Here is a 72,089-nt window from a genome sequence, read left to right as displayed (position 1 = left end):
AAGCAAGATGCAGGCAGATATACACATAGAGAGAGACCCCTCAGACATTAGCCAGATGAGAGATACTGATCTGCAGTCCCTTCAGCAGCAGTCCCCAACCTTTTGGGCACTGGGAACTGGTTTCATGGAAGACAATTTTTCCACAGACAGGACGCAGAGCTCAGGTGGTGATCTGTGTGGCCTGGTTCCTAACAGGCCACAGACCCATATGGGGGGCAGTTGGGACCTCAGCTTCAAAGGGTACCATGATTTAAAAGGACTGAAATCAGCTTCTGCAACAAGACTTTTCTTCTCAAGGACAGTTATCTGTGCCTCTGCTGCTCCACCTGGCCACAGCTTGCCCTCAACTCTTGAGGAGGGATTGGGCGCCCCGTGCCAGGTCTCAGCACCTGCCGTTGTTTCACTGCACGGTCCTGTGCAAGTCCTTTAACTCATCTGAGTCTCCCTTCACTCGCATGTAAATGGGGATTCCTTTCCTCACCACATTTCTATTGCGTGTTGGTTATGCGTGCCACACCGTGTGAACACCAGGACTGCATTAGGGTGATGTGAGTCTTGCCTCTCTTGAAGTGTCACTGTGAGACTCTCATGAACAAAACATGTCAAATGCAAAATAAAATATAAGAGCTGTAACCTAGTGGAAATTTCCCTGCTCTCAGGCAAGAGAGAACAGTTAACTCTGTGGATGACTCATCCCATCTCAGGGCTCTGAACCTACAGGAAAATTACATTCTAGGTAGACAACTGTGGGCTTAATTATAGATCAACAGTTCCTGAGCCTCCATCTAAGGAGCTTCCCAATATGGAGCCAGTGCACTGAAATATAAGTTTCCTGAAATATTAACATCTATTCTATGTGTAAGTATATGTCACAGAAAATTAAAAATCATCTGTTTGACTGCGGAGAAAGGCATCACCTAGGAAGCCACCTTTGATGATCCCTCACGCTCCCTCTCCTATCTCTGCACTTAACAAGATGGATTTAAATCCCTGTTCACTTGTCTGTATCCATCACCAGACCAGGAGCCCTCAAAAGGAGGACCACGTCCACCTGCTTCCTAGCTGAGTTCCCAACCTCACACACAGAAGATGCCGAGCAAATCTTTACTAGATGAATACATGAATGAGCTACAATCGATCTTATAGATCTGGGGGGAAAGTATTTAGTAGGAATCCAGTAAGATCATCCTTTGCTAGAAAACTTAGCAAAAAATCAGAAATCAATACCCCTTTTCTTGCCCATTACAGCTTTGAACTTTTATCTTGGAAGAACTAAGACTTCTTAAAGCAAAAGCAAATGGCTAAGAAGAAAACTTTTAAAAGTTGTTTTCTTTTTTGTGAAAGAACGAAACATTTAAATGTTTCTAAGGATGTCATTGGAAAGTCCCTCCCTTTGTTTTATTGCAGAGAACTCTTGAACATGACCCCGGTGTACAAACACGGACGGAGACCCTCCAAAACGCCCAGGGCAAACCGTGTCTTCTGGAACTCTTCCAATGCAGCTTCTTTGCATACTTGTATGTTAATGAAGCCATCTCACAGCAAACTGCAATGCCTGGCTGGAGTTCCCAGGTGCTTGAACTCATAAGGAAGAATAGCCAAGATTTGAAACCCCAAATTCATTGCTTTATTTAGTTATCAAGGGAGGGCTGCATGGGCCCATCATTCCTGATCTGCTTCAGAAGTCTAGCCAGGAATCCATCTTCCATGTGCTGTCACTGGCACAAACCATGTTTTCTCATTTGTTTTCCTACCTAAGCTGTTTCCTGCAACTTGCCTTTCTTCATATGCGCTCAGGGGAGGTGTTCTGTACATCAGGGGAGGCCTCCTCCACCTCCAGGGAGAAACTTGCTGTCTCTTAGGGGAGGCCTCATCTCTGTCACTGATGGTTAGAACACTTCACATTGCAAAGCAGCATCTACCTCCACGTAAAACCCCTTTGTAACATAAAACTGCACAGTCTGCGCTACAGAAGGGAAAGTCTGAGTTGTTGAAAGTTGAGAGAATTACCCAGGTCACAGGGAAAAGTAAAAAGTGGAAACTCTCTCCAGGGGCCCTCCCTCTGATGTGGTGGCCTAGAAGTCTAAGAGCACGGCCAGCAGAAACCCACCAGCTGGCATTTTTTGAACACTTCTCGCCATGCTAAGGAGCCTCACCACACATTGTCTCATAGATTTCACAACAGCTTTACAAGCTTAGATAGTTTCATTTTTCTTTTTCTTTTTTTTGAGACAGAGTCTCATTTTGTCACCCTTGGTAGAGTACTGTGGCATCATAGCTCACAGCAATCTCAAACTCTTGGGCTCAACTGATCCTCTTGCCTCAGCCTCCCGAGTAGCTGCGACTACAGGCACCTGCCGCAACACCTGGCTGAGGTGTTTAGAGATGAGGTCTCACTCTGGCTGAGCCTGGTCTCAAACTCCTGAACTCAAGAAATCCACCTGCCTCAGCCTCCCAGAATGCTGGGATTACAGGCGTGAGCCACCGCACCCAGCCTAGATAGTTTCATTTTAAAGATGACAAAACTGGGGCACAGAGAGGTTGAGGAACTCGTGCAGGGTTACTGACCAAGAGTTCCTCCCTGATTAAACTCCCTTCAGGTTCTTCTGAGCCCTTTTTCAGCCACGCCTTGACTTTGGGCCTTCCACGTTCATCTCTCCATTGTCCACTTTGCCAACTCAGTTCAGCCAGGATCCCCGCCCTTGGTCTCTGATCACCCTCCATAACTGATCAGGTTTCTTATCTCCCTCTCCTCTAGATGATATCTACCATCCCAACCTGCCTTCAAGAGATCTACTAGATCATTTTAGAGAGAATCCCTCCCCACTCCTTGCTGCTCACATTTCCTCTTGGAGATACTCGATGCACTGACCATCTCCTCCCTGACCCTGCTCTTTAGCTATAAATTCTCACTTTTCTATGTTGTATTAGGAGTCGAAGCCAACCTTTCTTCCCTGCTGCAGAATCCCCATTGCAGTCATTTCTATACCTACTGGACAGTCCTGAATAATGTCTGCCTTGTTGTTCATTAACAAGTGCTGTGAATAATCTTCTCTTTAACATTACCCCGCCAGGAAGTGACGGAGGCTAGACATGAACCCAGGTTAACCGGACTCAGAGCCTGCCTCTGAATCACCCACTTTGGACTACACAGTGCTTCTCCCCCAGCTCAGGAAGCCCTCAAACGGCTGTACGCAGTAGGGCTCGTGCTGCTTTAGGGATTCCAGTTCCCCTCTGACTCTCCACCATTTGAGAATCCAGGAGCATGAATAATTTTACTACTGGCAAAGGTTTATGATCTTACTCAAAAAACAAACAATGAATGGAATAAATAGTGATCGGACTGGACATCAGCAGCACTCAGGAACACAGACAAAACTAATAGAAATTTGAAGATTCAAGGAATGAGTATGAAAACCAAATTTTTAAAATTTCTTTTTAAAATGTCTTGAAAATTACTTTCAGGGGTGAAGTCTCGCTCTGTTGCCCAGGCTGAAATGCAGTGGTATAATCTCAGCTCATCGCAGCCTCAAAGTCCGGGGCTCACACAATGCTCCCATCTCAAAACCAACACTTTGATTGAAAAAAAAAAAAAAAGTAGTATGCACTATTTTTTTCTTCAAAAACAAAGAAGGTAAAACAAACAAAACCCATTAGCCACAGACGATGTTCACTGAAACATCTCACAACTTAGTCCTAAACCCCATCTTTCTAGAATACTTCCACCTTGTTCATTGAGAAAGTCTCTCCTGATGGCACAAGTGTTTGATAAACACATGCCTGCCTCACTGCTCATTTTCCCAAAGCCAAGACTCCCTTTTACTAAAATTTTGTTTGTCGTGGTAAAATGACTTTGCAGAGAAACCAGAAGACAATATGCCAAAAGGTTTAGAGTGGCCATTGCTGCCGTAATATTACAAATGTTCTTTATTTCACTTTCCTTTCTTACCCATTTTTTAGGTTTTCTACCACGAGTATGTGTCACTTTTATAATAAGGAGGGGAAGCAAAGGTTTTTGTAAAGACTTAAGGACCTTTCAGGACAGAAGTCCCAGAGTCACCTGCACGGGCCTTCTGCTCATGGCTAAAGATTTTTGTGGACACTGTAAAGAACAGACTTTAAGACCCTGAAATGAAAGACAAGACCCCTGGGGTGATTTGCTCCTCCCCACCCTACAGCATCTCTCCCTTACACCTGGTCTGGAGGTAAGCCGCCCTCTCTAACAACAGTATTTCCAGGAGAACTTTCCTCAGTGTGAAATCCACCCATCAAAAAATATTCCAGAAATGTCCATCCTTACAGTGACAAGCATGTAACACTCTAAGCAAATTGCAGTATTTCTAGGAAGAGAGCAAAGAGATTGTTAATCACTGGGTGTTCTGTCTCAAGCTGCGTTTCTTACCGCGCTGCGTTCCTTGTGGTGGCTTGTAATGGACAGTAACACATGTTACGTCTACTAAATGCATTCTGGGTTTTTATATCAAAGTCCCAAAGAATAGCTTTAGAAATCCTTTTGACTCCTTTATTTGAAAACTGCATTTGTGGAATGGGGTAATTAAATTCCTATAGTTTGATATAACATTACCCTCTGCTATTCTGGCTCATAAAAAATCCCAACCATTCTCTTTCTACTTTTGCTAGAAATGGAATTATACCACAGATACTTCTGTTAATACAAGCCTAGGATTTTGAGAGCCTGCCCTATTGTAGTTAAATCAGAAAACTTCTTCTTTTGTATATCTTTATAGAAATTAAAATGACTGTGGAAATCTTCTGTGCTCAATGAATAAATCCCAGCTGAGTCTGAGAAGAAAAAGGACGTAGGGCTCAGTGTCAGGACCTTGAATCATGGGGAGAACCAGAAAACTGGGGGCTTAAAATGACTTTAAAATTATTTAGCCAACCAAGTAGCTCCCTTGGTACAGTTAGGATGTCTCAGGTAATGGTGGGACCAGGTATTCTCAGACCTGAGAATAAAGTCTGTCATGGCAGATATCCCCAAAGAGGTCATCTCAGGGTTTCTCATTCAGCAATGGGTGATAAGAGATGATCCCCATTTTCAAGAAGACATTTGAGGAGCAGGTAATATAATTTGTTTCCTCGTGCCTAACATGAGCACAAGTTATGAAGTAACAAAGTCAGTGCTCGGACCCAGCTGTGCTAAGTTCAGAGTCTGCACCACACCAGACACTGACCATCAAACATTCCAAATAGCATCTTCACCAGGCCCTGAGGATGCTGAGAGGTCCCAGCTCCTGACTGAGGCTCTACCGCATGAATAAAATGACCTGGCACGCAGCACAGCACATGACACACATCCTCCCGATCCGAGGGAGCCCAAGCTCACTCCCTGGGGAAGCGTCACCAGCGCAGCACTATTGTGATGAGCTCCCAAACGTCCACAGCAGCAGTTCTCAACCTGTGGGTCTCGACCCCTTTATAACAATGAACATACATCCTGCATATCAGTTATTTAAATTACGATTCCTAGCAGTAGCAACAAAAATAATTTTATGGTTGGAGGTTACCACAACATGAGGAACTGTATTAAAGGGTCGCAGCATTAGGAGGCATTAGGAAGGTTGAGAACCACTGATCTAATGTAAGTTTATTTAGTTTGGTTGTTTTATTTCTCATCTGCAGTTATGGGATGGCTCCCTGAGGCCTGCAGGAAACAGTTACAAATGACAAAGAAAGATTTGAAGTGTATAAGTATACAAGTATTCTACATTGCAAATAGATTTGTTTCTAAACATAGAGGCCAAGGCATGTCTTGTTTTTAAAATTCAAAAAAAAAAAAAAAAAAAAAAGACTGTGGTGTTCTCATCACAATATAAATAGATGGCAAAGAGCTCAGAATGGCAAGAAACAATACCTTAAGTGAAACATACACAAATGGATACAGCTAAACAGCCTCTGAATGGCATCAAAGTTCTCAGAGAGAGTTAGAGAGGCAGAGTAGCCTGGGAGAACCCAGGGAGAAAAAGATGAAGGGAAGGCAGAGGTGAAAATGGTGAGGCAAAATACTTTGGTTCCGTGAGATGCTTTTGTGCCATGCGTGTCACAGTTAAAAGTGTGCCCTCACCCAGGGGCTGTGCCTAGCACTGGCTAGCTGTATTTGCCACCCTTCCGCACCTCCCACCTGCATTTCTCATCTCACGTGGTAGAATTGGCAAGCAGTCGGCCTGCGTCCCATTGTAATGCAAGAGACCTTAGGAAAGTTTTCCAATGAGACGTACAATAGAGGGTTATAGTCTTATTTAAATCTGAAAAGTAATCTGACATGTGGGTTACATAAACAGTGAAGCAAGACGTTAAAAAAAAAAGATGAACAGTTCTGATTCTATACAAATTTAAAACTGTATTACAAAAGTAATACCACAAATAAGACTGAACAACAAATGACAACCCAAATGAAAAGTTACAATATATTTAGTAAATGGTTATTATTTCCCATATACAAATAACACTCCCAAGACAGTAAGAAAATGAAAATTACTGAAAGACACAAAGAGACAATTATACGCACATCATAACCAAGGATTCTACTCTCCCACCTGTACACATTTGTATATAATATACTTTATATTGTGTATATTTAGATATACATTGTGTGTATGCATTTATATACACGTATATGTAAACTGACATTAACTATAGTCAAAGGCATGAAATACGTTGAAATATCATTTTTTACTCCTCAGATTAGCAAAGGTTAAAAAGATTGACAATATCCGGAGTTACCCAGAGTGCAGAGAAGCTCACATACTACAAGAGAGTTTGTTTAGAAATGTATTTTATAATTGAATCTTTGATCTAACAGTTTCACTTTTAACATTTTTCTCTTTTTTAACTGCAATTTCAATTTAGCATGTCAAAAAGAAAACTCATACAATAAAACTCGTTAATGTTCCAATACTTCTCATCTTACTAAATGGCACCGTGGATAGCTAACTCTTCCAGAAAGAAGTTTTTCATCTCTGATTCCTTTATCCTTGCTTCTTATATCCAGTTAATCAACACATTTTTTTCCCAACTCTGCCTCAAAAATCTATCTCAAATTCCTTCCCTCTTCTCTCGACTATTCATACCACATTCCCAACCCATAACATATCTTCCCTGTGTTCTCACAGTCGCTTCCTAATTAATCTTTTTTAAAAACCTATGAATTGTTTGTTTCCAGAATTTTCCATTTCATATTTTCAGACTGTGGTTAACCCTGGGTGACTGAAACTAATTGATCTTGTTTCTACTCTCACACTACATACATAATCTGACCCCAGCTCTGAAGCCAAAATTAAGATCTTTGCTCACAAAGTTTTGCATTTTAATGAATGCTTAAAGTTTAGTAATTTCTCCCATGTTTAAAAACTGACCACCAAACAAATTAAAAAGCTTCTGCACAGCCAAAAACACAGTAAGTCAAGAAAGCAGACAGCCCTCAGAATAGGAGAAGATATTTGTAGGTATGTCTGTGACAAAGGTTTAATAACCGGAATCCACAGAGAACCCAAACATATTAGCAGGAAAAGAACAAATGATGCCATCTCAGGGTGGGCAAAGGACTTGAAGAGAAACTTCTCTGAAGAAGACAGGTGCATGGCCTACAGACATATGAAAAAATGCTCATCATCCGTAATCATCAGAGAAATACCAAATCAAAACTATTTTGAGATATCGTCTAACTCTAGTAAGATTAGCCCCCATCTCAAAATCCCAAAACCAGAGATGCTGGCATGGATGTAGATAAAAGGGAACACTTTCAAACTGCTGGTGGGAATGCGAACTAATAGGAACCTTTTGGAAAGATGTTTGGAGAACACTTACAGATCTAAAAACAGACCTGCCATTTGATTCTACCATCCTCTACTAGGTGTATATCCAGAAGACCAAAAATCACATTATAAAAAAGATCTATGTATCAGAAAGTTTATTGCAGCCCAATTCCTAATTGCTAAGTCATAAAAGAAACCCAAGTACCCATGGACCCATTAATTGATCAATAAATTTCGGTATATGTACACCATGGAATATTAGGCAGCCTTAAAAAAGGATGTAGGCTTTACCTCTTCCATGTTTACATGGATGGCACTGGAATATATTCTTCTTAGCAAAGTAAATCAAGAATGAAAGCAAAAGTGTCCAACATATTCATTGTATCAAAGTAACAATGTACTCAAATTATTTGATGAAACCTATTTAATACCTTTCTTATGAAAGCTATAACCCAATTATAGCCCAGGAAGAAGGGAAAAGGAGAGAGAGAGGGGAGGGGAGGGGGGAGAAAGGGGGGAGGGAGAGTAATTGGTGGGACCACACTTACAGTGCTTCTTACAAGGGTACATGTGAAATTTACTAGGCGTAAAATATAAATGTCTTAACACAATAACTAAGAAAATGCTATGAAGGCTATGTTATCAAGTTTGATGAAAACATTTCAATTTGTATATAAAACCAGCACATTGTGCCCCATGATTGCATTAATGTACACAGCTATGATTTTATATATATATATGTATATATACATATGTGTGTGTGTGTGTATATATATATATATATATATATATATAAAACACAGCCAGGGGTGGCACCTGTGGCTCAAGGAGTAGGGCACCCACCCTGAATACCAGGGGTGGTGGGTTCAAGCACAGCCCCGGCCAGAACAGCAACAAAAAGAAAAAAAACATAGAAAATAAAAATAAGAATAACACAGCCAGCCACCGTACAGCAGAGCCTTCTACCTACCTGAGTATCCACCATGGTTGTCAAAGTATACTATAGCTAGTATTGATGAGCAATAGTGACTTGCATGTTAAGACAACACACAAACCTTGCCCTATGTATTCTGTTTCATTGCAGGTAAGCATAAAAATAGAATTTACAAGCCTGTTTATTTTTATAACAAAAATTGTAGAACTAAGCAATCTTAGCCTGTTATTATGAAACGAGAACAAAAAAAATGAGTTGTTTGCGTCCACGATTTGAAACATGTCTTCAATCATAGATGCTGTGAAATTGTTTTCATATCAGCATTGTGAGTTCTCTCTCATATATTGCAAGGAAGTAAGCTTTCTTTCATTCTGAACATTTGCTATGGCATTTACTTTTGTTAAAACTCATCTTGTGGGATTGAAACTATATCAATGATGACCAATTAGAATCCAGATTTGCCATTCAACATATTATCTGTCCTTTATGGCATTTTCTAACATATCTGTTTGATAGAAATGTCTTCTGTGTGTTCAAAGAAATAGTTTAGCATGTTAATATTTGAATATAAAAATTTTCAATCACATACAACTGAGTGATAACATTATACTAAATTTCCATCAACTTTTGCCACTTGGGTTTCCTTTATTCCACTCCTTACAACCACCATATGTCATTCCACCCACAAATAACTCAGTGTACATTTATAATAAACAAAGCCTTTAACACAACTAGAGTGACATCATTATGTTTGCCCAATTAACAATATTTGCTTAACATCATCGAATACTTCTTTCATGATTTATTTTTCATATATAGTTTATTTATTCAAAGCTGAATTCAAATGACATCCACACACTTACATTTGACTCGTATGTCTTTTTTTTGTAGAGGCCTCACTTTATGGCCCTCGGTAGAGTGCTGTGGCCTCACACAGCTCACAGCAACCTCCAACTCCTGGGCTTAAGCGATTCTCTTGCCTCGGCCTCCCGAGCAGCTGGGACTACAGGCGCCCGCCACAACGCCCGGCTATTTTTGGTTGCAGTTTGGCCGGGGTGGGTTTGAACGCACCACCCTCAGCATATGGGGCCAGCGCCCTACTCACTGAGCCACAGGTGCCGCCCTAAAGCATCTTTTTAAGAGGTTATATAATATATATGATTGTCCCATATGGGCAAGATTGATCAATTGATTCAACATGATTCGTGAGTTAGTTTTAGTTTCTCCATCCAGCTTTTACCTGTTTAAACATTCCTTGGTGATCATTGCCTAAATCCATTATTTCATGAGCAGTGTTAAAGGTTTTATTTTAATGTTCTCTCTGGATATATGATCTAAAATTCTTGTATAAGGAATGATCTTTACATATTTATTTCAATTTTTTTGTCATTCATAAATACAAAATGTTATTTGTACTTCATTAGTGTCGAATGACTAAAATGCTATTCATACCACAATACTCAAGATAAGTTACTCAACTACATCATTGTTTATTTATTTTGAACAAAACAGGGCAATTAAAAAAAAAAGATGTACTAGAGTTCACAAATTATCAGGAAAAAAAAGAAAAACCATAGTCTAGGCCAAATTGGAGTAAGTGTCACCATAAAGTCCATGATCAGGAGGAACTCCATTTTGCCTTGGGCTGCAACAAGCAGTAGATGTGGTGACCTGCAGGTAGGGCTGGCATCTTCATGTGGCTCCTCTCAGCTGGGTACGGCTCTCCCAGATGTGCCTCCAGCGGTCCTGTGGCCTGGGCTGGCTGGGCCCAGCTGCCTTGAAATCCCTTCCAGGCCTCTGGGCGCTCCCCCTTCTCCTCATTCATGCTGTCACTCTCTGCTGTGCCCTGGTTTTCTGCCTCCTCCTTGCCCAGCATGCTGGCCCTGGCCAGCCCCAACCACTGGTGGCAAGTGTGCCCATGGCTTAGGGATTTGAATGCAGCTGTGGAGGGAGCTGCACACTGTTGCTTCTGCTTGAAAGAGGGGGCAAAAAAGTAAATGGCATGGCCTGGGTACATGACTAGGGTGTGGAGATGACCACAATCTGCAAGACCTGGAACAGAGAGCACAGACAGAAGGTGAAGGTGTCCTAGCTGACATTGTCAGGCCCTGGGTGGCCATCCAGGAAGTGGATTCCGTGATCAGCAGGGTGTAGAACAACACCTGAGCCAGCCATTTCCCACTCACCCATGCTCACAGGGAGGGTGGGTGGGATCTAGGGGCACTGTGAAGCAAGGTCAAGGTTGGGCGTCCTCCTCCCGCCAGTAGAGAGGGGGTGGCTAGCAATCCATGCTGCTCCAGCTCACAGACACAAAGCTTGCACAGCCCTAGTATCAGGGAGCTTTCTACCTTTTATGGAAGGGGAAGCTTCATCTCATTTCCTGCCTCTGACCATGGGGTATAGGAGGAGGGATGGTCTCCATCCAAGAGCCTGCTCTGTTCCTCTGAGCTCCAGCTCAGGGACTGCACCCACCCTCTGAGAACCACAGGGTCTGAGGGCTGCCTTCCCAAGGCAGATGTGGAAACCAAGGCCAGCCCCACTCAGTCTGGGCAGTGCTGCGCAGTTTTGGCTTCTGCTTAACCAGTGCCCCCTCCATTCAACACTAGAGCCTAAGCTTCTGCACTCAGACTGAGGTCACCACCCGGTTTCTCAAGCATATGTCCCCAAACCACCTTCCACAGCTGTGGCTGCCTGGAAAGGGTCTGGCATTCAGCCAGCATCATACCTGGCAAGGCAGGAGTGTGAGAAGGGAGGAGGGCTGCAGGGGTACAGGCCAGAGGGTTGAAAGGCCGTCACAGCGCTGTTGCCTCCAGACTGGTGCCTGTCCCCGAAGAGGCCGATTTCACTGGAGCTGTGGCTTGGCCTGAGAGCCTCAGCCACACCTTACCAGCACCCTTTTCTCTCTTGCCAGTTGTGTTCATGACAGTGAAGGTCCCTCCCTGGCTGGAGGTGATGGAAGGTCCTAAAGGAAGAGGCTCCAAGGGCCATCAGGGCCGGTCTTCTGTGACTCGAGCCTCTGGGAGTGTGGACAGGTTCCAAGAGATGTTGAGGCCCTCGAGCTGCTGCCAGTGCCTTCCTTCCCTCCCCGTCCTCCCCCTAGTCTCTTTCCTGGGCCCTCTGTTCCTCACTATCAGTGCAGAGCCATGCTACTCGCGACCTCCATCCCGCGCCCTCCATCCCACCCATCCTTCTGGCGTCCTCAGTCCCGAACCATCATTCCGCGTCCTTCCTTCAGTGCCATACTTTCCACATATTCCATCTCGCGCTTTTGGTCCTGTGCCATCCTTCCCGCGTCCTGCCTCACGCGCCATCGGAAGGGTGTCCTATATCGCGTGCCATCCTTCCTGAGTCCTCAGTCCCCTGCCTTCTTTCCGCGTGGTCCTTCCCGCATCCTCCCTCCCCCGCCAACCTTCCCACATACTCCATCCAGCACCGTCTTTCCGGCGTCCTCCCTCCAGGGACATCCTTCCCATGTCCTCCGTCCTGCACCGTCCTTCCCGCGTCCTCCCTCTCGAGCCATCCTTTCTGCATCCCCAATCTTGCGTCCTCAGTCCCGAGCCATTCTTCTGCGTCCTCCCTTCAGTGCCATACATTCCGCATATTCCATCTCGCGCTGTTGGTCCTGCTCCATCCTTTCCGCGCCAAGCTAACCGTTTCCTATATCCCATGCCATCCTCCCTGAGTCCTCAGTCCCGCACCTTCCTTCCCGCAACGTCCTTCCGCCATCCTCCATCTCTCATCCTCCCTCCCATGACAACCGTCCCAGGTCTTCCATCCAGCGCCATCTTTCCGGCGTCCTCCCTCCAGGGACATCCTTCCCATGTCCTCCGTCCTGCACCATCCTTCCCGTGTCCTGCCTCTGGAGCCATCTTTCTGCATCCTCCATCTCGCTCTCTCAGTCCCGAACCATCCTTCCCGCGTCCTCCCTCTCGAGCCATCCTTTCTGCATCCTCCATCTCGCGTCCTCAGTCCCGAGCCATCCTTCCCGCGTCCTCCCTCTCGAGCCATCCTTTCTGCATCCTCCATCTCGCGTCCTCAGTCCCGAGCCATCCTTCCCGCGTCCTCCCTCTCGAGCCATCCTTTCTGCATCCTCCATCTCGCGTCCTCAGTCCCGAGCCATCCTTCCCGCGTCCTCCCTCTCGAGCCATCCTTTCTGCATCCTCCATCTCGCGTCCTCAGTCCCGAGCCATCCTTCCGGCGTCCTCCCTTCAGTGCCATACATTCTGTATATTCCATCTCGCGCCGTTGGTCCTGCTCCATCCTTCCAGCTTCCTTTGTCCTTCCGGCGTCCTCCCTTCCGCGCCATCCTAACCGTTTCCTATATCCCGTGCCATCCTCCCTGAGTCCTCAGTCTCGCGCCTTTCTTCCCGCGTGGTTCCCCCATTCTCCATCTCGCATCCTTCCTCCCATGACAACCGTCCTACGTCCTCCCTCCAGGAACATCCTTCCCGTGTCCTCCCTCTCGCCCCATTCTTTCTGCATCCTCCATCTCGCGCTGTCAGTCCTGTGCCATCCTTCCGGCGTCCTCTGTCCCGCGCCCTCCTTCCTGGGGTCTCGAGCTCCTGCACCTGCGGGCCTGCAGCACCAGCGGAGGTTGACCGGTCGGCTCCCAGCCCGCGCACCACGTCGGTTGGAGACTTTCCCGCACTCTCGCTCCCGCCACTACTGGCTGTGACACGGTTTCCGAGACCCTCCCGCTACTTCTTGACTCACTGTGATCCTGTGGAGAGTTTGGAGACTTCCAGAGAGTTTTATTTCTTCAGGAAAAGACCCTGCAGGCTCCATGAACAGCAAGATCCCCAGCCTGGTTCCTCCCTTAGGGGGAAGCCAAGGCCGGGGTGGGAGTCCAGAAAGTCCTACCCTTGTCCATCCCTGTCCTCAGCCCTCAGTCCCTGTGGGTACCTATGAGCTACTGCCCCGGGGAGGGGCCATTTTGGAGATGCCAAGGCCTGTGATCCCCGAGGTGTCCCTTGTGCCACGGACCCTGGGTGGGGCTGGCACTGAGATGCCCCGGGAGGGGGCGATCCCGGAGGTGACTTGTGTGTCACAGACCCTGAGCGGGGCCTTCACGGAGTTGACCCCATTGGGGACAATCCTTGAGGTGACCTGTGAACCACTGCCCCCTGGTGGGGCCACCTTGGAAATGCCACAGCTGGAGATCCCAGAGGTGACCTGTGCACAACAGACCCTGGGTGGGGCTGGGATGGAGATGACCACAGTGGGGGCCATCCCTGAGGTGTTCTGTGTGCCACAGACCCTGACTGGGTCTGACACAGAATTGCCTCTGGTAGAAGCCATACCTGAGGTGAGTTGTGCACCACTCCCCAGTGGTGTGGCCACCTTGGAGATGCCACACTTAGAGATCCCAGAAGTGACCTGTGCACACCAGATGCTGGGTGGGGCCGGAACAGAGATGACCACAGTGGGGGCCATTCTTAAGGTGACTTGTGTGCCGCAGACCCTGAGCAGGACTGACACTGAATTGCCTCTGGTGGAAGCCATCTCTGAGGTAACCTGTGCACCACTCCCACCTTTTGGGGCCACCTTGGAGATGCCACAGCTGGAGGTCCCGGAGATGAGCTGTGCAGCAGTCCCCCCTGGTGTGGTCACCTTGAAAACGCCTCAGTTGGGGTTCCCAGAGGTAATCTGTACACAACAGTCCCTGGGTGGGGCCAGTACTGAGTTGACCTCAGTGGGGGCCATCTCTGAGATAACCTGTGCACCACTCCCACCTGTTGGGGCCACCTTGGAGATGCCACAGCAGGAGGTCCTGGAGGTGCACTGTGCACCATTCCTCCCTAGTGTGGCCACCTTGGAAACACCACAGTTGGGGATCCCAGAGGTAATCAGTGCACAACAGACCCTGGGTAAGGCCAGTACAGAGTTGACCCCAGTGGGGGCTATCCCTGAGGTGACCTGTGTGCCACAGACCCTGAGCGGGACTGACACAGATTTGCCTCTGGTGGGGGCCATTCCTAAGTTGAGGTGTGTACCACTTCCCACTGGTGTGGATACCTTGGAGATGCCACAGCTCAAGATCCCAGCGCTGACCTATGGACAACTGAACCTGGGCGGGGCCAGGACTGAGATGCCACAGCCAGAGAAGAACTACAAGGTGACATGTGGGCAACCACCCCTCAGTGAGGCCAGCTCAGAGATGTCAAGAGCAGCAGCACATGCCATTGGGGAACAGCAAACTTTGATGAAGGTGGGTGGTGGGCTTTGGGAAATAGGATGGACCACTGGTGGTTGCATGGTATGATTTAAGGGTGATATCCCACACCCACTGCAGGAGCCCAGAAATGACTCCAGGTCCGGGAGGTGGTGGTGAGAGTTGGAAGGGTGGGTGTAGGATCATGACCCTGGTCACCATGGGGACATGGAGGTTTGGCCTGCCTTCGACCAAACTTGGCCACGCAGGGGGTGGTAGGCCTTGGTGTACTGTAGAGAGGGCAGAGGTGGTGATCCCTGGTGGTGTTGCTCCTCTGTCCAATTAGGACTCTGGAGGCTAGAGAGGGGTGCAGGTGTTTTGGGGGGTGTTAGACTGGCATGTGTTCCCTGTCATAGTTGGGAGGGGCAACCTGAGCAATGACTTATAAGATTTCCCTAGATTAACACAGCCACCAAGTGGCAGGAGGAATTCATCTTGTACATTCCCTTCAGAATAACTCAGCCACCAGGTAGCAGGAGGGCTCCCATGGTGTCCAGGTCTCTGTAGAAGGATTCCAAGCAAGTGTACCTGTGATAAGAGCCATTCACTTCACTCAGGAACTGGCACTGGTGTTTCTGTCCATGTCTCCGAATTCCCTGTCCCCCTGCATAAGTCACTCTAATATTTGGTCCTATGTTTCCTTATGGCAGTGGAACCCTTCCAGACTCTCTGGAAACAAGTGGCTGATAGAGGGAAAACCTGGCTCTTCCTTAAACTTTCTCAAGGTGCTGAAGGGACATAGGGAGTTGCACAGGCTCTCTGCTTGTCCTGATTTTAGTGCCCTTCCTACATCTTCCCTCCAGGATCTTGGGTTGGCCAGAGGGCCATTGAAGAGGGGTGAGAGCCCTTCCCCGGGGTTGGAAGTGTCTGAGCTTCCCAAGACTTGACTGTGGGTGAGAGTCAGTACTGCCCCCTCATCCTTTGGTGTATTGAGTCTACATTTTGTCTTCAGTGCTTTTTCCCTTCGGAGATTGAGGGAGGGAGGGTGTGTGTGTGTGTGTGTGTGTGCCCACAAGTAAAATCAAGTATTTCCAAACTGCCTCCTTTTCTAGTAAACTCAATCCAGTCTTCCAGCATTGAGACTCTCCTACACTTCATATTGCAATGCAAATCCTTGTCTCCCAATGTTCCTTTCTTCGTGCCAGTTGTGTAGTCACATCAGCCTAAGGAGTTAGATTCCTGAGGGTTGTGTTCCTAAGAGTTGTGGGTAATGCAACCACTGACATTTGGCTTTCACACTATAAGGTATAAACTAGGTTATTGAATCACTGAACTTGAGAGGGATTCGACTATTCTGGGAAAGTGATGGAACCTATGGGCTTTTTCTGTGCAGAGACACCAAATATACAACATGGCAAAAAATTTAAAAAATATTGCAAGTAAGTTAGGCTAAACATAAGTCAAGGTTAATAACTCTTGAATGAGAAATTTGATAATTTTCCTTTTAACCTATTTGCTTTCAACCTTTTATTAATGTTGTGTCTAATTCCTACAGTTGCCTGAAAGGAATTTGTGTATATAGTTTTTACATGAGAGCCAAAAGATTAATGAGGGGAACAGCAAAACAGGACAGAGCAGGGGTGAAAACAATAATTTGGGAGAGATCTCTGGGGGCTTGGAGATTTGGTGAGCTAAGAATTACACCAAAGAAAGTGTTATTCTCAGCCCCTTATAAATGCATGATTTGTAATTAAATGGTATAGCTAGGTTTTATTTTACTAGCTAAGAATTAGTTCTTTTAAATCCTGCGTTGGCATAATGACCCTGCGGTAGCTAGTAGGGTTTCTGTGGTTCCTATTGGAGCAACAGGCAGCTGTCATGCAGGGCTGGTCTAGTCTCCTAGAAAGTGGGTCACAGCTCTGGCCAGGCCAGGGGGAGAGGGTGGAGCAGGGAGAATGGGTTTGGTAATACAGCCTAAAGTCCACTTACGCTCTTTGTGACTCTGTTAATACTTTTACTCGTGAATCTCTAGGGACTGATTTTAGAGGTGTTAAGTACATCAGGTTAAATTTAGAGCATAATTATCTTGATAACTCGAGTTAAATAATACTGCATTTCTCCCAAATTTTTGATCACTGAAAACAGAGTAGCCTGATTATATTTAAATTAGAAAGAAAATTGTCCCTTTTAATTACAGAAAAAAAATGATATGGAAGGAAGTATCTACAAATGTGTAAACATTTAAATTTAAAATAAGATTTCAAGGTTCGTTCTATTTTCATGAGAACACTATTCTCTGGGCCTTTTCTTTAACTATTTGTCCACCCTGTTCTGGTCTTTCCTTGAAGGGTAGTTGGGACCTGTCCTGCCTTTGAAGTAGAGTAGCACCTCCTGGGATGACACTTTAATCAGGGAATCCATGTCCAGCCTTCAGCATAGGGCTGGGCACAACATACCAGTAATAATGGTGTTTTTCCCAAATACTGTGATCAACATTTAACCACTTTATTCACTGAAGATACAACACAATCTTACTTCCTATACAAGCTTTCATACTTGCTATCCTTTAAAAAAAAAAAAACTTTTCTATTTTAGATGTTATAGTTTTATCGGCATAATGAAATTGTAGAGTCCTTGGTATATAAACATGGGCAATACAAAACTTGTTGAATTGGATTGAAAGTCAATGTTTACTTTCTTATAAACCACATGGTCTTCTTTCACTTTTTCCAAAACAGAAAACAAACACATTGCTAGACAGAGTCCTGGAAGAACAGCCTCCTACTGGCAGGTAAGTGCAAGGCTTTGTACTGCACATGTGGTGTGTGCTTAGAACATTATATTCCATGGTGAGTTTCAGGTCACATTTCTTGTAGGTGCGGATTTTGTTGTTGTTGTTTTTTTCCATTAGCACCAGCATTGTTTGTTTAATAATGAAAAATTTGACTCCTGTCCTGAGGTTACTTTATAAGGCCTATATTTTGTAGGAATCATAAAGCCTTTCAGAGCTGGTGTGTATGCTCAGTTGGGTTCAAAGTGATTCAAAAGTGTACCTCACATCACATAGTACTTAAACATAAAGGTTGCACATTTTATCAAAGTTTAAAGCTTATTTGTAGAAACAATTGGAAATAAGAATACTAAAAAAATATGCATTGTTTTATTCACCAAACTTTCCTTTTTTTTTTTGAGACAGAGTCTCACTCTGTCAGCCTGGGCACATGGGATCCCCCAAGCTCACAGCAACCCACACCCCTAGGTTCAAGTGATCCTTCTGCATCAGACTCCCAAGTAGGGGGGATTACAGGCACACACAACAACATCTAGCTCACTTTTCAATTTGTATTAGAGACTGGGATTTTTTTTTTCATTTCCTTTCTTTTAGAGACAGATTCTCACTCTGTGTCCCTCAGTAGAGTGTCATGGAATCACAGCTCACAGCAACCTCCAGCTCCTGGGCTTAGGCAATTCTTTTGTCTCAGCCTCCCCAGGAGCTGGGACCATAGTTACCCACCATAACACCTGGCTATTTTTTTGTTGCAGTTTAGCCAGGTCCAGGTTCGAAATTGCCACCCTCAGTATATGGGGCCAGCACCCTACTCACTGAGTTTCAGGCACCGCCCTAGAGAATGGGTTTTGTTCTCATAAACTTAGCCTGTATTGCATCATTTAACTTACTGATCTGTGGGAAAGACCATCTGCTAGTGTCAACACCTGTTGTGTCACCATCTGTGTGCTCCAATAGGACTCTGCTGATCGACGGCCCAGTTGAACTGAAAAGAGGCCTGAAGAAGCAGAAGCGTCATATATTCTTGTACAATGATGTGTTTGTTGTGGCCAAAACCAAGTAAGTGGACTGAATATTCTCTATCGGTAATCATTATCCAATTGCATTTTCACTGGCAAAGATACTCTTTCACTCAATGGACTCAGTGCCTATGGTCACAATGTCTAGTCTCTGTTACTATGCCCAGCATCTAAATTGAGCTTTATAATTCTTTCCTTTTTTGGTAAAGAAATGTGTCAATTATTTACACAACAAGCATTCATTTAGTTCCTGTGCCATGCCTGAGTTATGTAGGAGATATAACGGAGAAGGTGATGGGTTCAGTCCTTGCTCTTTGGTAACTTCCATTTTAATATGGGAACTTATGTGTGTGTTGGGGGGATAGGATGACAGATTGTGATTACTATATGAAGAAATAGGGTACGGGGTAAAGTAAAAGATGAGGTGTATAGTTGGTAGGTGTAGTCAAGGAGAAAATCATTGAAGGAAGAAATGTAAATAGCCATTTAGATAGATATAGGGAGGAGGAACATTTTAGGTAGAGGCAACAAGCACAAAGGTGTTGGGGAGAGCTTGGCCCTCAGAGGAGTAAAAAGAAGCCCTGTGTAACTGGAGCCTAATGAGCAGATGAGGGTGGTAATACTTTGAATCAGAAAGAAAAAAAAAAATTGAAGCAAAGTTAGCTTATCAGGACCTTTGTAGGTATATTAATTACCTGTTGCTGTACAACAAGTTACCCCAAAACATAACAGCACAACACTGCAAACATCTCCTATATCTTCTCTGATTTGGAAATCTGGGAGTGTTTCACTAGATTCTTATAGTTCACGGGGCCTCCTCAGGCCACTCAAGCTTGTTGGCACAGATATGATTATCTCAAGGCTCAGCTACAACTGGAGAATCCACTTTCAAGATTCTTGGAAGTGGATGCTGGCAGCCTCAGTGCTCCACTGGCTGTTGGTCAGATGTCTGCTGTCCATGTGGATCTGTCCACAGGGCTGCTCATAATGGCAGTGGCTTCCTTCAAAGTGGAAGATCCAAGAGAATAGGCAATTGAAATAGCACCCAAAATAGAAACCACAGTCTCTTATAACCTAATTGTTGAAGTAGTGTACCATCATTTCTGATGTATGCAATGGGCCACACAGGCCACCCCTGGTAAGGCATGGGAGGGAGCTACAATAGAGTGAGAATAACAGGAATTAAGGATTACTGGGGACCCCTGATAAGGCATGGGAGGGAGCTACAATAGAGTGAGAATAACAGGAATTAAGGATTACTGGGGATCATCTTGGGGATCTGGGTCCACAAAGCCTTTATAAGGATTTTTTTTCTGAAGGACTTTTGCTGTGGGAGTGGCATAGCATTATTCCTTTTTGGCAAAAAAAATATAATTCTGGCTCATGTTAGTTAGAAACTGGGTTTGAAGTTAGACCAGTATAGAAGCAATAGACTTGATACGAAGTTACTGTTTTAGTCATGACAGAGATAGTGAGGATTTTATCTGAGAAATGACAGCTAAGTGGTTGATGCGGACATACCTGGAATATCCTTTAGAGGTGTTCTAGAGGAGTCACTTTCTGTTCAACACTAAATATCACTTCAGTTAACACTCAACCTAGAACATGGTGGCTGCTATTGGCTCTAATTCTCATTCGCCATATTTATGAAACATTAGGAAAGAGAAAAGTAGTTTTGAAAGTCCAATCCTGTGAGAGATATTTTCAGTCACTAAACAATAGTAGTTACTGTTATCTACTACTCACACTCACACAAGTATGTTATTCCGCATCGTAAATAAGACATGGACAAGTCTAAATAATTTTACAAATACTATATTTCATGTGACTGGCATTAATAACAAAAGAAACCAAGCATTTATTGGGATATTTTAGGCATGCTCTCTTAGATACTTATAACAATTGTAACAATTTTATCATTTTTGTACATGGGTATTCATTAATATTTGTCTCATTTTACAATAGAACTTGATACTTAGAGAAGTTAAGCAATTTCCTCAAGGTCAAAGACTAATTAGTTAACCCTCATTTGGACCTAGATCAATCTTACTTCAAAGTCCATTCTTTTAGCCAGCATGTGGTCTGTTGCCTTTATAATTATTTAACTCTTTTATTTGTTTAATTACCTATTTCATAAAAGGTTTCTCAATCATACAGGTTTTTCTCATCATTAAAGTAGTCCTTCCTTTGTTATGAGTAAATAGTTCCATCTAAATAGCCATTTAGTAAGAAAAGGTATGAATTGCTTAGTGTCCTTCTCAAAATGAAAGGTAACATAAAGAAAAGGGTTTCAGAGTATTTTTAAAATAAGTGATGCCTACACATGCAGTTTTCGAAGCAGATATGGTATTATGAGTAATACCCAGAATGAAAAGGAGTTTCATTTTTGTTGTTTTTGTTGTTTTCCCAAGGCATTGCCTTTGAAAATGTCCACATGAAATTCTAAGTACAGAAGCTTTTAATGGAAGACCAAATCATTAATTTTCTTTTTAAAATAGACGTTTATTTAAAATATTGGATAAGTTCTTCATGGTAGGCATTACTATAAGAGGCTCACAAAGGTCTCATTTATGCAACCCCCTGAGATAAGTTTTTTTTTTTATTTTAAGATGTTGAACCCTGATGTTTAGGGAAGTTTATCATAAGTAATGGCAGAGCTGGAGCTTGTACATGGATCTTAATTCCAAGGGCTGGCTCTATCAGTCTTCCTTACTGCATTCATTGTATTCATTAGGTGCAAAGCTTAGCCTGGAGGTTGGTAAGCAGACAGCAACAAATGTCCTGAGCTCTGCCATTAAAGACTACTTCCAACACTCATTGAACTCTTAGGGAAGAAGATTTGTGCCTTTCTGTGATTTTGGTATCTTTTTCTTAGCAGTTATAACACTATTTAGCATAGAGAAATGTTTCATATTTTTTTACCTTAAATTATTTATTATTCCGTACATTGCTTACATGAACATGACATTCATAGTTTGCTAGAAACATTTTCAATAGATTTAACACTTGAAAACAGCTGTTTTTAGATATATTGACAAAACTTGCACCCATTATCTACTTCTATTGCTTTTAAGTATCTCTCGTTTAAGATTCCATTATTTTCAGGTTGCATTATTTTTCCACACATAACCTAAATCTGTGTTCAGGCTAATGTTTTTAGGAAGTGACACAATTTCTCTCTATCCATTGAAATGCTGTTATTGAGGACAGTCAATTCATGAAAGTTGAAGTACTGTCTATAACCATTGGGGATATTTGAAGTTTTGGATGATCTGGGAGACCACTCTGCCAGAGGGAAGAGCAGATTCTCACCGGGGTAGGCCTCTGAGCTCCTCCTCTGCTGGGTTCTAATTTGACCCCAGCAGCCTGTCCTGACCTGGTGTGGCGGTCCTGGCTCAGCAGCCACTGGATGGTGGATAGAGACCAGGGCTCACAGGAGGTGTGGCCTCTTTCACCCCAGCTGCCGCTAGGGGGCCTTCCCACACCTCCTGGGTCTGGTCAGACCTGGAATGGCGGAGCCTGCAAGACTGGGCACTCCCCGCTGCCAGTACCCAGCACGGCGTTCCCTGTCTTTTGTAGAGGAGCGTCCAGAGGCCACCAGCATGTGGAAGGCCAGTGCCCATCTCCTCTCTGCCTTTTCTGCTCCTGCCTTCTCACTGGCACGAGGTCCGAGGCTAAGGACTCTGAGCAACTTGCACCTGCACTTCTGGGCCACTCTGCCAGGGGAGCTGGGAAAGCCGCACCTATAGGCTCCTACTCAGTCACCTCTAGGGCGCTGGAAGAGCAGCAGGTGCTTTTGGTGAAGGCAGTGGTTCTCAATCTTCCTAATGCCGCAGCCCTTTAATACAGTTCCCGTGGGTGGCAACCCACAGTTTCTCAACCTGTTCTCACCTGGTTCTCAACAGGTTCTCCCCTGGTTAAGGGGAGCCAATGTAGGGTCCCTCCAGTGCATGGGCTCTAGGATCCCGCCGGTATCCCCCAGACCAGACTCTGGAAGAGGCCTAGGGCCAGGAGCTGAACTGCCGCCTCTTCAGTGCCCATGGAGAGGCAGTCACTTCCTCCCACAGCTGTGCTTTAGTACTATGACCCTGTGCCATGGAACTTTCTGTCACAAGCACATATTTTGAACTTTTGCTGTTATTTATGGTAGCATACGTGGCCATTATTCATTTGACATGTGATTAGTGCAGCTGAGGAAACCATTTTAAAATTTCACTTAATTTCTGAGTTCAATTAATCAGACGTGGCTAGTGGCTACTGTATTAAGATAGACAGACATAAAAAGAAAAAGAAGTCATGTAGAGTGTTGGAGTTTGAAACTCATTTGCTGATGCATATTTTTGTGCCACGTTGTTTTCTTTGGAGATGAAGATAATAAATGAACATTCACTACTGAATATCATATTGGGAATAAATTTAGTGAATCTCCCCAAAATATTTGTGTGCTCTGTCTGGCCATGGTACACAAATCTCTGTGTTCCCTTCGGGGTCAGGTTTTCTGAACACACAACTTTGTCTCTAGCAAAAAATAATTTCTATTACTCCATTTTTATCTGGGGTTTAGGGATAATATTCAACATCCCAGAGGGATTTTATTGGTAAGGAAATATAGTGGAAACTTTGAACAAGGTCAGCACTTTTTGGAGTGGAATATGAATTTGAAAATAAATAAAAGATTGGGTGATCTATGTTATTTTCCTTCTTCTTTATTTATTTATTGATTTTTGCTTAAATTGAAGACATAATCAGGCAAGTATTAAGGCCGGATGGTTTTAATAGCTCCATCAGAAAGCCTTGACGCTCAGGAGAGCTTAACAACAACAAAAAGTAGGTCAAGGAGAACAGCTGAACGAAACTGCAGGGAAAGATCCTTTCATGCAGGTGGTTTAGAGAATTGGAAATATTCAAGGCTTTTTATGCTCCTTAAGAGCCTAAGTAAGTTCAGGAGCTACCTCTGCTCAAGATCAGGTTCTTGGTCTGCCTTGTAAGCTGTTTGCCTTTAGGCAAGTCAATCTGTTCATGACTCCATTTCCTTTTCTGTAAAATGTTTGAGTATGAAATAACTTGGGTAAAGTACTAACAACAATGACTGTCACCTGCTAAATTCTCAAGAATATTAGCCACTATTATTGTTATTATTTTTTTGAGACAGAGTCTCACACTGTCACCGTAGAATGCTTTGGCATCACAGCTCACAGCACCCGCAAACTCTTGGGCTTACGTGATTCTCTTGCCTCTTTTTCCCAAGTAGCTGGCACCCACCACAATGCCCAGCTATTTTTTGTTAGCCGTTGTCATTTAGTTGGCCTAGTCCCAGTTTGAACTCACCAGCCTGGGTGTATGTGGCCGGTGCAATAATCACTGTGCGACAGATGCCAAGCCTAGCCATTATTTTTAGTATATGAGGATGGAAGTCATTGATCATACTTTTAGACACTTCCATGTTTTTGGCACCTGTGCTTGAATATTATTGATCTAGGGAATAGAAAATGCTATCACTTTTTCCCCAGGACAGTATATGTGGATGTTTCCACAAGATAGCTATAAGTAGACCACATAGAAACAAAATGTGTGAAACCACACATGAAAGAGTCTTTTCATTCTAAAAGACTTGTAATTACAGTTTTATATGACCTAAATAACAGGCATCATGAAATAAGATTCAGTCTGTAATTCAGTCTTTTTTATTTTATAAAAATCTAATGATTCATAGCAGTAGCATGAAGAATACTTCAATTCAACAGGAAGAAGCTATCATACCACAACCTGAGTGCAGGTGAATTCAGTGCACTCTAGGGGAAGCAGTTCAAACTAGATTCTCCATATGCAGGATTCTATACTTCCTGTAGTATCTTTGTGATCTTTGTAAGTTCTGTTTAAGAGTTTTAGCCATAAATATCTCATGAATCAGAGTTTCAGGGATACTTGCATACATGAGGTCTCTTAGATTTTACTCTAGTTTTGCCACAAAGGTTCTGAATGCTTAAAGGGACCCAAGTCTTCCTGTGTATTCACTTCATCCTACTCAATGTCTTCTGTTCAAATTTCCAGTCTGTCTGAGCAGAAAATATGTCTATTAAATGAAGGGATATGATGGTTTCTACCACGTGGGTCTAAGGAGGATTAGGTGGGAATTTTCTGAAAGCAATTTCACTTCTGTAGTAAAAATAGATCACCTTCTACATCTTGAGAGATTAATATTGATTCTGTCAAACCTGCTTTTTTTTATATTCCTTCTTAGCCTATATTTTTCAATTTAAGCAAGAGTATAAGGGGAGAAAGTTTCACCAAAATCTTAAGGTTGAAAATGTAAAATATTCTATGCTGCTACAGACTAGAAAATCTTATAACCTCTCAGGTGAAAACATATTATAAATTCTTACAATCTCAGGTTTTTTCTGTGGCTCTCTTTTGACATGAAAATTTGATAAACATTTTAATAAAACATGTACAGTTTTGTGACCGTCCTTGAAGTCTTTTTGGAAATAAGTCATAGATAATAAATGAGTAAATTTTTTGTAAAAGTAGTAAATTTAAAGTTAAGACATTTGCTCCAAATGCAAAGCTCAATGAATAGAAAAAAGAAATAGCTATTTTTATGTCCATTTCTCTGTACGTACATGCATGAGGAGTAAATTTTTCACCAAATGTATTAAAGGCTTTTTTGGAACAAGGGAGACAAACACATTACAGTTGACTGTGATGGGCCCTGAAGATCATAGGAGCCTATGAGACAATTATCACAAGTACAAAATCTCCCATAAAATTTAAGAAACAAAATAGCCAGAGGTCCTTTTGTTTTCATCTTTCTAGGTGCATCAAGAACTTCAAGACAAAAAACACAATTAAATTATCAGATATGTGGACAACCAGCTGTTTGGCTGAAGAGGGAGAAGGCAACACTGAGGCTGTGAAGTCCTTCATCTTGGGCTGGCCCACTCAGAACTTTGTGGCCACTTTCAAGTAAGAACCACAGCTTGTCCTATATTTACCTTTCTGAGCTATTGTGGTCATTTCTGTGATGAGAGGGAAAACTTCAGGCAAATTTTATTCCCCAAATTGGTAGAAAGATACCATTTTATTCTGATTGTTTATGAAATCTATAACTGATTTTTACACCTAATTAAACCAATACACTTGTGTGACATGTTTCCCCTAAGAGATTTTGGCTTAAACTATATGAAAAGTAACACCACTATTGGGGACTCTTGTAGTCATTTATCTTGGTTTGGCCAATCTCTTTTAAAGGGGCTCTTCTGTGTCAGTGTCCTGCCATGGGGGCAGGGTCCACTAAGACCTGTGGAAGTGGCAGCAACCGACTGAAGAAATATAATGTTAGAAACAATGGCAAAGAAAGAGACATGAGACAGAGAACAGAATTAAAGGTGGGAAGTCAAGGGTCCATTGACTGTTTGGGGGATTCCAGCAATGGCCCAGAGTGTTTGATCCATTCTGCTTCATAAATATTCATTTGCCCAGAGGGTAAGATGAGGGAGAGAACACAGATGCCAGCACATTCTTTGAGTGAGCATATCAGCTCCTATTGTATTTGTTTTTTAAGGGTTTGAGTAGACTTAAGAAATCTGAAATCTGAGCCTTATAATGAGACTGCATCGTGCTTGAGATCGCACACACAGATTTCTAAGGAGGTGTTAAACTCCATTACTTTCCTGTTTAGTAAAACACCACTGGTGTTAATCTCCTCTGAGGAATCATGGAGAGGCAGGAATTTTCCTCCCATCACCACCACAGAGGATCTTCCTCCAGGATAAGGGATTTAAGCTCTTCCACCCATATCTCAGGGTTTGAGCTACTGCCTTGGTTTCTGCCCAAGGAAAAGCAAATATCCCAAATGGGTGTCTGCTTTGCCTGTTTACTATGCAGGAAATGACCCAGTTAATGTATCTTTCTAGGTCTTTGTCATAGTCTCTTCTGTGGCCATTTTTCCTCAGAGTGCTCACAGACCCAGCCGAGGTGTTTAAAAGCTCTATCCCTATCAGGCTAGAATTTCAGAAAAGGCAGGAAGCTTGCTAGCATTTGGCTAGCTTAAATGTAAACTAGCTGACTTTTCTTTGTTCCAACTCACTCAGCTTATTGTTTAATATTCCTCTGTTTCTGGGGGTGCTCTCCCTTGCCAAGAATGAAGTCTTCGTTCTCCACCCTTCCTGCATACTAAAACAACAAAGGGACTTGAACTTCTAGGGATATTAAAGGGGAGTTGATTGGTCAAACCCTTCAACTCCCTCTTCAACATCCCCTTTCCTAATGGCTAGGTGTTTGTTTTACATACTGAGCCTTTGAATTTCATAAGTCTTTCGAAGCCACTGAAATGGCATGCATGAAGCTAATTTTATAAAATATTCTGATTTAGTTTGCATAACTGGTTTATCCTCCAAATTTTTCTAAAGAAGCAGTTTTTCATCCTACAAACAAAACTGATGTCATGACATACAGGGTTGTGAATTCTGTATCAACTGTTGACTTAGTTTCTATGGAAATGTGGGAGTTGAGAGCAAAGTATAGATTTTAAGGAGTAAACCTCAGTTTTCCAGGATTCATTATTTCCTGGATTGTAGGATTAAAGTATTTGTTTCCTCTTCTCCTGACTGTTCTTAGTTGGTACTTTTCAGTTTGGGGGGAGGCAAAAATCACAGCTGCGAATTTGAACACCTTCAGGATTTGTTTTTCCCTTAAAGATGTAGGGTCCTATACATGAACCTGATGCTTTTCATTCTGCTTTTCTGCCCAGCACCACCAAACTGTTAAGGCTTCATCCAAAAGCCAAAGGACTAAAGTTTTTCAAGCTGTTAACCTTCTCTAGTAAAGACAGGGATATCATGGCATTCTACTCTGCACTAGTGCCATCCACAAGAGTTTTTGTTTTTTCCTTTTTTTTTTTTAATTAAGTTATTGGTGCACAAATCATGAACACATTTATGGCATTTTTGGACTCAATGTGTTGAGTATAGGTACAAATTGGAATGCTTACTGCCACTAATCAACATAGCCTTCACTTCATTTACCCAATTAAAACGTTTAGACATTTGTGTTCTTCACCTGATAGAACCAACTTGTACTTGCAATGTGCGCCATAGGTGTGGTTCCCCTACTAATCCTCCCTCTATCAACACAACCCTTTCCCTTCCCCTCTCCCTCTCCTTTCCTCCTTCATCCTAGGCTAGAGTTGTGGTTCATTTTTCATATGCAAGTGTGAGTCCTTATAAATTGGTTTCGCAGTAGTACTGAGTACATTGGATATATTTTTTTTCTATTCCTGAGATACTTAACCAAGAAAAAATATTTTCTAGCTCCATCCCTGTAAACATAAAAGAGGTTAAGTCTAGATTTTAAGAACTTATTTGGAAAGAACATATGTTTTTATCTTTCCTTGCATGTCTTGTTTTTCATGGCAGACAGCCATAGATATCCTTATTTTCTATTGCTTGACCTCCTTGGAGTTCCATGTACAGAGAATCTATTTGTTGTGATTGTTGTGACCACACAACCTTTTTAATCAAATAATTTTCATGAAGCTTTATAAGAAAGGAGGGGTTGGGGAATGTGGAAACAAGTTTTATATACACTTTATTGCTCAAACAATGTCTCTTGAACCAAGTGGTCAAGGTTAATATCTCCAGTGATGGCATGTGGATATCATGTACTTCTTGATCTAATGTCATGTTAAAAGCAATTTACCTCCATGGTCCTCTCCCCCCCATAGAAAAACATAATTCTATTTTAATAATGAGAAAATTATTGAAGTAACACAAATTGAGAGTCATTCTACAACATCACTGACCAGTATACCTCAAAACTATAAAAGTAAAGAGGCAAAAACAGGGAAAGACTGAGAAACTGTCATAGATCAATTTCTTTTCTTTTTTTTTTCTTTTTTTTTTTTTGGCCCTGGTCACATAATTTATTTGTTATATTCATAAAAATAACATAAAATCATGATTAAAAATTCAAGTAATGCAGAAAAATGACAAGTACAAAGTTTTAAAGTACCCAAGCTTTTCATTCCTACTACAGAAAAGTGGGGGCTATTTAGAAGTATAAATACATGTCACCATTTAAATGCCCTTTTTTATTAATATTAAATCATAGCTGTGTACATTAATGTGATCATGGGGCACCATACACTGGTTTTATAAAGAGTTTGACAAATTTTCATCACACTGGTTAACATAGCCTTCCTGGCATTTTCTTAGTTATTGTATTAAGACAATTATATTCTACATTTACTAAGTTTCACATGTACCCTTGTAAGATGCACTGCAGGTGTTATCCAACAAATCACCCACCCTCTGCCCATCCTCCATCCCTCCTTCCCCTCCCTCTCAATTTCTAAGGAAACATGATAATTAAATGTACTATGGATACTCGATTAGCTCCTAGGCCAGAAAAAGGACATTAATGGAAACCCAGTGATGTCTGAATAAAGTCAAGAACTTACTTTATTTGAAGAATAGTGTCCCAATATTGTTTCTTAGCTTTAAAAAATAGTCATGATATTGTAAAAGGATAACATTAGAGGAAAGTTAAAGTGGGTGAGAAGGATGCAGGGGCTCTCCATCTTATTTTTATTACTTTGCTTAAAATCTGCCATTATTTTAAAATTAAGATTATTTTCTTACAAAAAGGTGTGGAGTTTTGGCTTTTCTGATAATTGCTCTTGAAAAGCATTTCCTTGGGCTCCTTTTCCCCCTAAAGAGAGCTTATTTGAGTGACACGATCACCAGCTTGCCCTCAGCAAGAAAGAACTTAATGTCCTCCATCATTTGAGATAATATTCCAATATGTCTTTACTTTCTTACCTTTAAGACAAACTTCTTTCCCTTCTGAATATTAGTATTATATTTTTCAATGTCTTAAGTGCTTTTACCAACAGAGAGCTAAAGTGTCTTTATAAACTCAAAGATAACCGTTCCTTTTAGAGCACTTTTGTTTTTTATCCTGTAAAATGGTATGATATTAAGAACTATGAAAGAAAATAACTCCTTGATTGTAGGATAGAGCAACAGGAAGGGAAAACCTAAGAAGTTTACACAAATAAGAAGATTATAGAGTTTGCCTGACACAGTTGGTAATTTATTTTTTGAAGCAATGTATGCTATGTTGTCAAACTAGTGAACACCATAGAGCAATGAGAAGTAATGATCTAAAGCTGCAGGCAGTAATCCAGATACATTTCACAAATGTAATGTGGAATCAAAGCAGCTAGGTCCAAAGCAGCACATACTGTATGATTATATTTACTGAAAGTACCAAGACAAGCAAACTATTCTCTGCTATGGAAAGTAGGAATGGTGACAACGACAGGCTGAATAGGAACATCAGTGGACCTTCCATGGTGATTGTCTGTTTCATAATCTGGATGGTGGTCATGGAGGTGTGTTACACTTTAGCTTTGTGCAGAATTCTCTATACATGTTATTTGTCAAATAAAAGTTACAAAATTACTAAGTCTCTTAAAATGAAAGTTTTTTTAATTTCTTTGAATAAAGTGAGTGGGTATAAAGAATATGTCTCATATATTCTCAACACTGAATAAACCCGAGGTTTGACATGAACTCTGAAAATGTGGGCGTTTTAAAAAAGAAAATGTAATAATTGATGAAAGATGGAGTTTGCATCATTAACTATTGGTTGACAAGATGCTATGTGCTTTCTGATGGCCACTTCTGAGATATTGCTTATGCAGAATGTTGCAAAGAAACAAAAATCAGAAAAAAATACAAATACTTCTGAAGTGGATTTTGTTGGATCAAGAAAATAACTAAGGTTTCCAATTTCTCTGAAGAGATTAGCGAGAAGGTTTCAGAGAAGACCACATTGGTCTAAAGTTCATTTTATTTATAAGTTTAAGAATTAAATACAGCTGGAGAAAACTATTAATAGCCATTTAATTCAAAATGAATTGAGCTTAAACAGGTTGTATTACTTGAAGATAAGTTTTCTATGAACTCATTTGCTAAATTATAATTCTTCAGTATGTATTTAAATGTTGACATCTCTGAAAACATTTTGGTTGCTGAGCCAAGATATTTTCGTTCATATGCCAAATTTCGCCTTCACCTCTTTAATCTCAATATTAGGCATACTTTCCATCGCATGATGCTTTAAACTACAAACACAGTACAATTGAGATAACTAATCCAGCTTTACAGATGTGGGAAAACCAAGTGTTGGATTATAAATCAAGTATTCTTGGCACTGTAAGAGCTACCACCCTTGCTCATATAAAACCACTTGTAGAAACTCAGTGAAACAGAGGGTCTGTGTAGAATCCATAAAAAATAATTTACTATAACTAGAGTTGATTTTGAAATTTCTCCAAAAGGACATTTTCCCATTGGGCATCTCCAGAACACAGTTATGCTGAGGTTGCATCTTCCATGTGCAGCTATGTCAGTAACAGCAGGCTGTTTCCATTTTCATCAGGATTGACAATCTTCAATATGCTAGCCTGAGTAGTTTGTGTGATTTTCCTCCTGTATTTTCTCTGATTGCAGTTCTTCACAGGAAAAAGACAAATGGCTTTCTCTTCTTCAGTGGTATGTTTTTCAGCATATATAGTTTTAATCTTTATGATGCAAGAAATGAATTCAACCTTTCCTGCAGAGATGTGCCCCAGATTGTTCTCTTCTCTTAAGTAGAAATTGTTCATTTGTCCTGAAAATAAGGTACCGTATGGAGTATTTGGGTGCTACTACTCGCTTTATATGTTCTTTTCTTACATGTTTGGCTTACTTTCTAGGAAGGAGACTATTACTGTTCAGAACATTGAGGTCTAGTTATTTTATGTTAGCCAGAAAGTAGTCAAGAATATCCTCCCCCCCTTCCTGTCACCTCCTGTCTTCTAATTGGGACTAACAGTTTCCTCAGTGTGTGTATTAAGTTCCCATATCTGGAGGGTTTTTGCTGAGTACCTCAAAAGCCAATTCTTTAGCCCACCATTGTGTATATAGATTTCAATGGTAGATTTAGGCTCATCTGTCAGAACCATAGTTCTTCCCTCCTTCCTCTCCCCTTCTCCTCCCCAAGAAAGAGGTATTCACGATTTGCACTCTGTCGGAGAGCAACATGAGAGGCAAAATGTCATTGCTTTGCTTTGCCCTTGCCAAGTATTACATATGCTTCTGTTGTTATCAGTATGGTGTGGACCTGTCCAGAGAAGGCAGGGAAGCTATAAGGATAAAATGTTACCCAGAGCTGCCTTAACCTGCTTATGCTTCTTAAACCTCACTAGACATGGAGGCCCCTATTCTTTTATGCGCCTTAGTCCAACATCCCAATTTCTGTTTATTTTCTTCCAACCTAGAAAGCGATCTGATTTTGCTGAGTCTTATCTTATGTCTATAAGCATTGCACATGAGGATATTGAATATATTAGCAAAGCAGATTGATTTTGAAAATAATCTCTCAGCAAATTCCATCTAACTCAGTGTTTGCATTTGATTAGGAACATCGATCTGGAAAAAGTCAAAGATGACCCAAAGAACATTCCGTTAAAAATCTACACTCAAGATGTTGCCAATTGTGTCCATGTAAGTGATTATCAGGCAGTACATTTAAATCCAGGTTTCTGCATAAATCACATTACTGGGGATAATGCATGTAAGAGAGACAGACAGGCAGACAGGTGGACTGTGTGTGTGTAGCACAGGGAAAAATGCATTTTCCTAGGTGTATCTATGTCTTTGTATCTATGCAAAGCAAACTCTGGAGGACAGGAAGCAAGAGAAGCTTATCTTAGCTACAGTATTTGACATTTACACTCGGAAGGAACACCGCCTGTCAGAGGTCTCTTTAGTTTCTGTGCACGACTGTTTCCTGGATCTCATCAACAGCAGCTGCAGGGAATGGTAGTAAAGATATTTCCACAAAGAGCTATTTCCTATTATTATTTATTATTATTTCCTATTATTATAAAGAATTTTTTCCAACTTGTCAATTCTGAAGTAAAAAGTGGTTTTGAAAAGTGTGTTTTTTGAGTTGTTATGGATTGAATTGTTCAGGTTAATAAGTGAATGATGTGGGAAAGGTGACATTTTTAGGGGATTAGGATTTTTCTGCCCCAATTTTTTGCAACATGGGTCAAATAAATATTGTTTAACTGTAGTTATAATATATAATTGATGACTGATTTTACTACAAAATCCAGGATGTTATCCATGATGAATTAGATGGAATTTTATGAATAATCTTATGATACTATATCCTGTCATAGTTCACCACAGCTCTAGCACACAAAATGGTTTCATTTGTGGAAAACTATGAAGTGAAGAATGGCTATGTTTTGGCTAAAAAGCAAAACTTATTCAAATGTTCTGAACAAGACCCATATGCCAGATATGATTTCTTGAGTGCAATACTCAAATTTTTAAGGCACTAAAGTACAGAGATCTTCTGTAGAAAAGTGGAAATAAATATATTGTTATTACCATCTGATTTGATTCAATTGGTATGGTGGTTTGTTATTGTCACAAGAGGATATTCAAAGAAAACCCCATAAATTTTTTGGAACACTTTTTTAAAATGTGAGTTCTTGAGAAAGGAATGATGTTCCACTCTTCAGTTAGGAAAAGATGAAAGATATGGTGGGTCGGGTGCTCTGTTGATACCACTAGTCCCCTAGAGTGTCATGGATGATTTGACACACTCTGTCCATTGCTCTCTGAAGCAGATTTCATGGCAAGCGTCTCTCTGCGGAGCTCTGCTTGCAGAGTGATTCCCCCACTTAGGAGCACTTGAGGGGAAGTACTGTCTTCTTCCTTTAGCTGTGCACAACCTGTCAGTGAATACTGCTATTGTGCAACCAAATAGCACCTTATCCATTTGTGTTTGTTTGTTCGTTTGTTTTTGTTATTCATTAGCTAGAGAGCTCTGTCAGGTGAAATTCACTTTTTTAGTCTACCACAAAGGCATCTGGGCATGTACACTTTCTGTAAGTATGATTCTGAACATGTATGCCAATTAATAAGAAAAACTATTATTAAGTAGGTAATTGGGAAGATAGATGCTTTACTTTATAAAAAACTCCATAAGATAATTTTTTTAAATGGATTGGTTTTAGACTTAACAAAAAGCAGAAACCTTTATTAAAATCAATTCTTAAGTCAAAGCCCAGTATTTAACATTCCTGTGACACGTCAGGCAAAAAAGTCTCTGGGTTGGGGCTTCAAATCTTTTTTTTTTTTTTAAATAAATCATAGCTGTGTACATTAATGTGATCATGGGGCACCCTACACTGGGTTTATAGAGTATTTGACATATTTTCATCGCACTGATTAACATAGCCTTCCTGGCATTTTCTTAGTTATTGTGTTAAGACATTTATATTCTACATTTACTAAGTTTCACATGTACCCTTGTAACATGCACTGTAGGTGTAATCAATCTTCCCTGTTGTGCTCTCATTCAATTTGGCATAATCCTTGACGATACCAAGATTATGATTTGAAGTAGATACATTTCAAATCCTTTATATAAATAAAAATTTCTTAACAAACAACTTTAGAACCAATTTGTCATGTGAAATAATTGGCTTATGGAAAAGAATTACTGTTAATGGAGAAATAACTGATACATTATTTGTAGATTTTCCTTAGCTTTATTATCATATCTTTAAAATATCATTATATTCTCATTTATGATACTTATTTGTAAATTTAAGGCCCTCTCTATCATGAACATAGCCCAAATAACTGATTTGTTATAAAACTTAGGTATATGGAAAAATATTTCTTTCCTTTATAACATATCATTTTTCTCGATTTGACTGTTGCCTATTTGGAATTTTGCAAGGTCCAATGATATGCTTGAGTCTTGCTGATTTTTTTTTTAATCTCCTTTTTAAATAAGTGTTTCTTACTATTGTTTAGCATATACCTATGACAGACAGATCATAGACTCTATGGTAGAGTTGTTAATAGAACAGAGATATCTTAAATTTTCAATTCTTTCTATGAGAGGGATTGGCTATGGAAAGTAGCCACAGTGTTTGACACATAGAAAATTCTCAATAAAAATGTAAATATATTTTTGTGAACAGTTATTATTCATGTTTTGCCTAAACTGTCTTTAAGCCTTTCAAGGAAATAAAAGCCTGGACTGTAAAACCAGTACTCAGGAAAAGAATAAAGGTTCAGCTTTCTCTGTACTTTCCCCATTACGTTATGGGAAAACAAATATACAAATGAGGCAGTGTGGATTTTTCCTTGTTTGTTGATTTTACTTTGATTGGGAGCTGTATCCCTGTACTGTGCCAAAAATACATTTGGTCCCCTATTTACTTGCTTAAGCTTTAATACTTTTCGGCCACACAACTTTAAATTTCAGAGAAATATTATATTAAAAGGTACAATTTATAAGGGAATACATGTAAATTATTATCAATTGTGTTCTACTGAAGCTTGTGATTGACTCTTTTCATAAAAAATCAAGACTACTTCTTCAGTTGATTTAAAATCTTTATTCACAGCTACATTTCTCATTTCTTTTTTCCTACAGTATAAAACCATAAGAGTAAAGAACTCGCACACGGCCAAAGAAGTTGTGAAGATGGTTTTTTCAATTCTAAGAGTAACCGTAAGTTACTCTGCTGGATGATCTTAATTAGAAACACACTGATATTTTAAGTTCATAGTAATCTTATCCCTTTCATCAGAAGACACCTGATTATTAAAGATACCATTACTTTGTCCCTTAAAATGTAGAAATTAAAATGAATAAGCTTTAATATTAGCTTAATATATGGTGGCATTCTTCCAGTCTTATTTTAGATTTGTGTAAACTGCGGGTAGAATGAGATTGGACTATAATTTTCAAAAATAATATGCACCTTGATTGTACTATGAGAATTGTACAATATAATATTTTTATGTAAGATCCGTGTTGACAGAGTTTGAACTCCTTTTTCTCCTTCCTACATGACGCTATATTTCTACTGCTCCTCCATGCAACTATCCTGTTATTTCTCCAAGGTTCAATCAGTCTCAGAAAGGCCAATTCTCAAGGATTTTCTCAGTGTACCATTTTACATAAAGTAACATTGGGTGACAACACATCCTGAGAATGAGCTGGCTAGTACCTCTAATAAATCAGGAAATAAAAAAACAATTTTTGTGTTAGACACTAGATTCAAAGAGCTGTAGTGTGTACACCATACTCCTTTCTGTTTTGCCTTTAATTTTTGTCCCTTTCCATTTTCTGTGACACAGGTGAGTGTTTTGAAATTGTAGTAGTAGAGAAGATGAGAGTATTCAAAGATGAGGTAGAGGAAAGAGAACTGGAAGGTTTTCTCATTGTGTCTCTATCCATTATATAAACAGCATACAATGAAAGAGTACCTTTTGTTAAAGGGAATGAATTAAAAAAAAAAAAGAAACTAAAGGAATCACTGTAAAAATGCCATTCCTCAAATGAGGCTCTCTGATATTAGAGCACACTAATGCTATTATATGACATAATGCACACCTAAGATACACCATGATATCATTATATGTATGTTGATTTGCTTGTTTGTGGTGCTATAGGAAGGCACAACTACATCAGGGACTTTACCAAAGCAATGCAAACATTGTAACTAAATTATTTGTTACCCTCATTATCACACTGAAAAAAGAAAGACTAAACCATAGGACAACCAAAATTTTGGATAAGAAATCTGCTTTCTTTCTTACATGAGATTTGTAATATAGTTAAATGTATATGAACTGAGTAAAGCAGGCACCTCTGCATTGATTTTTATTCTTTACACCTATATTTAAGGGAGGAGATAGTTTCAGGAGTAGAAAGGAAGATGAATAACATGATTTATTTTCTTATCCGGCTCTTAACCTTTGAATAAAATTGTCAAGCTTTTCAGGAAAAATATCTATTACTTTTAATAAGAATTGAGGATATTTGGTGATAGCTATTGAACGGGATTTTTAGTTTGTCTTCAGGTGCCACAGGAAACAATAGATTGTGTTAGATTTCTCTTCAAATTTATTTATTTTATTTTTTATTTAAAGTTTTTTTATTATTATTAAGTCATAGTTGTGTACATTAATGTGACCATGGGGCACCATACACTGGTTTCATAGACCATTTGACATATTTTCATATTCTTCTTAGGAAAGTATCTCAAGAATGGAAAAAAAGTAACCAATGTACTCATCCCTACTATGAAATGAATTTATGGCTTTCATATGAAGGCTATAACCCAGTTACACTCTTCATATATACATTCAAAATTTTAGCCAGGAGACATGGCAGGGGCAATGTCACAAACTGAATGTTTTGTGGAGGCAAAGGGGAGTGGTTGTAAGATATTCATCAGAGCTAGAATTCTCCATTATAAAGGTAGGCCATGATTTTTAATCTGAATTTCAAGGCTAGGATATGAAATATTGCCAACAGTTTTCTCTATTCTAGCTGTATTGGAACCATTTTTATTTTATCCTTCCTAGAGGATTCAGCAAAATCTGATGAATTAGTATAATGTTTTTTCAAGTGGAGTTCACAGTGCTGTTGGGTCCTAACTGTAACAGTGAACGATTGTATTGTTTTCCGTGACTACTAGGGTTATTTTCTAGGTAGAATTCTTGTTCTTTTCTGTCCTCAGTGCTTGACTTAACCATACTCAAGCCAGTGGAAACTGTGCCAGCTACCTATCTTCTCAAAGCCTGTTGGTAATTCTTCTGCTCAGAAGTAGCTGAGCTAATAATCAGCATTTGCCTTTTTACTTTGTCATCACAGACACAGCAGCATTTGTGTCTTTCTGGATAACAAGGTTGTCTTTTCAGAGCTGTACTGGATGTCCAGTATTCTCTGAGAAGTTTCAATATTAAAAAAGTCCAGGCTTTCAAGAGGAAATTCACCTTTTAGAAACAGGAAGTTTGTTCTTTTTTTGTTAGTGAGCCGACCTCCAATTTGACATTTTATGGCCTGCCTATACAATGAGGGCCTGACTCCACTTCAGCTCATGGATCCTGAGCCATCACTGGATGGAGAAAAGCAGGATTCCTGAGTCCTCTACTGGGGGCTGGGGAAAGAGACACTAGTTCTAGGAATCGGCATTTACATCTTCAGAATCCATCTCCATCCTCTTCAACATGATAAGAATTTATAGTATCCATAATTTTCCTTTTGCAAAGAATACAATGTCACAAACTATGTCCTCATTTAGTCAACAAGCTTGAAAGATTTATTATAACTTTCAATTCTTTTATCTCCAAGGGCTCAGACACAGATTACCAGTTGTGGGTAAATTCTGGAAAGAAAAAGGAAAGATATCCCCTTGTTGGTAAGGGTTTGCAAAAGTTCTTTATTTGACATTTTAATTGTAATGTGACTTGCACACATCCCTTGTAGATTACCAGCTTCCTATTTTGATAAATGAGTTTGTTTTATTGCTGTTATGGAAAACTCCTTGTGCTCCATTTGCTGAATGTTGCTGTAGTAATTGATAGGAATGGAACATTGCATTTTGTGCCTATGCCAGGTGGAAAGGAAGAGTTAGTGTTCAGGGAATTACATTCATTAATAAGAGAGGAATAGAAGGGAACATAATCTCTGCAGTTTAAAATGTCAAAGCACAATGGTATTTGAGGATGACACTAAGAGAATGCAATCACTTAAAGTGTGACAACCACAATCTCATTGTAGTCAGGTGACTAGGATTTAGTTTGTCTAGTATGTAAATTTCTTTTTGTATCTGTTTATTGTGTTTCTAATGCCCTGATCACTTTATTCTGATCATTACCTGGGAAAAGCAACCTCAAAGGGAAGCAGTAAGAGGAAAGCCTAAATCAAGCCAGTTCCATTACTATTGAGTGACTAATTATGCAACCTATAAAGAGTCATTAAAAGTCTTTCACAGACAGACATTATATGGTAGATAATAGTAAAGATAGTGATGCTTGACATAGTGTAATGTTCCTTGTTCCTTTTGTTTATGTAACGTTAGCCGCTAATGGTTCCTTTTTTGACCCTTATTATACTAGTGTGAGAGGTAGAGTGAATGCCTGGTTAATGTCAAAGAAAAAACAAGAATACCTTTCAATGTTTTCACATCCAAACACAGGAAGGCTCAACATTATGTAACTCCCCAAATCATCTCCATATTTATTCCAAACAAGGTAGCCTTAAGGTACTAATTCCTCCCTAATTGCTCTTCAAACTACTATGGAAGGACTACCAGCCTTATGCAGGCATCTCTAACTGCAAGCATGCAAATGATCATTTAGTCAACAAAAGGGTTCTTTCAAACAAAAGTTCCAGGAGTAAGGGCAGTATGTTCTGTTTGTAGCACACCTGGTGACAGCACCAGTCAGTCTGAAATGTACACTTAGATTTTTCTGTGTAGGACACGAATACCCATACGGAATACTGATGAGTCACCTTCGAGACAGTGAATTCATGAGGAGAGGACCAAAGTTCACAACCAGCACTTTGACCTTCCAAGAGCTCTCCCTTATGGAAGAGCTCCCTCCAGAAATACAGTGCCATTTCAGCCTCAAGCCAAAATGTTGGGCTGCAGCCCAGCAACACCGAGGTGAGTTGCTCCTCTTCTTTCAGAGTCCTCTTTCAGGAAGCAGTAAGAGGAAAGCCTAAATCAAGCCAGTTCAAGCCTAAATCAATCAGGTCATTTTGCAACACATATTTAGTACAAAGGCAACGACTCAGACATCTCATTAGATCACATCAGGTACATTTTTCATTCAAACATACTATAGTTTTTAAAGGAAAGCTGAAGTTTTAGGACAGGACAGTTTTATACATCTGCAATAGGCATGCCTGGCTTATAACTAGGAGTTCATGGCAATATGATCTTTCCCTTCTTTCTTCACCGTTCTGTTCCCTTTCCCTCGTGCCTACTGCAGAGTCCAAGGCACTAAGTAAATTCTGCAGTGCTTCTGTGCCTACTTGTACCGTGATACACACCTACCGTGTGTTCCCCCGAGTGGTCACGTTCTCACAGGAGGCTGTCAGTGATGGGTACTAGAAGATTGTGATGCCCAACCTGGCCCCTTGTACTGATAATTACGTGGAGGCTAAGATGAGTCTTCCACAGAAGTCTCTTCTAAGCCTAATAATCTAGTAGGGATTGACAATGTACATCATCCAAAGTTGAGAATGCTAAAAGTGATATTCAACATACCGACATCCTAATTTATCCTAGTCTATATATGAGACATAAAACTTCAGTCAGAAGTAAGATTCTATCAGAAACAGAAGAAAGTAGTAACAGAAAAATATGAGTGGGAGGGTAAAATATTGATGCTGAATTTCTGCAGTCCTTTGTCGGTTTGAAATAACTAGGCTATCCAGCGAACAGTGACATTGCATTTTACAAATGAGCAAACTCAGGTTCAAGGAATATGAAGTTTAAACACAAGGCATGAAGCACTTCCTGACATGTGACAGATTATAATAATCAACTGTGCTTCAGATGAAATTCAGAAGTTCTTTATCTCTCTAATATCCAAAGTATGTGGCATTAACAAAAACATTTCTCACAGTGAATTAACCTTATCATAGAATAACACTACTTTAATAAAAAGCTATATGCTATCCACATTTAGAGAAAACAGATTATATCAGAAGTCATTATAAAGGCTTTTCTTGCTTTAAGTGGGAATATACACCAGAGGCCTTTTAAACAGTACCTCCTCTAGCACATTTAAATTGTTTAATTTATGATTTTATTATTGGGCTACATTATTTATAGTTTCTGAAATAATTGCAACAGCAATGTGAATCTAATTTCCTGTTCCCCCCCACGTTTTTAACATTTTATTGGACAAAGAGCATTGTTAAGTGCCCTCTCTTCTCTTCACCCAGATGTCATTCCCTGACTTATTCCTTATGGAAAGACTGGATTCCTTCTGCCTCCTTTTCAACCTACTGAGCTCTACCATTTTCTACACCCATTAGTTCCCTCATATTGTTTATTTTATCTGACAGAGCATTTATTTCTCACTTGTGTGAAGTACAAATGTAGATGTCTTGGGGAAGATGTAGAAAGACATCTGTCCTCTTCAACCAGTCTCTTCTTTCATAAATCACAAGGTCCAGGTGGCCCCTTGAATTACTGAGTGAGCCTCTCCCATCTTTCATTCCCTCCTTAGCCAACTTGAGTTCTAATATTATCATGAGACTCTATGTCTTCCAGATAACCTGTATTTTCTTGACTTGCTTTCCTAATTATTTCCTGGAAACATGCTATGTCTGGTTAAAGTCTAAGCACCGCTAGAAGAAATTATACAATATCAGGGTAGCTTGGTATCACTAAAGACCAATTTTAGTTGAACACTCCACTGGGTATTCTTAGCTTGATTTCTCTGAGGCAGTTTCAGACTACTTGAATCGACTTCATTATACACATCCCCACACACATGCACATCCAACTCCTGCCTCTTTCTTTCTTTTTTACAGACAGACTTTCACTTTTTCACCCTTGGTAGAGTGCGGTAGCATCACAGCTCACATCAACCTCCAGCTCTTGGGCTTAGGTGTTTCTCTTGCCTCAGCCTCTTGAGTTGCTGGGAACACAGATGCTTTCCAAACACCCAGCTACCTGCCACTTTCTATTGATGGTCTGACTTCATGCTGTATGTTTCACTTAAGCGATGGGTAAATCAGTAGATCAGCCATCACAGACGTCCTCATCTTGTGGACTTCAGCTATATTTACATAAATTGAATTTGCACTATCCATCTTTTTTTATTGATGGCATATTGGGTTTTTGGACCATTAGCTTTTTTGCTATCATTCTTGGGTCATTTTGTATTATTAGGTCATTTGATGAGATATTATAGAGATACTATGGTTTTTCATCCATGAAATTGTGAGCTCAAAGAAGGCAGAGGTTTCGGTCTTTTTGTTCACTTCTATATTTCAAATACCTAGAACAGTGCCTGACACATACAAGTAAGGACTTACTGATTGAATGAAAAAATTCATAGACCTGCCATATGCTCACAAGACACACAAAGAAAATAGCTAGCCTCAAAAGAGTAGTCTTTCCTACTCCTCTACCTTAATACCTATGTTGTCCAAAACTACCTTTTTAGATCCCTTGTCAGTTTTAGTTTAATGAGTTTGACTAATAACTGGGGGTCAGGAACTGTAGGAGTTTTTCTCAGGTTTGTTGATGATTTGCTAAATTGATAGCATCCTCTCTTTGGTTCTCTCTCTTGGAAATTAGGATAATAGTGACCACACATTAGGCGATTGATGCTAAATGGGTTCAGGGATGGAATATTTATAGACCGATGTTGCCAAGGTCTCCCAGAGGATCACATCTCCTGTGCAACTGCAAAACCGTACAGCCACTTACACATTATTTAATATAGAGCCATTGGGTAGAGAATGCTTTATAGAACACAATTTGAATCAAAGTTGGCAAAGCTTTCCGTGTAGAACTAGCTAGTAAAACTGCAGGTCAATACAAAATATCAAAGCTATTTTACCTAAATACTTACACAATTCTTTGCTTGATGGAATTTAAAATATTAACCATTTTGTGCAACTTTTTATAGCACGGGTCTACAAATGAGAAGTGAATGCTTGTGAGATAGCGTTTCAATGTTGATCTAATCATCAACATTGATGGCAAATAATCTCATCTGTAATGAGTTTTTGAAATCTCATCTTGCAAACATCTTTCACCCATAGGAATTGCCAAAGACTGATATCATTTTACAAGAATTGACCATTAGTTGAGCATGTTTCTCTCTTGGATTGTAGAATTTTGTTAGATTCCTCATTTAATATTTGTCTTTTAGCATAAAATCACCTGTTCCTCGGATCTCCTTTCCCTGTCATTGCAGGGTTCTCTTTCATGTTTTCCACTTTTGAGAACATTGGAGATTTTCTTCCTGTGGGGATTTAGATGGCCAGAATAAATTTCCTAAATAAAGTTGTAATTTTTATGATTATTGTCATGTAAGCATGAAGTTTTAAGCCTTGTTTAATATTCAGTAGCCTTATTTAAACATGAAAGTAAACATTACTCTCAATCTTACCAGATTTATTCAAGGAATCTAGATTCACATGAATTCAGTTAGCTGAATGATGTTTATAGTAACAGCAAGTTGTTATCAAATGTTGATAATGAGAAAGGAAAGGCTATGCATTAGAAACTATGCAAGATAGTGAATGTTACTGAATGCTTTTCTCAGTCCCAGAGGCAACCTGAACTCTCAGAACAGATACCGTATACCACAAAGATATTTAAGATAAAGGAAAGGATTCAATTTCCACTTTATCTTCTGTCAACATTCACACTATCACTGCCATAGAAGTTATCAGAGCATTCTTCCTAAAAAGTTTGTGAAAGCTAAAGAAGATCAACTCTGACAGTTGTAGAAAGAACAAAATGAGGTTAACTATGAGCTAACCAGACTGAGTACAACTATTAAACATACACATTAATGTACATATGAAAACAGACATTTACACAGATTGACATTGCTGAAGACACAGGAACCCGTTATTGTATTTGAGATTTTGTTTTCTACTTTTGGAAAAGGTAGCTTTTAGGAATATTAAGGCAGGAGGAAAGTACTTTAGATTAGCATTTTTGATAGTCCTTCCTGTCTGCATTCCTCTTGAAGGCTGTGAAATCCCATGGATGCTGAGGGGAAGTCCTCTTATGAGGAGGAGAAGATTCCTATCTTGACAGCTGAAAGAAAGATTGCTGTGACCCATGCCCTGGGCAAAGTAGTACTTTTTAGACATATTTCAAATAATCCTATCATTAAGCCTCTGAAGAATTCCTTTTTAAAATTAATTTTAATAATGAGGAATGAGGGCAAGTTGATTGCCCAAACGAGTTTCTGAATCAGGAGTCTATGTGGATTCCTTACCCCAGAGGCAAAGAGCTACACACCAGAGTATATGAATACGGTGATGCACTTACTGCATCCCAAGAAAGGGAAGTGCAGATGATCTGGCAGAATGATGTTAAAACCATCTACCAAAATGACATTAATATGTTTATCTTTTCACTACTTTTAAAGTATTTGATTTAAATAGGTTATTCTGAGGATATGAAATGCTAAGACACATTAGCAAGTCTTCTGAACAATACGGAAGACTTTCTTAAGATTAGCATTTGACACTGCTGGCTATGTCCTGCACCAGAAGACCATCTCCTTCACTGTTTCATTATCAGAGAATGGTGGTAGCTAAAGATCTTCTCTGGGTAGCTTTGTTTGGTGTCATAAAAAAGAATGTCACACAGCCAGAGTTTCATGACTGATTTTCTTTCGTTCTTACTGGCGAAATAGGGCCCACTCATGACTGGGGACAGCCTCGTCATATGGCTCCTCACACTTTCGTTCCAAGAACCATAATTGCAGGCTAGTTTGAATCTGCTCTACAAATGCAAGCTTCAAGGGTCATCCAGAGCTTTGGGCAGGATGTACTCACAATGTTTGTCTTTTTCAGTATCAGGTGTTCTCTTTCTGGGGTCCCCCCTCCCTTTGCAGCTGCTGTGGGTACCTCTGTTTTGCTTCACTAGATCTTCAAGCCTGCAAGAGAAGAGGCCTCTCTCTGCATTTTATTCACTCTCACTACCCTGAGGCCTGCCTTCAGACTAAAACCTCTAGAAATGTAATACACGTCCAGTGATATCACATTCCCCTGTCTAGGTGTCAAACTTACACCTCTAGTTCTACGTTGTCTGGGTCACTTTACTGCCTTCCAGTGAGTTGATTTGTGTTTGTTTTCCAGAGCGTGCACTTGTTACCTGTTTCTATGTGTTGTGGGGAAGTAGCAGGGCTTACCCACTTTTCCAGGAAGTGGCACCTCAAGAGAGCTATCTTTTTATGTATCAAATCTTGTGCATATCTTCTAAGTTTCAGAGAAAATAAAATTTGGCACAGATAATACCAAAAACACTTTTACATTTGGCATCCCAAAATTATATCTTCCAGTTGACTTTTCTTCTTTCTGACTATTTGGTTTATGCTTTATATTTCTAATAGAATTTCACTTCCTTTTCTAGTTTTGTTCAATAGTAACTTCTTGAGTATTTCATCTATGCAAGACACTATGGTAGATTCTCTATCAGTCGAAATCTTGTCCATTCCAAATACAAATCACATGCAAATGCCTTCAAGATTGTGCTTCTGTGTGCTACTGGGTAGTGGTGATACACGTCCCTCTGAATGCCTTTGGTAGTGGGTTCTTCCCTTACGAAAATTTATTTGTTCCTATGTTTGCTTTTATTCCCACCATGATTAGTCTCCTTTTCTGTGAAATAAAAAACTTCATTTATAAGGGCAAGTCTCAAGTTTGCATCCATTCTTGCTTCCTGAAACATACTTTTTAATGTTGGTAACTGAAAAGAAACATAAAAGTATTTGTAGTATCAAAGGAAGTAAAAAAAATTGTAGGACGTTAACTTCCTGTCTGTGTTCTTAATAGTAGAGTGGGACATCAGGTAACAAAACACTCTGTGGAACATCTTAGCAGAAATAACTTATCTCCTCCTTCCCTTCCTCTTCCTCTTATTCTTTATTCTCTTCCCATTCATTTTGTCTTTCTCTTCCTTCAATTCTTTGTTCCCTTCATCTTGTCCTTCCCAAGTTCTCTTCTCACTTTCTTTTTCCCATTATTTATTTATGATCAAATTCAAACCTTTTCACATGCTTAGTCCTCATTTAAATGGGAAAATATGTGTGTTTATATGCAACACTTTTTGTTTTAAGTTTTTTCAGCCGGAAGGAAAACTTTTCTTTCACCTTTGACAATTTACCACCAAAACTCAAGTAAACAGAATGATGATGTTTCTGAAATAAAGGGGAAACCCAAGTATTTGATTATGTTTTCTATGAGCCTTCTTTCATTTATACACTATTGTAATGTAACCTGAGAGTTTGACTAGTCAATGACAAAAGATCTAGGAAAGTTTTTCTGTCTTTGAGCCTTTGTAGCAAACATACTTCCAAATGGAAACTGTGGTACTAAGGGAAAGTGAGATGAACTAGTTTTGCTAATGATATCCAATTCCATTGTTAGATTTGGATCACATGATATCTACAAGAACATGTATCATCAACTGGGCCTGCTGCTGTCATTCTGTCACTAAACTGGAGAACTCACCTGTGTCACCACCATCTTCTTCTCCTGCCCTAGGGAAGTTCTTCGGAGTTGCCCTGCCGAACATTTGCGACTATGGCGATATTCCTTTACCTCTCTACGTAAGTCTCATTTTCATAGTAAAATAATGGAAGGGGATTTGGCAAGTGAGAGTTCTGGGAGAGAAATCTTTCCCCAAATGGATAAAGTGTAAAAACTCTTAGTTTTGTCTAAGGATCTGTATTAATAATAATTTTGAGTATAAAAATCTGATGTAGGACAGTGCCTGTGGCTCAGTGAGTACAGCGCCGGCCCTTATACCGAAGTGGCGGGTTCAAACCCGACCCTAGCCAATAAATGGAAAAAAAGCTGTTGTAAATGTTGTAGGAGGCCACACCTCGTGGCTTACAATGGTAATCCTAACACTCTGGGAGGGTTCGGCAGGTGGATTGATGGATTAAGGAGTTTGAGACCAGCCTCAGGAAGACTTAGAGCTTGTGTTTACTAAAAATTGAAAAACTGAGGCAAGAGGATTCCCTCAGCCTACGAGTTTGATGTTGCTAAGAACTATGAAGCTGTAATACTCTACTGAGGGTGAGAAAGGGAGACTCTGTGTTCAAAAAGAAAATCTAGGGCGGTGCCTGTGGCTCAGTGAGTTGGGCGCCTGCCCCTAATTTCAAGGGTGGCACGTTCAAACCCAGCCCCAGCCAAACTGCAACAACAGCAAAAAAAAAATTGCCGGGCATTGTGGTCGTTGTAGTCCCAGCTGCTTGGGAGGCTGAGGCAAGAGAATTGCGTAAGTCCAAGAGTTAGAGGTTGCTGTGTGCCGTGTGATTTCAAGGCACTCTACCCAAGGGCAGAACAGTGAGGCTCTGTCTCTACAAAAAAGAAAGAAAGAAAGAAAGAAAGAAAGAAAGAAAGAAAGAAAGAAAGAAAGAAAGAAAGAAAGAAAGAAAGAAAGAAAGAAAGAAAGAAAGAAAATATGATTTAAATACTGGAAATTCATGAGGAAGACATAATATGAAAAGATAATCTAGTCAACTGACCACAAGAAAGAGTCACATAAAGTGGCTTGTGTTAATGAGTCGACTCTGTAGACAGAGATGTTTCATTATCCCTCAGAAATCCTTTCATGAACTCTCATGGTTGTGAAAGTCTTCTATTATCACATTAGGAGCAGTGACTACTGAATCTTATTCTTAAGACTGAAGACATTTTTATTTGTATTTCAAGTGTCTAACCATAAAAGTACCGTCTCTCGAAATTATACTTTGAACACAACATGGGTGAAATGAAAGCCCCTGAGTTTATATTCTCTGCAATGGATACATGAAGTGGATCACTGCTAAACACAACGGAGTGACCCGTGAGCACTGTGCTACACGAATGGCATGGCATGCCACATTGCACAGCTATGAGTGCTGGGCACTAGTCAAGCCACTAGGCGTTGGCTCTCACAAGACATTTAAGGGGCAGTTATTATCAGATCATCCTCCCTACATAAGAAATGTTCTGGAACCTCCAAACTTTACCCTAGGTTCCATAGTACATAACATAGAATAATTATGTTTTGAATCTCATGGATTGCTTTTCTCCAAAGCCATTCTCTTCCTCCAGTACAAGTAGAAGACGGAAAGAAAACTAGAACACCTTTAAAATACTGTCAGCAATTTTTAAGGATACAACACATTCTTGTTAACTGAGGTCTCCTTGCTAGACAGTAGCTCCCCTGAATTTAATGTTCCCATCTAACTAAAATGTTGTACCTTTGTACCAAAAATCCCCCTAACCTCACTACCACTCTTACCCTGGTAACTACCATTCTGCTCTCAAAGGAAATTGAGTTTAATCTTTCTAGCCATCAGTCTGGATCTAGTCCTACAGTGCCTTTATCTTAGTACATCCCAGACTCTGGGGGCCAAAGAGGGCATGTACCTGTCCCCTTGTTCATGGAGATGAAGTGCCTTTTTTTTTCTTTGCTTCCCCATAGGATGTTCTTTTTTTCCTCAACGCCAAGGGACCCCTGACGGCTGGCATCTTCTGGGTCCCCGGTGACAGTGACTCCTGCAAAGACATTATTGAAAAACTGGATGCAGGAGTTGAAATTGATCTTGGGCGTGAAAATCCCTATGTCTTAGCATGTGTGCTAAAGGTAGGAAAAATCCTCTGTTTGTCACCCCCCGTGTAGCTCTGAAGCAGCATATTTCTTTTCTTTGTTACCTTATGAAAATTATTCTTGTCTGTAAAGACCTATAGCAGAATGAAAATCAAATATGTATGAAAAAAAATTTATCATAAAGGAACCTTAGACCTTAAAAGCCACCACCAATGATACGACATATCAAATATGCTTTTTAAATTTTCATCTCACAATAACCCATCTTTACTTCTGCTACTCCTACACCATTTACAAAACACAATCTTATTCAAATCTAAAATAATCCAAACCCACTCACAGATGTTGCAAAAACCAACACCTTGCTTATGATGATGTCGCCACTATCGCACTCTCTTCCTGGTGAAGGTAAAGATTTCAAAATTAATCTTGGGTGAAACTTTTTTTTTTTTTTTTTGTAGAGACAGAGTCTCACTGTACCGCCCTGAGGTAGAGTGCCGTGGCATCACACGGCTCACAGCAACCTCTAACTCTTGGGCTTACCCGATTCTCTTGCCTCAGCCTCCCCAGCAGCTGGGACTACAGGCGCCCGCCACAACGCCCGGCTATTTTTTTGTTGAGGTTTGGCCAGGGCTGGGTTTGAACCCACCACCCTCGGTATATGGGGCCGGCGCCCTGCTCACTGAGCCACAGGCGCCGCCCTTGGGTGAAACTTTTGAAAATAGATACAGAATTGTACCATAATACAGAAATATTCTTCAACCAACACAAGCCAAATATTGCTGACACCACTGACAATTTCTTTCATGTACATAGTTATCATGCAAATATCTTCTTCATACTTTCTCCCGTTTCTTTTTCCCTTGAATGCTGAGTCAGAATGTTTTGAACATTTGGGGTTTCTTTTACCTTTATGACATTTCGTATTCTATATGGTTCTTTTGCTTCAATCATGATTAGTGAAAACTTTATAACCTCATAATTAGAGTTGGGACTTAATCATTCTGCCCCACAATCTTGGAAGTGCCATATATTTATTTTTTGGTTTATTTTTAATTTATTTTTATTTTTTATTGTTAAATCATAGCTGTGTACATTAATGTGATCATGGGACAACATACACTGGTTTTATAGACCATTTGACATGTTTTGATGACACTGGTTAACATAGTCTTCCTGGCATTTTCTTAGTTATTGTGTTAAGACATTTATATTCTACATTTACTAAGTTTCAGATGTACCCTTGTAATAGGTGTAATCCCACCAATCACCCTCCCTCCACAAATCCTCCCCTTCCCATTCCTCTCTCTTCCCCTTCCCTATATTCTTAGTCTATAACTGGGTTATAGCTTTCATATGAAAGCCATAAATTAGTTTCATAGTAGGGCTAAGTACATTGGATACTTTTTCTTCCATTCTTGAGATACTTTATTAAGAAGAATATGTTCCAGCTCCATCCATGTAAACATGAAAAAGGTAAAGTCTCCATCTTTCTTTAAGGCTGCATAATATTCCATGGTGTACATATACCACAATTTAGTAATCCATTCGTGGATCGATGGGCACTTGGGCTTTTTCCATGACTTAGCAATTATGAATTGGGCTGCAATAAACATTCTGGTATAGATATCTTTGTTATGATGTGATTTTTGGTCTTCTGGGTATATGCCTGGTAGAGGAATTATAGGATTGAATGGCAGATCTATTTTAGATCTCTCAGTGTTCTCCAAACATCTTTCCAAAAGGAATGTATTAATTTGCACTCCCACCAGGAATGCAGAAGTGTTCCCTTTCTCCACATCCATGCCCACATCTCTGGTCTTGGGATTTTGTGATATGGGATAATCTTACTGGAGTTAGATGATATCTCAAAGTAGTTTTGATTTGCATTTTTCTGATGATTAAGGATGATAAGCATTTTTTCATATGTCTGTAGGCCATGTCCCTGTCTTCTTCAGAGAAGTTTCTCTTCAAGTCCATTGCCAGGCCTGTGATGGGATCACTTGTTCTTTTCTTGCTTATACGTTTGAGTTCTCTGTGGATTCTGGTTATTAAACCTTTGTAGAAAACATAACAAGCAAATATCTTCTCCTATTCTGAGGGCTGTCTGCTTGCTTTACTTACTGTGTTCTTGGCTGTGCAGAAGCTTTTTAGTTTGATCAGGTCCCAGTAGTGTATTTCTGTATCTTCTTCAAATGCCCGGGGTGTCCTCCTCATAAAATACTCACCCAGACAGATTTCTTCAAAAGTTTTCCCTGCACTCTCTTCTAGTATTTTTATAGTTTCATGTTAAGTTTTAATCTTTAATCCAGTGAGAGTCTGTCTTAGTTAATGGTGAAAGGTGTGGGTCCAGTTTCAGTCTTCTACAGGTTGCCAGCTAGTTCGCCCAGCACCATTTGTTAAACAGGGAATCTTTTCCCCACTGAGTGTTTTTAATTGGATTTTCAAAGATCAAATAATGCTAAGTAGCTGTGTTCATCTCTTGGTTCTCTATTCTGTTCCATACATTTACCTCTCTGTTTTTGTGCCAGTTCCATGCTGTTTTGATCACTATCGATTTATAGTATAGTCTGAGGTCCGGTAACATGAGTCCTCATGCTTTGTTTTTATTTCTGATTAACGTCTTGGCTATTCGAGGTTTTTTTCTGATTCCATATAAAATTAAGTATTATTTTTTTCAAGGTCTTTAAAGTATGATAATGTAGCTTTAATAGGGATTGCATTAAAATTGTATATTGCTTTGGGTAGTATAGAATCAACAATGTTGATCCTTCCCAGCCAGGAGCCTGGTATGTTTTTCCATTTGTTAACATTTTCGGCTATTTATTTTCTTAGAGTTTCATAGTTCTCTTTATAGAGATCTTTCACGTCCTTTGTTAGATAAACTCCCAAATATTTCATCTTCTTTGGCACTACTGTGAATGGAATAGAGTACTTAACTGTTTTTTCATCTTGACTATTGTTGGTATATATAAAGGCTACTGATTTATGAAATGTTGATTTTGTAATCTGAGACACTCCTGTATTCCTTGATTATTTCTAAGAGTTTTGTAGTAGAATTATGGTGTTTTCCATATAGACAATCATATCATCTGCAAAGAGAGAACGTTTGATCTCTTCTGACCCTATATGGATACACTTTATTGCCTTTTCTTCCTTAATTGCAATGGTTAAACTTCCATTACAATGTTAAAGAGCAATGGAGACAATGGGTAGCCTTGTCTGGTTCCTGATCTGAGTGGAAATGATTTCAATTTAACTACATTCAATACGATATTGGCTGTGTGTATGCTGTAGATGGCCTCTATCAGTTTAAGAAATGTCCCTGCTATATTAATTTTCTTTTATTTATTTATTTATTTATTTATTTTTATTAAACCATAGCTGTGTACATTAGTGTGATCATGGGGCACCATACACTTGGTTCATAGATCATTTGACACATTTTCATCACATTAGTTAACATAGCTTTTGTAGCATTTTCTTAGTTATTTTGCTAAGAAAATGGACCTTTACATTCCACATTTACTAGGATTTACATATACCCCCGTAAGATGCACCGCAGGTGTAATCCCATTAATGTCCCTCCTTCACTCTCCCTCCCCCCTCCCTCCCCTCCCTTTCCCCTTTCTAATTTTCTTAAGTGTTCTGATCATGAAGGAATGCTGGATATTATCTAAAGCTTTTCTTCATCAATTGAGAGAATTATATGTTCTTTGTTTTTTAATTTGTTTAATGTGCTGAATTATACTTATAGTTTTACGTATATTGAACCATCCTTGAGACCCTGGGAGAAAAGCAAATTGATCATGATGTATAATTTGTTAGATGTGTTGCTGGATTCTGTTTGTTAGGATCTTGTTGAATATTTTTGCATCTATATTTATTAGTGATATTGGTCTATAATTTTCTTTTCCTGTTGGGTCTTCTTCTGGCTTGGGGATCAGGGTGATGTTTGCTTCATAGAACGTGTTGGGTAGTCTTCATTCTTTTTCTATATTTTGGAACAGGATGAGTAATATAGATACTACTTCCTCTTTAAAGGTTTGGTAGAATTTTGATGTGAAGCCATCTGGTCCCGGGCTTTTCATTTTAGGGAGATGTTTTATGGTTGATGCTATTTCAGAACTTGATATAGGGCTGTTCAACATTTCCATTTCATTCTGGCTAAATTATGCAAGGTGAGGTGCTTCCAAGTATTTTTCAATTTGCTTCAGATTTTCATATTTCTGAGAATAAAGTTTCTTGTAATATTCATTAAGGATTTTTTGAATTTCTGAGGAGTCTATGGTTATTTCCTCTTAGTCATTTCTGATTAATGAAATTAGAGATTTTACTCTTTTCTTCCTGGTTAGGTTAGTCAAAGGTTTATCTGTTTTATTGACATTTTCAAAAAAACAACTTTTTGATTTATTGATCTGTTGTTTAATTCTTTTTTTTTTTTCAATTTCATTTAATTCTGCTCTAATTTTGGTTATTTCTTTTCTTCTACTGGGTCTTGGGTTGGAATGTTCTTCCTTTTCCAGTTACTTGAGATGTCTCATTAAGTTGTAACTTCCTCTCTTTTCATTCTCTTGGGGAAAGCTCGCAGTGCTATAAATTTCCCTCTTAGGACTGCCTTTGCAGTATTGCAGAGGTTCTGATAATTTGTGTCTTCATTGTCGTTTGTTTTAAAAATTTCAGGTTATCCTTCTTTTTTTTTTTTTGTGGTTTTTCGCCAGGGCTGGGTTTGAACCCACCACCTCTGGCATATGGGACCAGTGCCCTACTCCTTGAGCCACAGGCGCCGCCTTAATCTCATCTATGACCCAGCTATCATTCAGCATAAGGTTATTTAACTTCCATGTTTTTGTATGAATATGCAGATTCCTGCTGTTACTGAATTCAACTTTTATTCCATGGTGGTCTGAGAAGATGCAAAGAATAATTTCTATTCCTTTAAATTTACTGAGGTTAGACTTGTGACCTAAGATGTGATCGATTTTGGAGTATGTCCCGTGGGCTGATGAGAAGTATGTGTATTCAGTTTTGTTGTGATGAAATATTCTGTAGATGTCTGCTAAATCCAAATGTTGGTTAGGTTTAATTTTAAAATTTCTTTGCTCAGCTTCTTATTGGAGGATCTATCCAACAATGTCAAAAGAGTGTTGAAATCTCCGACATTATGGAGCTGGAGGAAATCAAGTTGCTCATGTCTGTTAGTGTTTCACTTATAAGTTGAGGCGCATTCTGCTTGGGTGCTTAAATATTAATAATTGAAATCTCATCATATTGAGTATTACCCTTAACAAATATGAAGTGACCATTATTATCCTTCCTTACATTTGTTGGTTTAAAGCCTATTGTATCTGCTAATAGAATTGCAACACCTGCTTTTTTCTGATTACCATTTGCCTGAAATATGGATGACTATCATTTCACCCTGAGTCTCTATTTATCTTTTAAGGTAAGATGTGATTCTTGTATGCAGCAAATATCTGGCCCGAGTTTTTGTATCCAATCAGCCAACCTTTGCCTCTTTAGAGGACAGTTTAAACCATTCACATTAATGGAGAATATTGATAAGTCTGGTAAAATTTTGGGTATTGAGTTTTTCAAAAGTCCAGTAGACATTTTTAATCCTTTCACCACTGTGGAAGTTGGAGTTTGATCAAAAGTTTCTGAATGAGTTTACTTTTGTGGTACAGGATTGGGCTTATCATTATGGAGGATAGTTGTGGGAATATCCAGAAGAGTTGCTTTGGTTATGGAAAATTTCTTCAACATGTGAATGTCATTAAAGTATTTATTTTCTCCATCATAAATGAAACTCAGTTTACCTGGATATCGGATTTGGCATTGAAAGTTTGTTTGTTTTAGAAGATTAAAAGTCGATCATGTATTTATGTTTTGAAAACCTAGACCTAAAATCAGCTTTTAGCACAGCTTCTGTCCCTGGCAATAGCTTCTACAGGACTTTCTTAGGCCTTCATCTCCCAAAGGATTGGAATCAACCAGAACCAGTGGTAGAGACCAGCCCTCAGCCTGAATCTCAGGGAAACATGATGAAAATGAATCTTGCCTACCTCTAGTTCAGCAGAGTGGCCCTCTTGTTAGACAATCTTACTTCATGACTTTACGATCAATCACATTTCTTCATACATGGGCCATGTCTCTTCTTCAACAAATCCTGATTTAGACATTTTCAAATAAATATCACTCAAAAAAATGGAGAACTTGATTTATTGTCATGTATTCAGTTTTGCAAAGGGTTTGTACTTATTCTTCCATCCTGGAATATAATACGGACATACATGGTCCTTTAAGCAAATTACATATGCCAAGGATATGTATATTGTGCATGTACATTGGCATAATAAATATTCTTCATGAAATTAGGTTTTCTTCCATCTCTTTTTTTTAAGAAAATCAGGCTGTCTCAAACTATCTTCTCAGCATAATGTTTTTCATAAAAATACACTTCTTAAAATGTACTAAATTGCTGAGGCTATTGCAAAGAACAATGGTATTTTAAGTACTAAATTGTGATTCGAATGACAAGAATATTATTTATTTTTAAAGGGGCAAAAAAAAAGAATCATAATGATTGAAGAATCTGGTTAAATGTATTTTGGGTAATTGAAGTTTTATTGTACAACTGCGTTTTACACCCATTTTCTCTAAGTGGTTGTGAAAAGGGACATATTTTTCACCACAACTTTGTAAATTTCTGTTTTCTTATTTTTAAGTCTGTTTTGAAATGGTACTCAAGTATTCTTTTAATTTTTCACTCATGTTCTTTTTTTTCATTAAGTCATTTGTACACAAATCATGAATACAATTTTGTCATGATGGGATTCAATGTCTTGATTATCTGTAGAAATTGGAGTGCTTACATGCGACTAATTAACATAGTCTTCTGGTTTTACTGAAATAGAAGTAAAAGTCTTCCCAGTGTTATTGGACAAAAATTGCTTGAGATTTGCTAACTTGGATACACCGGACTTTTCAGGAGACATTTCTCTTTAGTCCTGTGAAATCTCAGCTCAAATGAATTGTGAAATTCTTCTGAGGCCTAGGTTCTGCTTTGAAAGACAAGAGATGTTTAGTCATGTGCTGGGGATTCATGACTGCAATTCAGAACCTCTCCTAAGTTGTTATTCCAACTGTGGCAGAGTTAGTTAAGATGGTTCCAAGTTATTTTCATTCAAGGATAGTTGTAAGATTTAATGTTGGTCTTCAAGAGCAATCATGAGTATGTTCTCTATGGAGGTTTTTAAAAGAATTGCCCTATTTTGAAATCACAAATTTTCCTCTTCTCTATCTGACTTTTAAAATGGGTGCAATAGTTCAAATTAGTTTGGAATTAGAAAACTCAATAGCCTAACCCCCAAATGGTCAGCTTTTGTGACAATAAGCCTGAATCACAATCATCCAGGCACATGTCTAGTGGAAGATACGATAGAACAGGCAATGCCTTGGAATCGATCTATTTTTTTTCTTATTACTTCTCTGACAAGAATAAAAGTATAATACTAGAGTGACATGAGGACATTGATGTTTTATGAAATACCTTAGATTCTCACTTGACGTTGAGTGGCCTTCTCTTGTCCTTTCATGGCACCTTTAATAGCAGGTGTCAATTAAAAGGAGTGGGCTAGTCTTTATAGGCAGTGAAAGGAATCAGAACTCCTTTTAATATGTCTGAATTTCTAACCAGTCATCATTGCCATTCCGGCAACAACCCTGTTGCCTGCATAAGAATGAAGGCTTACAGGAAATGTGATAGGATGACAAAATACATGTACTAACAAGTCAACAGGATGGAAATTTTGGAGGCAACAGGGGATAATAATATTATAAAAACTACACAATTCCTTTCTCTTGACTGATGGGAACCAAGAGTACCACAATGGGGCAAATGCTAAGAGTGAGAATCCTGGAAGGAAAGACACTCTGAGTAATAACTCTGAATAGTGGGAGAATGGAACAGACAAGTCTCCAGGGTCTTTATGTAGTTCAAAAGTGTCATTACTTCCTGCAATAGAGACCTCCCTAGAGTAGGAAAAAGAGAGGGCCTCATGTCAAGAGCTACTGCTATGATGGAAGAGTCTTCCCCAGATGATGGAAAAAAGAGGGACCCAAAGTCTGGTGAGGATGAGGTATCAACGAGCTAGGGAGATGCAGAAGAATTAGAACTAGCTGGGAAAAATACACTGGGTGGGGACAGAAGTATGAACAAGGTTGCCACAAAGAGATAAAACAAGTAGTCAGAGCCACACACCATTTGGAGGACTACTCTGGAGGGGCAGCACTACCAAGCCAAATAGCAATAATACGGATGAAGAGACCAGTGATTGCCAGGTCTAAGGCACACCAAGTGGTGAGCGTTGTAGGACACATAAGAGCAAGTAGGTAAAGAAGGAGATCTCAGAAGGAGCAAAGTCTTGAAGGATCCCTTGAATGAAAAGATCTGCAATCCACTCACAAATGTCTCCAAGACTGTTTGTTTCAGGCCGAGACCAATTTTCCCATGAACCCTGAACAAATGACATAAAACAACAAGACAGACAAGGGCCTGACATGAACTATGTCTATTAGTCCACACTTACTCTCACATTTCTATACGCTCAGAACCAATACACACACTCGTACACCACTCAACAGACTCAGAGGTTGATCAGACCCCCCACTTCCACCCAAATTGTGGGAACCCCAGATGGATCTTACCTTGTCTTAGACGTCTGCCTGTGTAGGTGCCTGTTCCTACATGCCAGTCCCTCCCTGTGTTTGACTCCCTGAAGACTCATCAAGGGGACCTGGAGGATTAGCTGAAACCACCAGGTGCATCTGAACTCTCCCTCCCAAGGTGGTCTCATCCATCTCCACCAGTCATCTTGACTAGATTCTCTGAGGCTGTTTTCTAAACTTGTTAGAGAAAAGGCTCAAAAGCACCTGTGAATGAATAGGGGGGCATCCCACATTAAAAACTCATCACTCAAGTTCACAAAGGGTTCTAAGGTGTTCCTTGGAGAACTCTGTCTGTGGAAAAATATCCTTCAAATGTTTGAAAAGACAGCTTGGGGTGAGTCTGGTTTTGGTGATGAAAACACTATGTTGTAAAAAAGCAAAAGTACAAACTAAAATATATTAACTAAATGCATAAGACATAAATGGAACAGGAATGAACTAAAATATGTAATTTTGTGTAACTGTGGTTAGGGGTCCCCATCAGCATCCCACTGTTCTGTGGGAGCCCCCAATGGGCCAATAGCTCAGTAACCCATGGTTCCTGCTTCTGACAGGCCCAAAGCCCGGGAGTATGAGGTTACTGTCTCACAGGTTTACAGGACCAACCTCAGGCATCATTCTTGAGGATAGAAATCAAAGTCCCTTTTCACCTGCCCTCTGAACCCCAATTTCCCCGTGGACTGAGGCCACAGCAACGATGTCTCAGCAGCAGAAATGTCTTGCTGTCTCTGGCTGGGCTAAAACTCACCGTTGGTTTTTCTTCTAGCATTTTCAAGGGTGGGATGCTCTACTGACACACGCTTCTGACAGTCTCTGACAGGCCAATAGCCCAGCAACCTGGGGTTCCTGTCCACAGCTCCATCCCCTTTGGCTTTCCCTCAGAGGTTCCTAAAGGCCCTACACAACTCACAAAAAGCAAATACAACAAACAGTTATATATTATCACAGTGGTCTACAAGAACAAATAAGCACAACAAGAAATGTACACAACAAGTTGTTACACTCATGTTTGCAGACACTAGGCAGATATAGGTGTTTAAATTTCTTCCCTCTGGAGGTGGACTTTGGCAGAATTTATGAGTGATTGTCAGCTTTTCTCCTGAGGGCACTGGGTACTATAGGGTCCCTGGAAAGTTTCCAGGGGGCTTCTAATGAAAGCTCACCCTGGAGGCCGCCTGAGTATCGGCAGTGTCAGTGTCTGGAGAACCTCCCTGGAATCTCTATAATGTTATGTCCAGGAGTCCCCTCAAAGACCACACCACCAGACAAGTCAAATTAAAGAGGAGAACTTTTATTGAAGAGCCGGCTGGCAACTGCCCCAGTGTCTTAAAATGAAGTTTCTGAGTGCAACCCTGAATTGAGTGAGGCTCTGAATTTTATTAGGCAAAACTTTTCCAGGGGTCAAGCATGCATAATTCCAGAAGTGAAAGCAACAGAGAGTGAGGTGTGTTAGTCAGTTTATTAGGCTATGATCACAAGAGCACTTAGTAATCCATTTTCACAAAAAAATACAATCTACAATCTCCTAAGGTAATGTAGGGAGGGGGACTCGCAGGTGAGGGTCAGAAACAACATGATCAGAAAAAGGGATAATCACCAAGGATATAATCACCAGTGTAGTTAGTAACTTACAACACTAACAATTTTAGAGGAGTGCATTCATAGTTAAACAATGGAGGGACACAGAAGAGGAACCGGTTTTGAAGCTAATGGAACATAACAGAAAAAGAGTAAACAGTAAAGTGGAGTCAAACTTGCTCTTTTAACATTCCCATATCATATACTGATGGCATGAAGACCACCTTAACACCAGAACATAGGATGTCGTACAAGTCTGCTAAAATGTGTACACAGAGGAGGTTCCACCCAAATAGAGAGTCCTTTAGCTTTCCCACAGTTATTCTGACTTTAGTTATTCCTATGGGTTTATTTGGAAAAAAAAAATCAAAGCATTCGTTTCTTTGTTGAAAAGTCAGTGGTGAATTGGCACAGAATTCTGTGTAGTTCGTGGAAGGGAGGACTTCACTAAACTTTGAAACAAGTTATATTCTTTCTGGCTTCTCTGGCATATACTTGATATGAGAATAATGCCTTAACACATTTGTTTTTCCTCTGTGTAAGGATTTTCTAAAAAACATTCCGGAAAGCATTTTTGCCAAAAGGCTCTATCACGAGTGGCTGTCCGTAATGGAGATAAGCAGCGACAGACAGAAAATTGAAAAAATTAAAAGGTAATTATTTTAACATTTATGTATCAAAAATTTATTTTATACCTTACATTTTATAATTTGTCTACTAAAACTCAAAGTTATATTCATGGGCAGCAGGTTAGAAGTTGGCTTCTATTAGCTTGTCACTGTCATTGTTTTCTCACTAATCCAATAAGCATGAAATGCTTGAACATTGTGCCTCTTCTGTGTACCTGACTTTTAATGAATAAAAAGAGCTATTTTTCATTAATTCACTAACTGTTATGTGGGTCACTATGAAATTTTTGAGAGACACAAAAATGAAGAAATGTAAAATCTCTACAGACACAATCAAATGGAACCCTGCCAGAAACCCCAATAAGACTTGCAAATTGAAACTTGCATGGAAGAGTCAGAAAGGGGAGTCAACTGTGGTTTTTGGAAGTGAATTAATGCAGCATAACACAGGCTACAATTTATGATCTTAATTTTGGTAAATATCAAAGTAATTAAACATCTCTATTAATTCTTGAACTGAAGTCATAGAGAGAAAATGACTTATTTCCTCTTCTCAAGAAATTCAGTTTGGGAAAGATAGATAAACCAAGAAATTACTGTCAGTGCAGTATAATCTGTCCTATAAAAGAGATATTTAGAGAATATCGTGGGAACAAAGCAGAGAATCACTCAGCTCAGCTTCTTGAGTCATGTCAATAAAAAAGGAGATGTATAGTGTCAGTATGATCACAAAAAGTAAATTGTTTCTTCTCATGCCAAGGGAAATTTTGGGACCAATTCGATAGTCCTTTCTTGGATATATCCAACATGATAAGAGAATAGAAAAGAAATGTTTATTTACTCTGACTAAAGAGTGAAAATTCAGGACACTCATTATCATTTACGTGCATGTTATTGTTTAGTATAGATATTTTTCCTTGAACATCTTTTAAATATGAATTATATGCATACTTTTGGGGATTGTTGGAACATAGTACAGATATTGAAGATACCAGAAACTAAGCCATGTGGCATAATCATAACTCCACTTCCATTAGGGTTTGGTGTAAGCCATTTAGATAGCATCAAATTCTACATATTTGTTTGGTCATTGTTCACAATATCATTTATCTATATTTATAATACACATATCATTCATATATGTATTTATCCTATGTACCATTAAAAGATAAATATTTTTTAAAAGGCTATGTTGGCTCAGACCCTGTAGCTCAGAGGCCAGAATGATGGCCACATACACCAGGACTGGCAAGTTCAAACCTGGCCTGTCCCAAACAACAATAACAACAACAACAACAAAAATAGCCCAGCATTGTGTTGAGTGCCTGAGGAGCTTCTTGGGAGCCTGAGGCAAGAGAATTGCTTAAGATCAAGGCTGTGCAGTTGCTGTGAGCTGTGATGCCACAGCACTCTACTAAGGGAGACATAGTGAGAATCTGTCTCAAAATAAATAAATAAATACATACATACACAAATAAAGAGATAAAATAAAATACTATGTCTCTCATGAAAATATGAAATAAATGCATAACAATGCTTTTAGTTAAATTAATAATTAATAAGGAAATCAGTAAGATAGTGTAGCCATCTTTATAGATTGCACATTATGAAACCTTACGTATTTGAACCAAATGGAGCCAGAAATACTGAAATAAATTTACAAAATGATGCAAATATCCCCCTTTCTACCAGAGCAAGGGTTCAGAGAAATCTGTTGACTCTGTACCAGACAGAGTTTTCAATTCTTTTGCCATGTTTTATGTACACTGCTAACAGTTATCTTCAACTGACAGAGATGTAAACAGTCCTGGTTGTGAAAAGGCTTAAGGATCCCATAGTATCCCCAAAGCGTTTACTAGATGCCTTATTTTATATACAATACACCCAGTAATCTTTTGGTCCATTTTAAAGTCCTGCATAATTCCTCCTCAGAGGAATTATACTTCTTTTCAGACTATTATGCTGAAGAAAGTCTTTTCTGTGATTTGTACAACAGGAGTCAGACCAGCTTGTTTTCCTCAGGTTGCAGATTCTTTTATTATAAAAGCAACAATCGTGAATATCAGCTTGTCCATGTTTTCTGAGTAGGAGTAATACAATATTTTGGTAAATAGGTAAACACAACTGTAGCCCAGAATGAAAGAGGGAAGAGGAGAGTGATTAGAAGGAAGGGAAGAGGACGTGTGGAGGGTGGGTAATTGGTGGAACTTTACCTAGGGTGTATATTGCAAGGGTACATGTCAATCAATTAAGAGTAGAGTATAAATGTCTTAACACTATCATTAAGAAAGTGAGGTGACGGTTATGTTAACTAGTTTAATGTAAGCATTCCAAATTGTACACAAAATCAGCACATTGTACCCCATAAATGCATTAATGTACCCAGTTATGATTTAATAAAAAAAATTGTTAAGAGATAAAAAGAGAGAGAAAAAGAAAAGAAAAAAAGAATCTCTTAGCAATTACCAAATGAGAATAGTAGAAAATAAAGTAATGAAAACGTGACACATATGTAAAAAGTGATAGAAAGGAGGTAAGATTTGGCTCGGCATCCTGTTGCACAGTGGTTATGGTGCCAGACACACGCACTGAAAGATTCAGGTTTGAACACGGCTTGGGCCAGCTAAACAATGGCGAAACACCTGCAAAAAAAAAGAAAAAATGGCTGGGCATTGTGGCAGGTGGCTGTAGTCCCAGCTGCTTAAAGGGCTGGAGCAAGACAGTAGCTTGAGCCCAAGAGTTTGAGGGTGCTGTGACAACTGACAACTGATACTGCAACACTCTACCCAGGGTGACATAGTGAGGCTCTTTCTCAAAAAAAAAAAAAGGAATGAGGCAATATTTGGAACAAAATCAACCACAGAAGATGGTGGAGCAGACAATGAACTCTCAGAATGGACCGGGTGGTCTTTACAGCTGGGATTTGGTTCTTCACCTAGAGACAGCATTTCTGTGTTGCCAGTTAAAAATAAAGGAGCAATTTAAAATTAATTACTGTTTAATTTCATCAGAAAGGTTTTGGTGGGTTGTGGTTGAGAGTAATCTAAATGTTGCAAGATTTACCTAAGCTTCAACATATTGAGCTAGTTTCAGGAAAGTATTTCATGAAGGGTATTCGTTTTTAAATGACACTTATCTGAATTCTACTAAGTTTTCATTGTGTTGTGAAGACAGTGTATAAATATGCCCCCCCCCAAATCTCCAGTTTTTCTTTTCTCATTGTCTCCCTGCAGTTCTCACTTCATTGGGTTCCACATTAACTGAAACTTGGGTATCTGAGCTGGGTTCCTATTTGCCTTGTACCTCATGCAAAGTTAGTGTTGCCTGCCTTTACAAGATTGAAATAAATTGCCTTGCTTACCGAGTGCATTTTTCTGTATTTAGGCTATTAGACCAGCTACCAAGAGCAAACGTTGTGCTCTTACGGTACGTGTTCCTGGTCTTAAGTAATATCGCTGAACTCTCCGCGGCAAATGAAATGGATGCTTTACACTTAGGGGTGTGTATGGCTCCAAGTATTATTTGTCATCCTTCTGCGAGCAGAGAAGAAATGGCCTCTGCAGAAAAGGTAATGAAGTTTTTGTATTATACTTGCTGGGGAACTGAATCACCATTTGTAAAGGAAATGGAAGGTATTTAGTCTTAAAGACAATGTCTTATGGAAGTTAAATAGAATATACTTTCTTAAATTTCAGTTTACTATATAAAATGCAATTTATCAACATGTTATATGAAAATAAATGCTTCTTTTTATACGTTAATCAGCTTGTGGAATTTGTGATAAAAAACTGCCGCAAGATCTTTGGAGGACACGTCACTGCCCTGTTTGGAGAGTCATCCGGAATATAAAATACTCAAGAAAAACCCTCAGGTACTGTCAATAATTGGGTTGCTTTTTGTGAAAAATTGACTCATGTCTCTGAAGATGCTGGCACAGTTGTTTTCTTCAAAGCCATGCAAGCTGAAGGAAAGCAAGCCTGGTATGTGGCTCAACAGAGCCCTGGGTTTCCCATCATTTCTTAGAAGGCTTGCTAATAGGTCAGGGTATTTAACAGGATGGTAGGGTTAAATAAGGTGTGTGATAAGTTCCTAGCTTTCATAAGTTATCAGAGGCAGCATGCTACAGTAGGATAGTTTGAACTCTTTTTTTGAAAAATTAAACTTTAAAAGAAATTTTTGTTTTTGAGATAGTCTCTCAATTTATCACCCTCAGTAGAGTTCTGTGAAATCACAGCTCACAGCAATCTCCCACTCCTGGGCTTAGGTGATTCTCTTGTCTCAGCCTTCCAAGTAGCTTTGACTACAGATGCCCACCACAATGCCCAGCTAAGGAATTCTAATATATGTAGTATGTAGTGTTGAAACTGGAATAGAAATCTCAGAAGTAGTAGAGGCAAGACTGATGTTCTTATTTTTCTTTTTTCCGCTCCCTGATTCTTGAGACACTTCTCAGAATTTTACTGTGCTATGAGATCATTTGACAATAATTTGCATTATTGGCAGATAGGCAGATGTTAAAATCACAGACAAAAGAAACCTCCAGATTACGAATTCCTATATCACTAGCTGCTAGTTATGTTATCTTTGGCCAATTGTTCTATGCCACTGAGCATCAATATCTTAATCTAAAAAATGTGGATGAAAGTTTCTTTACGATTACTGTAAATATGAAATGAGGTAATGGATATTACAGAAACTTGAGCAAAAGAAACTGATAGACTTAGTCAATGGATTTCCCAAGAGTAAGCTATGTTTAACATCCAGCAACCCATGTTAGAAGGTACATTCTTATGCAGAACTAGGTACATGGAATTTTTTTTTTACTTTTATTTTGTTATTACCACTTAGTCTAATGACATTTTCATTGTTTGGGAAAATTTAGCATAGAGAAAGACCATTCATCAGGACCTAAGATAAATCTAGTACACCTCAACAGGCATTTCCCATTTTAACACCTGTGGTAATATTGTAATAGTTTCTTTATTGGCAGTAGGAATTGAAATACATTACCTGAAAAGACAATAAAACTAAGCATTATAGTTAATTTCTAAGGAAATATGGGTTTATTCGTGCTAAGTACGAGTGTTAATCCTGTTTGATTTTTTGACAGATACATCTAGCTTTCCAGAGAGCAATGCTTCCTCATGTGAGAGCTTGAAGAAAAAAAGCGACTGTGCTGCTGGCCCACAGTGTGATGAATCAAAGAAAATGGTCCAATTGAATTGAAGCATTGACTCGCTTATAATGTCTCTGGACTCTGGCCTTGATGCCCTTGAATTCTAAATGAGCTTCAGAGCCTCCTGTATGACTTTTAGTTCAGGTGGACCAGCCTCCTAAAGACAAGCCGATGGATGTAACAATGTGCAGAGATATTCCACCACAGAATCCTGCCAAGATTCTGTCTGGCACTTGTCCACAGCTGCAGCATGTTAAAAAAAAAAAAATAGAAAATGCTATAAGCTGTCCTGTATAAGCTCCACCTGATCTTCAAGGCTAATTCTATCACATTAACAGCTGTGGCTCACCTGTAGCCCTAGCTACTTGGGAGCTGATTTCCCAGCAGAAACTTTGTAGGCCAGATGAAGAGTTCATATCTTGAATGGACTTCAACAAATTTCTGACAATGTAGCATTCTTTAACCTGCAAACTACAGTTCATATTTGATGGAGGAATCAAATCTTCTCCTGACATGCAAACAAAAAGTGAAGCTGAATAGCTCCTATCTTGAGAAAATACATCTAATTTTCATGAAGAAATCAAGACTGAGGATAAAAAGTTGGAAAAGTTTGAAACTAAGCATGAAAGTGCACAAAGTCAGGCCATTCAACACAATGAGGAGGAGGAAGAGGAGGATGAGGAAGAGGAAGACGAGGAAGAGGAGGAAGAAGAGGAGGAGAAGGAGGAGTCCAAACCAAGAGTGAAAATGATATTGCTAATGTTTTTAATCTCAGATTGATTATTCAGTATGAATTACTAAAAAATTAATAAATGGTTCACCAAGTTGATTATTGGGGAGGATTAAAAAGTTTAGATAAAAGAATGCAATGAAAAAGGTCTGAATTTTTAGCCAAAAAGTCATGGCTCTTCCATCATGAAAAAGCACCAGTTCACACAGCACTGTCTGTGAGGGAGTTAAGAGCAAGCAACATCATTTTCACTCTTGGTTTGGACTCCTGCTCCTTCTCCTCTTCCTCCTCCTCTTCCTCCTCCTCCTCTTCCTCCTCCTCCTCTTCCTCCTCTTCCTCCTCTTCCTCCTCCTCCTCCTCTTCTTCCTCCTCTTCTTTCTCCTCCTCTTCCTCCTCCTCTCCCTCTTCCTATTTCTCCTCTTCCTTTTCCTCTTCCTCTGTCTCTTACTCTTCCTCATATTCCTCCTTTTTCTCTTCTTCCCCCACTTCCTGCTCCTTCACTGGGTAAAAGTTTGGAAAACAATATTATTTTATACTATTGAAAATCCTAAGAACCTGGAAGTTGTAGTTCTCATTGCAGATACCAGTGACTTTAAAGCAGCAAAAGTAAAATTAGACAAAAATACATATTATAATTGTTCTGAAAACCATGTTTGCAAACAATCCAGATTTGGGGTTGTTTTATCACTGCTTAAAAAAAAAATGAAATACCAATACAAGCCTGAAACTAAGCATCAAAGTGCACAACGGAAGTCAGGCAATCCTCCACAAGAAGAGGAGGATGCAGAGGAGAAGAAGGAGGATGACCAAAAGGAGGAGGAGGAGCTGAAATGAGCAGGAAAGACTGGAAGAAAGAAGAGCAGGTGTGGAATTGGAGGAGGTAGATTAGGAGGAGGAAAAAAAGAAAGAAGAGAAGGAAGAAGAGGAGGAAGAGGAGGAGTAGGAGGAGGAAAAGGAGGAGAAGGAGGCGGAAAAAGATACGGAGGAGGAAGAGGAGGAAGAGAAGAAGGAAGAGGAAGATGTAGAGAAGGAGGAGGAGGAAGAGAAGGAGGAGGAAGAGGAGGAGGAGAAAGAGGAGGAGGAGGATGAAGAAGAGGAGGATAAAGAAGAGGAGGAAGAAGAGGAGGAGGAAGAGGAGAAGGAGAAGGAGGAGTCCAAACCAAGAGTGAAAATGATGTTGCTTGCTCTTAACTCCCTCACAGACAGTGCTGTGTGAACTGGTGCTTTTTCATGATGGAAGAGCCATGACTTTTTGGCTAAAAATTCAGACCTTTTTCATTGCATTCTTTTATCTAAACTTTTTAATCCTCCCCAGTAATCAACTTGGTGAACTATTTATTAATTTTTTAGTAATTCATACTGAATAATCAATCTGAGATTAAAAACATTAGCAATATCATTTTCACTCTTGGTTTGTTCTCCTCCTTCTCCTCCTCTTCCTGCTCCTCCTCTTCCTCCTCCTCTCCCTCTTCCTATTCCTCCTCTTCCTTTTCCTCTTCCTCCACCTCTTGCTCTTCCTCATATTCCTCCTTTTTCTCTTCTTCCTCCTCTTCCTGCTCATTCACTGGGTAAAAGTTTGGAAAACAATATTATTTTATACTATTGAAAATCCTAAGAACCTGGAAGTTGTAGTTCTCATTGCAGATACCAATGACTTTAAAGCAGCAAAAGTAAAATTAGACAAAAATACATATGATAATTGTTCTGAAAAATACGTTTGCAAACAATCCAGGATTGGGGTTGTTTTATCACTGCTGAAAAATAAAATGAAATACCAATACAAGCCTGAAAATAAGCATCAAAGTGCACAACGGAAGTCAGGCAATTCTCCACAAGAAGAGGAGGATGCAGAGGAGAACAAGGAGGATGACCATAAGGAGGAGGAGGAGCTGAAATGAGCAGGAAAGAGTGGAAGAAAGAAGAGCAGGAGTGGAATTGGAGGAGGTAGATTAGGAGGAGGAAGAAGAGAAAGAAGAGAAGGAACAAGAGGAGGAGGAAGAGGAGGAGAAGGAAGAGGAGGAGGAGAAAGAGGAGAGGACGAAGAGGAGGTGGAGGAAAAAGATGAGGAGGAGGAAGAAGATGAGGAGGAAGAGTAGGATGAAGAGGAAGAGGAGGAAGAGTAGGACGAGGAAGAGGAGGAGAAAGAGGAGAAAGAGAAGGAGGAGTCCAAACCAAGAGTGAAAATGATGTTGCTAAAGTTTTTGATCTCAGAGTAATTATTCAGTATGAATTTGTTAAAAAAATAAACAAATGGTTTACCAAGTTGAGTTTGGGAAGTATTAAAAAGGCTAGATAAAAAAATTCAACAGAAAAGGTCTGAATTTGTAGCCAAAAAGTCATAGCTCTTCCATGATGACAAGGCATCAGATCACATAGCACTGTCTGTGAGGGAGTTAATAGTGAGCAACATCATTTTTACTCTTGGTTTGGCCTCCACCTCCTCCTCTTCCTCCTCCTCCTCCTCCTGCTCCTCCTCCTCTTCCTCTTCTTCATCTTCCTCCCCCTCTTCCTCCTGATCTTCATCATCCTCCCTACTTGTCTCATCTGGCCATTATGACATTCCTTTCTGTGAAGGTAATGAAAACTTTGAAAGGAAAACATTTTGATGATATTCAGGACATCAACAGTAATATGAGATTAACTCTAATGGCCATTCCAGAAAAAGATACTAGACATCACCAAAGGACTAATAACCAGAATATATAGGCAAGTCAAGAAAATCAATAACATTAAATAATTTTATTAACTGAGCAAGAGAGAAGAATAGAAACTTGTCTCACTAAAACAGATTAATGGAAAAACTAATTGTGAATACATGCTCTTTGTCATTAATTATCAGAGAAATAGAAGTCAAAACCATTAAGATTTCAGTTTACACCTGTCCCCAGTGAGAATACCCCAATCATAAGGTCTCAAAGCAGCAGATGCTGGCATGGGTGCAGAAAGAAAGCAATACTCATGCACTCGAGATGGAACTGCAACTACTATGGCCCATATGGAAAGTAGTATGAAGAGGCCTAAAAGAGCTAAGTATGGGCCTACTATTTTATATGAATCCCATTACTAGAAATTTTCCCAAGATAATAAAGGCACATTTTATTAAGATACCAGCCTTTGAATTTTTATAGCAGCACAATACACAATCATGAAGATGTGGAAATAACCCAAGTGACCTTCAACACATGGAGTCATAAATTCTGGAATATTTATATGTACCATGGAATGCTATTCTACACTAACAAAAGGTGGATATTTTGTATCTTTTGCAACACATGGATGTAATTGGAAGCCAGTCTCCTCAGTGAAGAGTCACAAGAATCAACAACAAACATCACATGGACTTAGTCCTAAAGTGACACCATTAGATTAATACATGCTCCTATGAGAGAAAAACTCGATGGGATTCAAGGAAGAAGTCTGGTAAATTCCCACTCAACATGTGCATTGCACCCCTGTTTGAAGGACACATTTGCAACTCAGACTTTAACCTTACTTATGCGAACCATGTAACTTAATTAACTGTGCTCCCATATTAATCTGAACTTAAAAAAAACATAGTTAATCAAAAAATTAAGAGTACGACTATGTCTGTTGATGAATAAAACAATGTGAAATGTTCAGTGTAAGTGAGTGGCCATCTCTACACCATTTCTCAATCACAAGCCTTCCCAACTTCATTCTAGGAAGCAGTCCATTCATGCAGCCACAGGACAGAAAATCCTGATTCAAGAACTTTGGGTAACTTCAAAGACGTCACAAATAAAAGATGCGATGGAAAAGAAAATGGTCGCTCTTGATATCCTACTTCTCAGGATTAGTAGCATCTGTCTTGCCTACTTATTAAATGTGTTAGTTTGTGTTTAAAACACAAATATGCTCAAAGAGAATATATCCAAAATAAAAGTGGTCTAACTTCAGAAGACTTTGAATGTCTTTAAACATTGATCTTTCTACAGAAGACTTTAGAAAACATTTCTTTCTTCAGTTAAGTAATTGGTAGATTCTGAAATAGAAACTTTTTACTACTAGTGTTTTGATAAGGATCTGACTTTTGCTCTTGAAAAAGTAGGTTATCACTTTTTCAAACACAGCCCATCGAGTCTTCAGGAAAAAGCATGGTAATGTGACTTTGGGGTTAAGATTCTTGTGTCTTGAATCTCTTGGGTTTCAAGTTTGTACTGTCTCAAAGCTATGAGGACTCTCTTGGTGGTGACTCAATTTATTTTTCAGGGCACCCTACACACAGCCTGGAGATGAGGTTCTTTGTTTTGCTTTTGGTCTGCATTTGTTCTTTGGGAGGATGCTTCTCATCCTACCAGCTATTATCTCCTCACTCAGCTTCACCCTACACCACATCCTTCTTCTTGTGCTGCTCATTTCATTTTGACATGTTTTTCCTTTCTATAGGATTGGAAGGTGACACACTGTTTTTTATCCAGGCTGAGTGTCAAAGCTCTTTTTCCACCATTTCCTGGATTGTATTGAGTGTTTTCTATACCCATAGATGGGCTACAACTGCTTTGTTCCCACATGATACTCTCTACACTACATCATTATCAAGAACCACAGAATGAGCACCATATTAGACAAGGGAGGTCATATTTAGTTTCATTCAGGGCATCTTTCTCACCACTGTCACCTTCCCATTGCCCATCTGTGGCCTCATTGAAGTGGAATACCTTGTGTGAAATCCCAGTATCTGGAAACTGGCTTGTGAAGATACCCCAGCCTTAAAGATGGCAGAGTTCATCAATGTGGACCTCATGTCACCAGGCTGTTTTCTTCTCATTCTCCTTTAGAGACCCATCATCCACTTGCTCCATCTTGCAAATATTCTCTACTATGGGCTAATGCTGTGTTTTCTTCACTCACACTTCCCACTTCACTGACATTCTACTCCTCTATGTGTAAGTGGTCTTCACTTACGTGAGGTCAACCCTAAAGCCCTTGCTGGATACAACTACTCACATTATGAATAATGTCATATGTCCCATGTTGAATTCCTTAGTATATAGCCTCAATCATAAGAATTTGAGGATGGTATAATGGAGGATGGTATGACATTAACTGGGCTTCACTCCTGTGCAGTAGTAGAGTTAAGTAGCTCACACTTTTTCACATGTTTTGGAGGTTAGAAGCATTTTTATTCGCACAAGTAGTTTTGATTTGAGAAGACAGCAGTTATTAATATTTCCATTTGACTATGTGAAGACTAAGACTTTAAGAGTTAAAGTAACTTGTGCAAGTACACTTTAGGAGTGTATGGCAGAAAGGAAACTCTAGGGCTGTTTTTCTGACTGCAGAGCCTGTGCTCTCTTGAGTATTTGTTACTGCTCAAGATGGAGCTATGGAACTCTTCTCTGAAGATGGAGCTATGGATCTCTTCTCAGTAGGAAAACAACCAAAAACTTCTGTGTCTCAATCTTTATTTTCTTCATCCTCATCCATCCTCTGTTCTGCCCAGCCCACCCTGGCACTTCATCTTGGCTGCACTACTACATCTCCAAATGCCTTCATTGGAAAAACATTCATCTTATTGTTCTTAGAGGTGTTCAAATAGTGGGAGGAATGCATCTTCATGGTTCCAGATGGCATCCTTTTACTTCCATTCCATGAAGTCGTATAAACATAAAGACCTTTCTGGCTAAGAAAGGAGGCAGATCTCTTGAAGGCAAAGCAGAATTACCAGTGTGCTGTATCACTGCCAATCCCTGGCCATTGAGTTTAGATCTGAAAGAGGCCCTGGCTCTGAACAGGCACCATGCGAATCAGAAGAGAAGGTAAGTTAAGGAATCCATGGAGTTGTGATGGTGCTGTTATCACATGTTTTAGAACCAGGATTTGGCTCTGTCTCGCTTAACACAACATGGAGGATGTACTAGGTCCAAGCTATAATTGTTTTGTGTTCTTGGCTTTCTCTGTTCACTGAAACAGTGACACCAAGACACACCTGAAAGTGACTTTTTTTCCTTACTAGGTTCCTTTGTTAATATGGGGATAGATATGATTAGATTAATATGCGGATAGATATGATTAGGTTCTGTAGTTGATTTTTACAGGGTTAAAATTTGAATTGTAAGTGTGTATACCTAAGAAGTATGCAATATACCCATGCAGTGTACCTGTTGCATGGAAATTTACATATACCCTATCCCCGTCTCACTGACTTGAGTTTCAATGACTTTTTCCTCTAATGTGTGCATTTAGGTGCTTATTTACTAGTCCAAATTTAGCGCTTATTAAATGTGGTTTTAGTTTTTGCATTGTTGTGATACTTATGAGAATGGACTCCAATTTTATCTAGCTTTTTACAAAAGATACGAAACCCCATTTTTTTCCCCACAGTTATTGGCCAAGGCTGGGTTTGAACCCACCACCTCTGGCATATGGGGCCAGCGCCCTACCCCTTTGAGCCACAGACACTGCACACAAACCCCATATATATATATATATATATATTTTTTTTTTTTTTTTTGCTGTTTTTGGGAGGGGCTGGGCTTGAACTCGCCACCTCTGGCATATTTGGCTGGAGCCCTACTCCTTTGAGCTACAGGTGCCGCCCTAAACCCTATAATTTTTGAAGCAGAGTTGTATTCTGTGGTTTACACAGACCATAATCTATTAATACATTCACGTGTTGGAGGTCATTTCCATTGTTTCCACATCTTTGTAATTGCAGATTGTGCTGCTATAAACATTGAATTGTAAATATCTTTATGATAAAATGTCTTTTTGTTTCTTTTGTGTAAATACCAAAGTGGAATGACAGAATCTAATGGTAGGACTACTTTTTGTGCTTGGAGGAATCTCCATACTACTTTCCCAAGATGTTGTAAGTAGTTTTCACTCTCACCAGCAGTCCCTGAGTGTTCCTTTCTCTCGACATCTGTGCACCATTTGATGTCTTGGAAATTTATGACATCATCCATTCTTAGTGGGCATAGTGATGTCTCCATATTGTATTTATTTGCATTTCCTTGATAATTAGGAACAATGAGCATTTTTCAGGTGCTTATAGTCCAGTAGACTATTCCCATAAAGGTTGTGTTCATGTCCCTTGCACAGTTTCTAAAGAAGTTGTTCAATCTTTTCTTATTGATTTGCTTGGGTTCTTATAAGTTCTGGTTATTGTTTCTTTGTTGAATGTGTACCATGCACATGTCTTTTCCCATACTATAGGTTGTCTCTTTGCTATGTTATATCATTTAGGTCTGCAGAAACTTTTTCACTTGATCCAATCTCATTTGTTTAATTTTGTTTTTGCTGTGATTTCCAGAATTGTATTCTTTACAAAGCATTTTCTAAACTGAAAAGATTAAAGCTTTTCCCACACTTTAATCTGGTGTCTTTATAGTTGTGTGTCTTATGTTTAAATCTTTTAT

The 72,089-nt window shown here is 39.6% G+C and overlaps 1 protein-coding gene across 1 annotated transcript; it reads left to right on the top strand.

Annotated features, from left to right (window-relative positions):
• Positions 1-13,492: 13,492 nt before the first annotated feature.
• LOC128574161 (rho GTPase-activating protein 20-like) lies at positions 13,493-64,966 on the top strand. Its single transcript, XM_053574828.1, has 15 exons — positions 13,493-14,917; positions 17,599-17,651; positions 18,606-18,707; positions 25,481-25,630; positions 31,183-31,224; positions 32,133-32,217; positions 35,183-35,260; positions 37,895-37,961; positions 39,024-39,212; positions 45,689-45,870; positions 47,739-47,900; positions 58,716-58,825; positions 62,186-62,369; positions 62,567-62,672; positions 63,912-64,966. Exons 1-14 carry the CDS (start codon positions 13,493-13,495, stop codon positions 62,648-62,650), a joined length of 2,913 nt encoding a protein of 970 aa, XP_053430803.1. The 3' UTR covers positions 62,651-62,672; positions 63,912-64,966.
• The last annotated feature ends 7,123 nt before the right edge of the window (positions 64,967-72,089 follow it).

This window comes from Nycticebus coucang, chromosome 21 (genome assembly GCF_027406575.1).
Source record: "Nycticebus coucang isolate mNycCou1 chromosome 21, mNycCou1.pri, whole genome shotgun sequence".
NCBI lineage: Eukaryota > Metazoa > Chordata > Mammalia > Primates > Lorisidae > Nycticebus > Nycticebus coucang.
This window is presented reverse-complemented; position numbering and strand designations above follow the sequence as displayed.

Excerpts from the sequence above, each read along its gene's own strand:
- LOC128574161 (XM_053574828.1), top strand. The coding sequence starts at position 13,493 with ATGAACAGCAAGATCCCCAGCCTGGTTCCTCCCTTAGGGGGAAGCCAA. Across the intron at positions 25,631-31,182 it reads AACTTTGTGGCCACTTTCAA|TTCTTCACAGGAAAAAGACA; the intron begins GTAAGAACCACA and ends CTCTGATTGCAG. Across the intron at positions 37,962-39,023 it reads GGAAAGATATCCCCTTGTTG|GACACGAATACCCATACGGA; the intron begins GTAAGGGTTTGC and ends TTTTCTGTGTAG.